Consider the following 72089-nt stretch of genomic DNA (forward strand, 5'->3'; position numbering starts at 1 on the left):
TAATTAGGACCGGAAGTAGTAAACATTAATTACTCTCTAAGTAATTTATATTGCGGATCAAGTCATTCGTCTAAAACTAAAAGTGAATTATATTGTGAACCAAAAAAAATTCAATTTGTTTTTAAAAAACCCTTATTTTTGAAAAAGGTGGTGAATCGGAGAGAAGATAGGTGGGGGGGGAAAAATGAGACTAGATTCTCCGGATATCTTCAAAATGGATTCTTATGGGGGGAAAAACGTACTCATTCAAAAATTTGTAGCTTACGAAAAAGAATGGAGGCAGTATTTGTTTTGTTTAAGAATATTTTTTCTTATGGCTGGCTAGAAAATAAGTTTTTTTTTTTCCTTACTTCATCTAAAATTCGTTTTTATGCACTATATGTTTTTTGATACAAATTTCATCTAAAATTCAATGTCAGCATAACAATTTATTATTTTGAATATTGATATTGATTTATAGGTAAATGCACTAAATGTTCTTTTTATTTTTACGAACTAATAAATGCTGCTTCCTCCTTCCCTGATTATAATAGTCTATTTAATTTTTTTTCTAATTAAAATATGCTACCTTTGATCTAGGATCGGAGGAAGTATTTTACATATTGTTTTAATAAATAATTAAAATCTGATGACCCACTTCAGTCAAAAAATTTAAAGGTATTCAAATTTATGGACTTGACATTTAATGGACAGAAAAAATTAGAAAGGAACAACCGAAATTATGGAAGGCGTCAACTTTTTTTTAAAAAGAATTCAAGCAGTTTAATCTTACGAATAAAAGAATATTATGTTAAAAGTATTATCGTCATGGCAACAAAAAAAAAAAAAAGACCCCAACATCAATTAAGTTTAATACTACTTTTGATCTTTAATATAAAATTTAGTTGATTAATTTGAAAAGATTAAAAAAGTTATTAAATTACCTAATTATAACATATATTAAATGATCTCTTTAAGTGTATATATATTATTAGATTATATATTAATTTATAAGTGGGGCAGATTAGTCAGGAGAAAAATAATAAATATAAATACTTTAATTTAATAACCTCCGTAATCTTCTTAAATTAGTTAATAAAATCACATATTAAGGACCGAAAATAATATTTAAATATGACATGATAGTATTATATATATATATCAAATAATTGTACAAAAAATTAATGGTGTAAGCAAATAAATTTTGTTTTAGAAAATTTTTATAATTCATCCCAAATTTTAAAATATATATACATTTTTTTTTATCAAATAGAATAAGGGTAGCAAAGGAGGATCCAATATACAATCTTACACCACTAGAGCGAATTAAGTGCCGCTAGTTCATATCGTCATTGCCGGATATTGATTGATGATTCTTGATTGCTTATTTGAACCCTATGCCCAATGGTAGAAAATTATGCTTCTTCATACGGTGACAGATGTGGAAGATGGCTGTTGCTTTGTGTTTGGAAAGAGACACATAGCAAGATTCCTGCATCAACCGCCTTTTTTTTTTTTTTGAGCTGATGCATCAACCGCCTTTACCAAAAGCATGAATAGAGTGAATAGAATTAGGATCATCACATGATCCTTGCAATTGCTTTCCTTAGATCATCCTAATTAAAACCCTACCACTTAATAAAGAATGCCTCAATGTCTAGACCTGTCGCTCCATTAATAAAATAAATGATAGATATGCAAATCTAAATACAAAATATTCATGAATACGTGCCTAACACTACAAAAATATCGATGCAGATTCCTAACGAGAGCAAAAATGTCGTATGGCCAGTTAATTTAAGTAAACATCCGTTAACTTCCAGAGCATTAAGTGATGCGGGGCCCATCATTATGGAGCGTGACAAGAAAGTAAGTGTTGAATTTAGAAATCGCTAAATGGTCAGTTGAATAAAAGAAATTTCCTTTTCGTCACACATGACCAAATAAAAATTTTGTAATTTAATACAATGACCATATTACCCTTATAAATTAAAGAAGGGGCATTTACTTCAATAATTTAGTTAACAAGTCATGCAACGATATTAACAATTCTCATAATACTATTGACTACATGATCTGAGACCCTTTTACACTTTGAGAAATTAGGTGGTGCATAATAAATAAGAAAATTTTCAGCTCACTATAACACGGTTAACAAGTTATTTAATGTTATTAATAATTTTGATATCACTGTTAATAATAGATTTTTAAAAAAAATTAAAGAAATATTATTTTTACAACTTTAATACATGGTTAACAAGCATTAATGGTAACAATAGATTTTTCAAAAAAAATTAAAGAAATGTTATCTCTATAACTTCTATAACGTGGTTAACAAGTCTTGTAACAATATTAACAACTCTCATAATACCATTAATCACATGATCTAAGAGTATTTTGCACTTTGGGAGATTAGTCGGTGCATAATAAATGAAAAAAATTTTAACTCCTATAATGCAATTAACAAGTTAATTAATATTATTAACAAGTTTGGTATTGTTGTTAACAAGTTTCTTCAGAAAATTAAAGAAGTGCCATTTTTACAATAGGTTTTCTAATTTATAAGGGCAATATGATCATTCTATCAAACTACAAAATTCCCATTTGGTCATGTTCGACTTAAATGGAATTTTCCTTATTCGTGTGACTATTTGGGAATTTCCGAATTTAACAATCATTTTTCTATCATTTTTTTCTAAAAGTATCTAAAGCTTATTTTTATTGTAAATTTCATTCAAAAGTTTTCTGAGAAATTATAATTCTTATTATTACAATTAGACAATGAGGCCTATGTTTTACATAAAATCTAATGCATACTGAAATATGAATAATACAAGGTTTTCTTTGATCATACTATGTATGATCCTTAATATCAAACTTAGTTAACCAATTTATAAATATTAAGGATATTATTAAATTACTTAATTATAATAAATATTACATGTCTTTTCAAAATACTTATATGTATTATTTGATTATATATCAATTTATAAATGAAATAAATTAGTTTAAAAAATGATAAATATAAATATTTTAAAATAATCCAACAATTTTATTAATTTTTTAAAATAAATTAATTAGATCTTATACTTAAAAATTTGATATGATTAACAATTTAGTCAAAACAATTTTCTAAGCTTGCATGCGAAAGAAAAAGAGTGCTTTCTGAGAGGGAGAGGTGACTGGAGTGAAAAGGACATAAAGAGGAATGACGCCAAACATGCGTGACTTTATCTGCTTTTGCAGTCTTTGATTGCAATTTTAAGTGATCTTACTTTTCACTTTCATGGTTTTACTCATGCCAATCTTGTCCACACAAATCCAGTTACTGAATATTATTATCATTAGGGTTTCATCCAAATTACAAAAGCTTGTTCACCTGACCTTTCAAAAAGCACCATGACTTGATTCTTTATTATTCCATTAACTTTATATTATATATATAGTAATTGTAATAATACTCCTTAAGTCATTAATATAGAACCTAATTAGAAAGTTGATATTGGTTTTATATGTAAAATCTATTCCACATTTTTATCATTTTTTTAGATTAATCTTATTAATATTTCCTCAATAATAATCAAATAGGAGAGAGAAGGAAAGAATCAAGAAAGATATTGAGGGTGTCTAAAAAAAACATATTATATTAACTAATTCAATTAACATTCTTAATCTATTCAAATTAGATAATTGAGTTATAGGTTAATGAGTATCTAGATAAGCAATATCTGCATTACATAAAGTTAAAATGAAAATTAAGCTATCTCTTTATTAAATAGTGATTATTGCTGTTGTTTTTATTATTATTAGTACGACTGCTACTTCAATAATAAATTTATGATTTGATAATCTATATATAAGGGTGAAAAAGGTATAATGCAATATGTTACGCTCAGGCCCAAAAAAAAATTAATTATTCAATATCTTACCCACAAGGCATTCAGTTTCAATAGGTCCATGCACGCAGATAATGACCATCATTGTCAATAAACTACAAAAGTCTGTTCGATTGTGCTTTCGAAAGCTCTACCACTTAGAATTCTTCATTGTTGCGTCAATTTGTGATATAATTAGATAACAACAGCCACAAGTTTATAATTAATTAATCTAGTTATATATAATAAAAAATAATTGATATCTTTTCCCTTGCATAATAACCTCAAAGATTTTGGAAGATTATGCTTCGATACCTCTTTTACAAATAAGCAAAAGTACATACCTTTTTTTTTTTTTAACCTGAAAGCAAAAGTGCATACTTAACTCTTTAACTTTGTATAAAATTTTAATTTGGTATCTTGGTTTTATAAAGCTTTTTTTTTTTTTATGGCTGTAGCCTTAATATCGTTGATCACAAAATGATAAATTTTTTATCCCTCTGGCAGATGGCAGCTCGGCAAAGGGCGATTTTCTTAAAAAGAAAATAAAGGTCATTATCCGTAAATTATAATTTATTTTTATTCTTTGATTTTTTTTTTTTACTAAAATTTTAGATTTTTTTGTGGATGACTCTTAAAATGAAATTTTCCCGATAAAAAATTGCATAGAGCGCAATGATCAATCTAGGCGAACAAATTTTATGGTCTGTTTGGATTGCTAAAATAATCGATTATGACAGCCAAAGTCATGATTTTTGTCGTGTGCTACTATTGTCAACTTGGAAAAATATAATAAAGTGATGCTTCAATTTTGAAAATTTTAAATAGTCACTTCAATAACGAAAATTTTATTTTAGTTACACATGACAAAGTAGGAATTTTAAAATTAGTCGAAATGGTCAAATTGCCTTTATGTCATTTGTGTTTATTCTATGAGAATATTATGTACACAAGTTGTTGATTATGTTATGATATTTATTAATATTGTTATATGACTTATCAACCATGTTACAAAAGTTAAAAAGTTTTTAATTTATTAGAGATTTAGAAATTTCTCAAAGTCAAAATACTGTTAAGATCACGTAGTGAATAATATTATTAGAGTTGTTAATTTCATTATGAGAGTTGCTTACCATGTTACTAAAAGTGGAAAAATCTCACTTTCAAAATTCCCTCGAAGACTGATTGCTAACTACATTACCAAACTTATTAATACCATTATATAACTAGTCAATCATATTATATAACTTGAAAAATTCTCAATTTATTATACACTCATTAATCTCTCAAAGACTTTATGATATGCAAGTAAAGGCCAAATATTCATCTATACATTTAATTATATTATTTATGTTTACTATTAAAGCAAATTCTATCATAACTTGCATAAAACAAATTATTTCCAACTTCAATAGCACAGTTAACAATTATTGTAATAATATTAGCAATTATAATAATGCTATTCATCATGTGATCTAAGAGGTATTTTGATTTTGAGAGATTTTTGAGTATCTGATAAGTTGAGAATTTTCCAACTTCTATATTGCGGTTGAAAAGTCATGTAACATTATTCACAAATTTGGTAATGTAATTAACAACTTGTTTTCAAGATATTTCCATAAAATAAGCACATATGACGTAAGGTCAATATGGTCATTTCAACAAATTTTAAAATTTATATTTAGTCATGTAAAACTAAAATGAAATTTCCTTATTGAGGTGACAATTGAAGTGTTACTTTATTGTCATTTTTTCTATGAGTTTTTCCATTTCATACTTAATTTTGGCATATATAGAGTGTTTGCTTATGACTTTAGCTTTTAGTTTATGTTCCTTCCCATTCAAAAGATAAGCATGAAGTCTTTGAAGGAACTTGATTTTTTTTTTATAAGTATTAATTGAGATTTATCTAATCATTTAATTTTTTTTTATTTTTACTCCTAATTAATTATATATTCGTCTCATTTATTTTTCTCTACTCATTTTGTCTCAATCATTTACCATCTCCATAAATACGGATGTTTTAGGAAAATAAGTTGCATTTTTTTACATAATTATTACCTTTAACCAAGTTTAACCAATTTTTTGAATTGTGTAATTTAGTTATATGATGCTTATATTTTGAGCTGAAGGTAATAATTAATTTTGACATGTAGTTATTTGAATTGTGTTATAAGAACAAGAGGTTATTACTAACAAACTGTTAGTTGAGGTGCTAAGTGGCCTCACCCCGTAAGGAAGAGAAAACAAGTTTAATCTTCGGGAAGCACACTTGTTAACAGGGTTTTAACTTTAAACATCCTCAACTCATCAGAAATTAGTCACAAGTCCAAAGTGACTTATGAATACCCTAAATTACACCCAAAAAAATAAGGTGTTATTTGGATTAGCTTTTAAAAATGGTTTTAGGAGAAAAGATGAAAACCAGTTGGAGAAAGTGATTTTAATAAAATAAAAATATTTGGATAGATGTTATGAAAATCACTTTTTATGTACAAATTACTAAATAAAACATAAATTATTAATATGACAATTAGATAAATGACCAATTTTAATACATTTTTGTTTAAAATAATAAATTACTAGAATGATATGTTTTTGTTCTTGCCAACATAATAAATGATACTCTCTCCATTGTTTCTCATAGTAGCGTTTTTAGGTACAAGAAATAAATCTTCATTGTTTGAAATTTTAAATTAGTTTTTTTACTTTTACCCACATTAGATATATACTATTGATAATCTCTTTACAATAAATTTTCACTCACTATCACTAAGAAGCTACTGATTGAGATGGTAAGTGGTCTCACTTCCATAAAAATACATTTGTTGGGAAGGCTTTTACCCTTAGTGCTCCCGACTTAACAGAACCTAGTTTCAAGCCCAAAGTGATTTAAGAATACTCTGAGTTGTACTAAAAAAAAGATTTCACTCATTATATCTTATATGCTTACTTTACAAAGGTATAATTGAAAAAATATGCATATATCTTACATATTTATTGCTTTTAACTAAATTTAATTAATATTTTAAATCATATGATTTTGGTAGTTGTTTCTTATAATAAGAAATGGAGAAAGTATATGAATATATATAATTAATTAGTAAATAATATATGTATATATTTTTATAAAATATAGGATCAAATATATTTATAGATAAATAACAAGAAAAATTCCACACAGCCCCTGAACAACACAATTTATTAATTTAAGGTCCCTTAAAATCTCAAAATAAATAAGAGGTCCCATGAGACCTGAGAGTAATATAATCTAAATAAACAATTATGTGATTGTCCCTATCCTAATTGATAAGCTCATGTGCATGAATTAACAAGTCAATGAGAAGTTATTGACAAGTCATGCGGTAACAGTTAACAACTAAATTAATAGGATAATATAATCTCCATATAAGATCAAATTATTACAAAAGAGTATTATGTAACAATCTTTAAGTTGAAATCATATGTGATCAAAGCATACACACTAATATTAGATGGAATAATGAGCTTATATCATAATTTTGTTGAGGACAACCATTAACAAACTTATGAGTATTGATTAACAAGTCAATAGGAAGCTATTGAGAAGTCAAAGAGTATTGGTTAATAACTAAATTTATGAGATAATATAAACTTAACATAAGATCAAATTATAACAAAAGAGTACAAGAATTTTCCTTAATTTTATCTTATGTGAAAGTTATAGTATCTTATAAATTTAGTTGTCAATTGACATTTTTTGACTTGTCAATAGGTTCCCATTGATTTGTTAATATGTACCCATGGGCTTGTAAATGGCTGTCTGCAACAAAATTATAATATAAATCCATTATTTTATCTAATATTATTGTCTATGCTTTGGTGACACATGATTTCAATTTAGAGATTATTATATAATACTCTTTTGTTATAATTTTATTATATGTAGAGTTTATATTATCTTATAAATTTAACTGTCAACTAACTTTTCCTGACTTATTGATAGCTTTCTATTGACTTGTTAATTTATGTCAATGAACTTGTTAATTGGAGACAAGGACAATGACATAATTTCTTACTTAAAATATATCACTCTCAAGTCTCACGGGATTTTCTATTCATTTTGAGATTTTAAAGAACCTTAGATTAATAAATCGTGTTGCTTGGAACCTATATGCAATTTTTCCTAAATGATAATTCCATCCCAAAGATTTTAAACATCAAATGCCATATGTGACAATCGTTCTTCCAAAAACCTATTTAGATTAAATCAAATAATTTATTCGGAAGATTAACTATGATAGAAAAGAAGAAATCTTAAAATTATAAAACCACCATCATAGTTAAAAAAAATAAACTTATATCACGAGCAATGTCAATCATTAATTGGGCCTTGGATTTCCAAAATCTAAAAATATCATTAAATCATTAGCCTAAACCAAACTCATATTTTCAAATATACGAATTAACAAATCATTTCAATATAAGTTATGAAGCCCATTAGTCAAAAGCCAACACTTTCAAAAGAGCATAACATGCAAAGTCTTAAAAACCTCTAGCCTTTTAACGGCTCCCCATATCAGGTAGTAATAATTAAAAGTATTAGTTTACAATATTAGAGTATATGAGCCCTATGTGGTAATATATAATAAATCAACACATAGAACAAAAGCAGGGAGGCTATACAAGCTATAACAGTACACTATGCCTCCGGAACCTTCCTTGATGGGCCACCACCTGAACTATGACCTGAAAATAGTAAAAACCACAGGGTGAGACAAAAGTTTCAGTAACCAGTTTTCCAACTCATCATACATACTAACACGTGCTTGTGAAGTGTCAAGTAGGACAGTTATTAATTCTTAAGAAATATAGATATATCCATAGGAATATAATTTCAATCATCCAAATCCTCACTATGGGGGCTAACACACAAATCATATAAGTCTATTCTTCACTATGGGGATCAATCAGACATATAGATCTATCCCTCACTCTGGGAGATGAATAAGAAGTCACAAAGGTCTATCCCTCACTATTGGGGACGAAAGAAGTCAACCAATGTGCACCAATGGCAGCTTTACCATGTGGTAGAACATGACCAATTCAAAATCCAAATAACAACCAATCATCCACAATAAAACGAGAAATGTCTCAATCTTTTCTTAGTATAATCCATAAAATATAAATCATATATTTTTTCAAACTTCTCAATCACAACTCCAAAAATCCCACAAGACAATTTTCATAGCTCAAAAGGTATAACATATCTACTTGAATTTCAAACAACACATCATTATTCTAAAATATCAAAACACTCACAAACAACATATTAGCATATATAACAAGTGGAAAGTGGTTATCTCTCACCAAAGAAATAGTAAGGATTACCACAAGGTCAATCCTTTGCTCAACCAATAATTAATCTACACAATTAATATAATCACATATTAATATAAACTAATTAATTAATTAATTAAGCTTATATATATTACTTAAATTTTTAATTTAATTTAATTCAATTCAATTTAATTTTTATTCTAAATTTCTCGCAACTCTCATAATCCAAAATTAAGTATTTTAGAACTAATTTATTATTTACTTTTGATAAAAAGAATTTTTCAAAATTTTCAAATATGAAATTATTATGTTCTAAATTCTAAAAATCTCATTTAAACTTTAAACTTCAAAACCAAACTATCAAAAATTTAATAGTACCTCAAATATTTATAAATAAACAATCTAATCAAAATTTTAATGCTATAACTATCTTATATATTTTTTCATAAATAATAAACTTTTTAGCTAAAATAATTATTTTAAAACCTTCAATTACCCAATAAATAAAACTAAACCAATTAAAATTTTAATAATATGTCAAAAAACCCAAATAAATTATTTAATTTAAATTTAATAGGTAAAAATATGATATATGTCATATATAACAGATTTCTCAACTAAACAAATTAATTTAAATATTAACAACTAACAAATGAGCAAATCTAAACTAATTAAAATTAACTACTCATTTATCTCTAAATTTCTATGGTCATCTATTACTACAATTCAATAATTACACCATACCTAAAACTCAAAATTTATCTAATCATTATAATAATACTGTCATTAGAAAGCTTAAAATATATAAAAAAATATTCATAAAGAAAGTTTGATAAAAAGAAGTAATTTTATATATCTAAATTATCTTTAACGCAAAGACTATAGCTCTGCTCTTGCCATCTCTCTCTCTCTTTCTCTCTTTCCCTCTTTCTCTCTCATACCCTCATGTTCAGCCTCCCACTCTCTCTCTTTTATTCTTCTTTTTCCAACTAATCTTTTATTTTTTTTCTTTCTTCATTAAATACTCCTTGCCCCAAGTTCTTCCTTCTTAATTCAATGCTTCAACTTTCCCCCGGATTCGTCAGAAAGCTGTTTCCTTTTTTTTAAAAAAATAAAATTTTATTATTTTATTATAATAATAAAATATTAATATTTTCTTTTTTTTTGAATTTTTTTTCCTGAATCAATGACAAAAGGCATCGTCAAGAATACTTCGAGATGAAATGCTGTTCTTTGGACAAAAGAGACTTGCAGAAACATTTTCAGAGAATGTCTGAAAAATATTACATGCTTCGAGGAGCTAATGATGTCAATCTCAGGCATACTTTTATTGCCTCTCTTCCAGATGAACTGCAACCAGAACTTCATAGAGCTATCAATGCACTCCACAGAAACATGGCTGACATTTCCATTGGAGAAATATATCAGTTGGCATTAGCAACTGTGGATAACCTCTGTGAACAACAGAAGTTCTTCAAAGGAATGCTGAAAGGACAGTCAAAGCTCAGGCATGCTTGCAAGAAACCGCATCTGAAAATAAAGTGCAAAGATGATAAAGATTGCTCTTGTTCTACCAAGAGAAAATCTCATTATCGTCGATTCAGATATCCAAAGGGTTCTTATTCTAGGAGAAGATCCAGAAAGCCTTTCTTGAGATATTTTAAGAGGCGCAAGCCTTATTCAAAGAAATCTGACCGATGTTACGTATGCAAGAAAAAAGGACATTTTGCAAAAAATTGTCCTAACAAGACAAAAAAGGATGTGAAGATGCTGGAACATTTGCAGACTGTTCTCATGATCAACGAAGATGAAGATATAGAATCTGTGATTGAAGAACAAGATGCTCAGAATGAAGAAACACAATATGTTCTTCCTTTCTCTGAAGATGAAGAATTTGATTCTGAATCCTTATCCCAAGAAGATGATGATCCTCAAGGGTATTTATATTCCCTTGAACAGCCTGTGCATCCGTCTTCTTTCCTTGGTTCCCTGGCTTCCCAGCCAGATCACAACAAAGTCACTCCCAAGCCAAATGTCAAAATTCATATCCTTCCAGGAAGATATGAAAAGCCAATTCCTGTTATTGCTTTTATTGATACTGGAGCATGCAGAACCATCATGAATCCTGATATTCTTCCTTCTGAAGCATGGATCCCTTGTGATCAATTTTTCCTTACTGCTAATTCAAAACCATTCAAGATTGAATGGATCACTCGCAGGAAGATTGGTATTCAATTCTTTCCAGGATGTGTTCTATGGATGAAAGTTCTTGGTAGTGATCTCCCGGGGAAAGATATTCTTATTGGATTCGATACTTATTACCATACTAGGAATCTTCAAGTCTTGCCTAAAGGAATTAGATATAAAAATTTCTTTAGTGCATATACTGAAATTCCTAATCTTTTTTAGATCCAACAAGCACCACCAGGATATGAAGATATTCGAGATCATCTTCTCAAGTTTTGCGCTGATAGTCATCAACAGTTCTCTCATCCATTTCCATTATGGAAAAATCAAGAGTTTTTCATAAAACTCCCCTTCAAGAAGAATGAAGATATTAGTCCCACAAAAGCCTCTCATCCAGGAATGAATCCAGAAGATCTCAAACTCGCTAAAGAAGAATGTGCTGCACTTCTCAAACAAGGCCTTATTGAACTAACAAAATCTAATTGGGCTTGTCAAGCATTCTATGTTGAAAAAAGATCAGAAATCAAAAGAGGGAAGAAAAGGTTAGTCATCGACTATAAGCCTCTTAATATTTTCCTTCAAGATGACAAATTCCCTTTACTAAAGCCCAGTTCACTTACAGTCCATCTTAAAGATGCAAAAATCTTTTCCAAGTTTGACCTCAAAGCAGGATTTTGGCAATTGGGTATTCACCCAGAAGATCGACCCAAAATTGCTTTATGTATTCCAAACGCCCAATACCAATGGACTGTCATGCCATTTGGGCTTAAGGCCGCCCCATCACTGTTCCAAAAGGCCATGACCAGAATCTTTGAACCTATGCTTGATAACCTCCTCATTTACATTGATGACCTTTTACTTTTCTCAAAAGATGAGGATTCCCATAAACTTTTATTAACCCAGTTCGGGGAAATAATTGAAAAATATGGGATTATGTTGTCGGCAAAGAAAGGAGAAATAGGTGTTAAGAGCATAGAGTTCCTTGGAATGCATTTTGAAAATGGTCAATATTATCCTGGACCACACATTATAGAAGAATTACTCAAATTCCCAGACGATAATCTCACAACAAAGCAAATCCAACAATTTCTGGGGATTATTAATTATCTTCGGGATTTTATCCCTCATGTGTCAAATCATACCAGCCAGCTGTCCAAACTTCTCAAAAAGAATCCTCCCGCGTGGGGGACAGAGCAGACCTCAGCTGTCAAGACCCTTAAAAGAATTGCACAGCAACCACCTCCTTTAAAGATTCCTGACAAGGGACTGCGAATCCTCCAGACTGATGCTAGTGATGACTTTTGGGGAGCTGTCTTGATTGAAGAGATAGATGGAAAGAGATTTTACTGTGGACATGCAAGCGGACAATTCAAAGAGTCAGAAAAGCATTATCATGCTACCTACAAGGAGATCCTTGCTATCAAAAGAGGAATCGAGAAGTTCAGCTTCCATCTCAGTCCTTATCAATTCAGAGTAGAAATGGACAATACGTCTTTTCCAAGAATGCTTGATCCCAAGGGAAAGACTTTGCCAGACAGCCAATTACTCCGGTGGAAAGACTGGTTCTCTCGCTATAAATTCACCGTCCATCATCTCAAAGGTCACCAGAACATCATAGCAGATTTCCTCACGAGACCTCAGAAAGTTTCCCAGCCTCCGAAACTCTTGTCACTCTCCAGACCTCAACCTCTTTTCATCCTAACCATCTCTGAACCAGAAATGCCTCACAGAATGAGAGCCACCATTTTCCCTCCTGGATCCCGTCTTGAATCTCTAGCAGATGTCCAAAAATTGGATTTTTAGTCTGTCCGTCAAAGTTGGATCTGAAAGCTTGATGTTGAAGTTTGGGGCCATAGTAAGGATGACACTACCATTGCTAAGAGTGGTTAAGACAGCACCAATCAAAGCATTACTGTAGGTAGTATAGGTAGTACCGACTAGAGCAACTTTAGTAGTGGTTGGGATTCCTTTTCTCCCATAGAGTGTAAGGATAAGACGTACAGCACCAATATGGAGATGGGTATAACCTTGAGCTATCCACTCGTTGATCAAAGGTTGAGGTATGTCAATATTGACATATTGTTCAGAGGAAGAGGCAGGAAGACCACAGTTTTCTAGTCTGGTAGACTGGACAATTTCTTTAACATGGGGTATTCGGGTGGAAATCAGGTTTCTAACATTTTTGGTGACATGGTTGGTACGGTGATAAAGGCTATAAGGACTGAGAAGAGGTAGATCTGTTTCCTGAACTCTAGCATCTTCAGGAAGATGATCTATCTCAACAAGATTCTCTATTTTTCTAGAGAGAGTTCTACGAACAGAGGAAGGAAGTCTTTGTGGGATGAAGGAAGAAGAAAGGCGAACGGGTTCAAGGCTGTTTGAGGTTTCACTCATGATAAGATTATATCTTCTTACTCACCTTCACAAATAATATCTCACTTCTGTCAAGATTGTGCTGGCTCTGATACCACACTCGGGGTGTTAGCTGAACCAGACCAAGCTAACATAGTCTGATATCCAAGGCTTTAGTCCAGGTAAGGTAACTCATTCTCAACTCATCGACAGGCTACGTTAGGACTCTCAGCTTTGAATGTCGGATCTAGGATAACTGGAAAGATTGTCACTAAACACTCCTTCATGGATCGTGGTCAGATTCTATTTTCTGATGCACAGGATCCTCTTAAAGAGGCAAGTGCAGAGCATACTTAGAATCTCTGGCGACAGAAGAAAGACACTATAAGTGAGGCTTTCAGAAGAAGAGAGAAATTTAGAGAGAGCTCATGAGAAAAGCACACTAGTATTATATAAGGAAGTCAATACAACTCCTTATGCCTGTAACTGATGGCAGAGTGGGGTTTATATAGACGCTCGGGGTCACTACATGACAAAGTCCTAATAGTACACCTCATTATGACGGGTAGATGTAATAGTAGATGTCATTATGACTTAACATTTAATAATCACAACTACTAACTACCAACTACTCTCATAATGACACCTAATAATGGTAACTACTCTACTTATTACAAGAGGAAGAAATAGACTACAGGACAAACTACTTTAATAAAGTAAAAGTGGATGGCGACATAAAGTAGGATTCTGACGGGTCCCACTTTATCTTCAGAGTATCCCAAAAGGAGATTTTCTGATAATGATGTTCCCTAGTTTTTATAAATAGGCTCGTGGCTAGGGGATAGGTTCATGATGCCTTCTGGGTCAGGGTCATCTGAGTCATAGTGTCTCCTTGAGTAGTAATAGTCTTCGAGCTCCGGATTAGGGTCATTTTGGTTAGGATCCTGGGATTCTCCTGCAAGGAATGGGAGTTGTGGCTGGAAACTTGGCTGAGGGAGATAGAGTCCTTCAGGCTGAGTGAGTTGGATCTGTGAGTCTTCTTGATAAGGGTCTTCAGAGGCTTCTGTCTGTGGAGGGACCTGTGACCTATTTAGTGGAGGTCTGACAGCACTCATGATGAAATCTCTCTGGAATTCTTCAAGTGTTGTATTGCTGGCTGACGGTGAGATTGGAGGGAAAGGTCCAAGAGAAAGGCACGAAGTGTCTTCTCCTGTGTCAGGCTGGTTTAGTGCAGTTAATGTCTTCCCAATTTTTTCCATTAATAATGCTTCCTTTCTTGGCCATGAGGGGGTGGTGACCTGAAGGATCAGATGGTTGTCTGTGTAAAGCCTCTGGTTAGCACTTATACCATAGTTCCTGAAAAAGGTATACAGACAGAAAAATCTTTTTTGTTTGGGAGTTGGTAAGTCCCAGATATTATGTTCCTTGAGAATTTTTCAAAGTTTTCCTCTCCAGTAGGGAAGAGGAGCAAGCATCTCAAAGAGTGAGGTAAGAGGAGAATTTTCATTTCTGAAGTCATTCAGGTGATCATGAACGACTACAGCTGAGAAGGCTATGGCACAGGTATAATTGGCTGAGACAGACCAGATGTACCATAAAAGTTCCTCTGGTATGGGTCCTTTGATGATGGGAACAGTGAGGTAAGGAGCATCGGCATCAAAGTGCTGGGGTTAAGGATGAATTCCGGTGTCTACAAAAACACGGTGGAGCCAGTAGAACATGGTGCTCGTGGCAAGGTTTTGGACATCTGCTGGAGATTCAGGACGGGATCCAGGAGGGAAAATGGTGGCTCTCATTCTGTGAGGCATTTCTGGTTCAGAGATGGTTAGGATGAAAAGAGGTTGAGGTCTGGAGAGTGACAAGAGTTTCGGAGGCTGGGAAACTTTCTGAGGTCTTGTGAGGAAATCTGCTATGATGTTCTGGTGACCTTTGAGATGATGGATGGTGAATTTATAGCGAGAGAACCAGTCTTTCCACCGGAGTAATTGGCTGTCTGGCAAAGTCTTTCCCTTGGGATCAAGCATTCTTGGAAAAGACGTATTGTCCATTTCTACTCTGAATTGATACGGACTGAGATGGAAGCTGAACTTCTCGATTCCTCTTTTGACAGCAAGGATCTCCTTGTAGGTAGCATGATAATGCTTTTCTGACTCTTTGAATTGTCCGCTTGCATGTCCACAGTAAAATCTCTTTCCATCTATCTCTTCAATCAAGACAGCTCCCCAAAAGTCATCACTAGCATCAGTTTGGAGGATTCGCAGTCCCTTGTCAGGAATCTTTAAAGGAGGTGGTTGCTGTGCAATTCTTTTAAGGGTCTTGACAGCTGAGGTCTGCTCTGTCCCCCACGCGGGAGGATTCTTTTTGAGAAGTTTGGACAGCTGGCTGGTATGATTTGACACATGAGGGATAAAATCCCGAAGATAATTAATAATCCCCAGAAATTGTTGGATTTGCTTTGTTGTGAGATTATCGTCTGGGAATTTGAGTAATTCTTCTATAATGTGTGGTCCAGGATAATATTGACCATTTTCAAAATGCATTCCAAGGAACTCTATGCTCTTAACACCTATTTCTCCTTTCTTTGCCGACAACATAATCCCATATTTTTCAATTATTTCCCCGAACTGGGTTAATAAAAGTTTATGGGAATCCTCATCTTTTGAGAAAAGTAAAAGGTCATCAATGTAAATGAGGAGGTTATCAAGCATAGGTTCAAAGATTCTGGTCATGGCCTTTTGGAACAGTGATGGGGCGGCCTTAAGCCCAAATGGCATGACAGTCCATTGGTATTGGGCGTTTGGAATACATAAAGCAGTTTTGGGTCGATCTTCTGGGTGAATACCCAATTGCCAAAATCCTGCTTTGAGGTCAAACTTGGAAAAGATTTTTGCATCTTTAAGATGGACTGTAAGTGAACTGGGCTTTGGTAAAGGGAATTTGTCATCTTGAAGGAAAATATTAAGAGGCTTATAGTCGATGACTAACCTTTTCTTCCCTCTTTTGATTTCTGATCTTTTTTCAACATAGAATGCTTGACAAGCCCAATTAGATTTTGTTAGTTCAATAAGGCCTTGTTTGAGAAGTGCAGCACATTCTTCTTTAGCGAGTTTGAGATCTTCTGGATTCATTCCTGGATGAGAGGCTTTTGTGGGACTAATATCTTCATTCTTCTTGAAGGGGAGTTTTATGAAAAACTCTTGATTTTTCCATAATGGAAATGGATGAGAGAACTGTTGATGACTATCAGCGCAAAACTTGAGAAGATGATCTCGAATATCTTCATATCCTGGTGGTGCTTGTTGGATCTAAAAAAGATTAGGAATTTCAGTATATGCACTAAAGAAATTTTTATATCTAATTCCTTTAGGCAAGACTTGAAGATTCCTAGTATGGTAATAAGTATCGAATCCAATAAGAATATCTTTCCCCGGGAGATCACTACCAAGAACTTTCATCCATAGAACACATCCTGGAAAGAATTGAATACCAATCTTCCTGCGAGTGATCCATTCAATCTTGAATGGTTTTGAATTAGCAGTAAGGAAAAATTGATCACAAGGGATCCATGCTTCAGAAGGAAGAATATCAGGATTCATGATGGTTCTGCATGCTCCAGTATCAATAAAAGCAATAACAGGAATTGGCTTTTCATATCTTCCTGGAAGGATATGAATTTTGACATTTGGCTTGGGAGTGACTTTGTTGTGATCTGGCTGGGAAGCCAGGGAACCAAGGAAAGAAGACGGATGCACAGGCTGTTCAAGGGAATATAAATACCCTTGAGGATCATCATCTTCTTGGGATAAGGATTCAGAATCAAATTCTTCATCTTCAGAGAAAGGAAGAACATATTGTGTTTCTTCATTCTGAGCATCTTGTTCTTCAATCACAGATTCTATATCTTCATCTTCGTTGATCATGAGAACAGTCTGCAAATGTTCCAGCATCTTCACATCCTTTTTTGTCTTGTTAGGACAATTTTTTGCAAAATGTCCTTTTTTCTTGCATACGTAACATCGGTCAGATTTCTTTGAATAAGGCTTGCGCCTCTTAAAATATCTCAAGAAAGGCTTTCTGGATCTTCTCCTAGAATAAGAACCCTTTGGATATCTGAATCGACGATAATGAGATTTTCTCTTGGTAGAACAAGAGCAATCTTTATCATCTTTGCACTTTATTTTCAGATGCGGTTTCTTGCAAGCATGCCTGAGCTTTGACTGTCCTTTCAGCATTCCTTTGAAGAACTTCTGTTGTTCACAGAGGTTATCCACAGTTGCTAATGCCAACTGATATATTTCTCCAATGGAAATGTCAGCCATGTTTCTGTGGAGTGCATTGATAGCTCTATGAAGTTCTGGTTGCAGTTCATCTGGAAGAGAGGCAATAAAAGTATGCCTGAGATTGACATCATTAGCTCCTCCAAGCATGTAATATTTTTCAGACATTCTCTGAAAATGTTTCTGCAAGTCTCTTTTGTCCAAAGAACAGCATTTCATCTCGAAGTATTCTTGACGATGCCTTTTGTCAATGATCTAGAAATCACCAATGAATTCCTTGTGAATGAGTCCCAAAAGAGTTCCTGCATTATCAACTCTGGCTGCTGCCATCTTCTGGTAATCACTGAGACTTTGATACCATTCTCTTAGTGTTCCTGTTTGTCTTGAGAGAAATTATGTAAGAACTTCTTCAAGAGTTGCATCATGCCTGGCAAGCTGCAGGTCAATCCATGCCCGAACTCATGGAGTCTGTCTCTCTATTTTTCTGGAGGGAGATCATCAAAAGTGAAACATGGACCTGTAGTAGGTTTATAGTCTGTTCTTCTTGGCTCAGACGTATGAGGAACAAATGGGTCTTCATCAATAGGGTCTTCAACTGTAGGATCTGGTTGGACCATTGCTACTTTAGAGATATCAGCATGATATGCCTCAGAATCAAAACTGTATTCAATAGAGGAATCAGACTCAGTTTCAGAGGTTCCATCTGTTGATGATTGATCTTTGTTCACGGATTGGAAAGTGGCTATGGTTTTGTTTGGGTCAGCAACTTCTTTTCCTTTTTCTTTATCTGGAAGAGAAGTTTGTTTTGGTGGAGATGATGGTGGAGTTCTTATTACAACTCCTTGAGAGGATGGTGTTGGTTCAATAGGTTTAGTGTATGAGGATGATGAGTAGAAAAGTCTTTCAGATGAAGGGAAGTGAGGTGGTCGTACTAGAGGTTTGGGAGGAGGGTTTGGCTGGATAGGTGAAAGAGTTGGTTGTCGGGGTTTTCTCAATTGTCTTAAAATAGGATAAGACATTTTGAAAACCTTGCTGTAATCAGATTCTCTGGGATAAGAAAGAGGTGATGTTGGATATGTGGGAAGTTGGAAACTAGAAGGGTAAGATGGATAAGGGTCATAGATGGTTTGTGAATGATCTTTAGCGATGTCTGACTCGATTCTTTGCAAATCCTTTCGGATTTGTGACAGTTCTTGCTCTTTCTTAGTAAACTCTGGTCCAATATACCCTTTCTCGATAAACCGCTTCAAATCTGCATCCAGTTGATAAGCTTGAGAAGTCAGAGTCATATAAAGCTGTTTGACTTGATCAGAGACTTGGTCAAGCCTGCTCGTCAGAGTATCAGTTCTAAGAGTCAGCAGGTCAAGCTTTGAATCAATCCTTGTCAGAGTTCTATTCTGGCCGATCGCATTCTGGGTCTGCCAGTTAAGAACTTCTTCTGCTGCTGAGACTGGTCTAGCTTCACCAGTAGGAGAGATTTCTATTGGAATAGAGAAAGGTCTTGCTGTAACCTTTGTTTCCTTGTTGGTTCTTCTTTCAAGAGGAGGGAAGTCCTGCTCATACGGATCCATCATTGCTATACACGGGATGGATTGTTGGATGACAGGAATCACTGGATCTGGCCTCTGTTTAGGGAGGAGATTTTCATGTCCTGTTTCTTTCAGCAAATCATACAGAGATAATCTACTAGAAGGAACAGTAGGGACAGGAGCCTTCCAGTTTCTAGCTTTCTGCTTCGGACCGTGATCATCATCATCATGGTGATGATGGTAATGTTTATGGGAACAAGGAGATGTGTTCTTCTCCTTTTTCTTCTTTTTTATGGCATATCTGATGGGGTAAGACCATCCAGCTTCATCTTCATCGTGAGACGCTTCCCACCAGTAAGGTGTATCACACTCACAATCAGGATCACATTCTTCTAGTGCATGATCCCAAATGAAATGGCCATTTATATGAGACACATAACATGGCTTGGCATTCTGGTCTACCCAAGCAATTGGAGGGTCTCGCTTAGATGGAACATAGGCTGGAGTGTCCCGTCCTGAATCTCCAGCAGATGTCCAAAACCTTGCCAGGAGCACCATGTTCTATTGGCTCCACCGTGTTTTTGTAGACACCGGAATTCATCCTTAACCCCAGCACTTTGATGCCGATGCTCCTTACCTCACTGTTCCCATCATCAAAGGACCCATACCAGAGGAACTTTTATGGTACATCTGGTTTGTCTCAACCAATTATACCTGTGCCATAGCCTTCTCAGCTGTAGTCGTTCATGATCACCTGAATGACTTCAGAAATGAAAATTCTCCTCTTACCTCACTCTTTGAGATGCTTGCTCCTCTTCCCTACTGGAGAGGAAAACTTTGGAAAATTCTCAAGGAACATAATATCTGGAACTTACCAACTCCCAAACAAAAAAGATTTTTCTGTCTGTATACCTTTTTCAGGAACTATGGTATAAGTGCTAACCAGAGGCTTTACACAGACAACCGTCTGATCCTTCAGGTCACCACCCCCTCATGGCCAAGAAAGGAAGCATTATTAATGGAAAAAATTGGGAAGACATTAACTGCACTAAACCAGCCTGACACAGGAGAAGACACTTCGTGCCTTTCTCTTGGACCTTTCTCCAATCTCACCGTCAGCCAGCAATACAACACTTGAAGAATTCCAGAGAGATTTCATCATGAGTGCTGTCAGACTTCCACCAAATAGGTCACAGGTCCCTCAACAGACAGAAGCCTCTGAAGACCCTTATCAAGAAGACTCACAGATCCAACTCACTCAGCCTGAAGGACTCTATCTCCCTCAGCCAAGTTTCCAGCCACAACTCCCATTCCTTGCAGGAGAATCCCAGGATCCTAACCAAAACGACCCTGATCCAGAGCTCGAATACTACTACTACTCAAGGAGACACTATGACTCAGATGACCCTGACCCAGAAGGTATCATGAACCTATCCCCTAGCCACGAGCCTATCTATAAAAACTAGGGAACATCATTATCAGAAAATCTCCTTTTGGGATACTCTGAAGATAAAGTGGGATCCATCAGAATCCTACTTTATGTCGCCATCCACTTTTACTTTATTAAAATAGTTTGTCCTGTAGTCTATTTCGTCCTCTTGTAATAAGTAGAGTAGTTACCATTATTAGGTGTCATTATGAGAGTAGTTGGTAGTTAATAGTTGTAATTATTAAATGTCAAGTCATAATTACGTCTACTATTACATCTACCCGTCATAATGAGGTGTACTATAGGACTTTTTACATCATATCATAATATTAAAAAAAAAAGAGTAAACATATATAAGACTAATTTATTAATTATATAATTAATTAATAATTAATATGTGTGTGTATATATGTTTATAAAATATAATATTAAATACATATGGGAAGGTTTTGATGGCCTTTTTGTTCAATAAATAATTTTTAATTTAAAATTCAAGTTTTATAAGTTATGAATACCCTAGTCGTTGTTCAAATACCATGTGCAATTTTTTTTCACATGGACTACAAGCAATTTTTTTATTCTTTAAGAAGAGGATTATGATATTAGGCATTTTTATCCAAATATTATAAACAGTAAAGGTAATTTCCCAAATATTACACCGTGGCTGCATTTTATAGAGCTCATTTAGGCTGTGATAAACTTCCACTCTAACAATTAAATTATAGAATTTTGGTCCCTTAAATTTTTTTTATTTAAAATATTGATCTTTATAATTTAATAAAAACTTGACCAATTTTGTCTCTTCAAGAATCAAAAGTCATTATTCCAAAATCGAGGGACTAAAACTAAAATTTGTCCCAACTTGAGAATTAGAGATTATATTAACCCATTATATAATGTAGTATAAAATATTTATAGATCTTTTCTGATCTCTAATATATCCAAATCTACACATAAATAAAAATATTAAAAACTTTAAGTACACGAAATCGCTCAAAATAATATGATAAATAATCATTGAAAAATTAATGTAATTAATTTATTTATTCCCCTAAATTAGAATAATTTGTCTCATAAAAAAAGAATAATTTGATAAACAATCACTGAAGAGGTAATTTAATTAATTTATTTATTTCCCCTAAATTAGAATAATTTGATAAATAATCACTGAAAAATTAATTTAATTAATTAATTTATTCCCCTAAATTAGAGCTTTGGATATATTAGAGATAAAAAAAAATATCTATAAATTTATGTTATAATTAATTAATTAATTTCTTCTAAATTTAAGTGTCAAGATAGAAATTAATTTTGCTACAAAATCTAATTATATTTTTCTTATTTAAAAGGAGATACAGAGCAAAAGAAAATGGAGCAATAGATATGAAGGGAATGGCGTAGCAACTATAATTTCCTCCAAAATGCAAAAGGCAGGATGTGTGGCAAATGCACATGAAACGAGGTATTTAATTATAATTTTCACCTAAAATGAAAAAGAAGAAGATTGAACTCATTCACAGCCTGAACTGAGTTCCAATTTTTTGCTTTTAAAAAAGTAAATGTCAGTTCACCCAAAAAGAAATTGTCAGAGCCGAAGTTCACAGCATATTAGTAAATAGTTCTCACAACGTAGTATTTGAAAAATTACTTTTACTGTTTATAGTATTTTAATTAAAAATGCAGATTATTCTATTTGCCTATATATTAGATGCAAAATTATTGATTGCAGATTCGCTTGAATTAATAAGATAGGCCATAAGAGAGGTTTAGTGGTGACCTTTCAAAATGGGAGACGCAAGGGAATCTTTCATAGGCCCCACTTTTATAAAAATCAATCTTGCTTTCGCCCAAAATCCTTCAAGATTCTCTTTAGTGGTGTGTAAAGGCTGGCCTACGTTACGTATTCAGGGCAGCCTCTCTTTATTGAAAGGGAAAATACATTTACGCAATTAATTAAGATCGCGGACCTTGTCATGGGGAACTAAATGGTCTCGAGTCACAACCCAGCATATTTTCAAAGAAGCGAATGCGCTTACCCACGGAGTTCGTTTCTCCCTAATACCCGCCGTCCGTTTTCTCCTGTCATGATTATTGGATCAAAATTTCAATAGTCTAAATTTAATATTTTATAAAAACAAATATTAATCGTCTGATTCTAAATATAAAACATATTTTATAGTGTAATTTATATTCTAAAATAGGTATTATTTTTAGGACTGGAAGGAGTATCATAATTTTAAATAAAAAATATATAAATAAATTTAGGGATTATTCAGAATAGCATATAAGCAGCTTTATGATAAATAATTTATGGAATACGAGATAAGTATTTGAGAGGATTTTTGTCTCGGCTTATATAAAGTGTGCTTATAATCACTTAAATAAGCTAAAGATGCCTTAAACTAGTGAAATTTGATTTGAACAGTTTACAACTCTATAATGAAGAAATTGGAAAAAATTTGCTTTATGATAACGATCTACATATGTGAATTGTTCATATCAAATTTTGACTGTTTAAATTTATTTATACATCTTTTATCTAAAATTGTAATAATATTTATTTTTATAAAATGTTAAATATAAACCATTGGAATTTTGATTCAATGATTGTGAAGGGAAAAGAAGAGTAGTGGAGGAAAAGAGGACGGAAAGAATAACGGAGAGATTCTAGATTTCTAGTCCTATACTGATTGGTTAGCTAATTAGTCATTAAGCTAATGAAGACAATTTCAACTATTTTCTCTTATTCAAAATATAAGAAGTCTTCTTAAAAGAAATTTTGGTTCAAATGTAAGAGGTTGACAGGATAGTTAAATATAGTTTTTCACTTTTCCCTGAGAAAGAGTTTTAAACGCATGAGAGAGAGGAGAGATGTGATAAATAATAAAAGCATATTTGAAAAGTAATTTATTATTTTTCAACCAAATTCATTAATAAGGATAAAATAGGTAAATTTTATCAATTTGATACTCCTTATTTAATAGCCTACCGGTTTGTGTAAATTAATTAATACTAATCTGATTCTATTTATAAGGCACTTTCAGCATATTTCACATAGACAAAAAAAAACCTCTTAAAATGCATTAACTTTCCATTAAAATATAACAATTTTTAAATTTACTCATATTTAATATATACACCTTTCAAAAGAGATAACTACCTACATTATAATAAATGAAGGATAAATTAGCATATTCATGTTGAAAATTTAATGAAGTGACCTCTAAATAGGATCAAAAAATTTTCTCTTTTTACCCTATAAATAGGACCAGAAGAGTAACATCTTATATTTTGGACCAAAGATAAAAGTTTGCCTAGGGATTCTTCATTTTTTTTAATGAATAAAATTTAGATGTGTTTTTATATTTTTTTTCTTTTTCAGAGTATGTTTTCCAAATTTGCAATTTAGCTTAAATGACATATATGGAAAAGTTTTTGGAGGGGAAACATAATAAAAAAAATTCCTGTTGAATTTGAAAAAGATATATAGGTTATATTGATTACTCTTGAAATAGTTTAGACAAGTCAGAATTTGTCAAGATTATCTATTTGTTATTTTAAAATTCAATATGTATCTTTTTTTACTATTTTTCCTTTTGAAAGTAAGTTTAGTTGCATTTCAAAAATTTTCTAAGACTACAATATGCTTAAAGAACACTTTCAAAAATACTTACATAATAATTATTAATAAAATTCTCATATCATGAGCTTAATTTGAATTCACGTTTTTGTACTATATATATGAAGCTAATTCCTTGCTAATTGGATCAACTTATGTTAATAAATATTCATATTTATAATTTATTTAAATGATGGTGAATTATTAGAAATTCATGTTTTGAAAATTGAAAGAAATCATAGTTCATGATTTAATGATTTGAGTTAATTAGATAATCAGATCTTAATTAGACAGTCATTTTCTATTGATTTGCAAAACTTACAACTAATTTATGTAATATACTTTTCTTCAAGTTTTTTTTTTTCCAAACAAAGGCCAGCTTTGGATACATTTCCACGCCCTCCTTAGGCTTCATTACTTAAATAAATAAAGAAAATGAATCTTATGTTTTCCTTCCAAAGAAAAACTATATTGGAGGTACCTATAATTTCTTTCAATTTTTAGTTTAGTATCTGTGTCTTTTCTTCTTAATTAAATTATTTAATTTTATTTTTTAGTAACAGCAGTTTTTGTAACTTTGTTCTATTAGCATTTTTAATTTCTATGCAAGTATTAACGATATTAATAGAGCAAAATTAAAGATTTAATTAAGAGAAAAAAACACATAGGTATCAAATTAAAAATTGAAAAATGTATAGGTACCTCTAACATGGTCTTCTCCTTTCCAAATGCTGAAAATAAGAGTTTTAATTGGCTTGGTGTTTTCTTATCCTTGGGATGTAAATGTAAGGATTCCACTCAATTACATCTAAAAACAACTTGTAAGCCTTATTATGACCGTCATTCATTGGTTGTCTGTGAATTCCATCATTAAGAAGTGTATCCACAGCTTTTTGTACCAGTTTCTCCTAACACATTACTAATTTTCCTGGCGTCAACCTACTTATTATTAATAGATCAATAAGAGTATTATTTCGATAGATAACTCTTTGATACGTCTAATTTTTAATATAAAAACTAGTTGGGGTTTGATTTAACTAACTTATTAATTGATATATAATATTATATTATATAGGGATATTTCAAGGTATGTTTGTAATAATTAATTCGTTTATTTGGCTTTCTTAATATACCCAAATTTATTAAACAGCTCTTATATTAAATAGCAGAATGGGGCATACGATTTGCAATATTAATGCTTTTATTTGACATTGATTTGTTTGTTTTGTGGTTAATAATGAATTAGATTGTTTTTGGACCCAAAAAAATGAATTATATTGTTAGTAGGGCAAAATTTTGTCCAGCGACAGCTCGGAAAGGTCTTAAAGGTCCCATGACTTTTTGTATCCAATAAGCATTTTAAAAGTCTTGTGGGCCAGCACCTCAAAAGACTTTGAAGTCATGTGTGGTACATGGGTCTCAATTTTGATGGACTAAGAATGAGCATGAGACTTGGTACGACAAACTAAAATTTAAATTCTCTATAAAAGAGGTGTTTACTAATAATATTTTAAATAGATTACTTTTAACAGGAAAATATCTATGCACAGTACAAAAAAAGGAATAGGAATGAGATTGGGTGTGACAAAGGGATTTTGGAGTGGGACAGAACTTTAAAATTATATTTAGTATAGATTAATATTTGAATGGAATGATTAAATCAATTTTATTTTTAAATTAATTATAAATTGTAAAATGATTACGATAGCCTTATATTTATAAAAGTCCTTGTTATTTGGAGGGAAGGGAGGGCATTTTACATGTTTATCAATTTATAAATGATTATACTGAAATGATTCTCAAAATAACAGATCTGCATTATACATGCAACTATGCTTCGAACTTAGACGGATTGTCTTGTTGCTTAATTCTCGTTGGTTATATGATCTTCCAAAGATTTTCCTCGTATATTACTCTTAAGGGTGTAGCTGGAATTCGCTCTCCTTAGAATAACATGGTCTCAGGTCAAGAAATTTAACCAGTAACGATTTATGTTTATGTGTGGGGATTTTCAGGAAAAAAATTAACCAGTAACAATATGAGCCTTTCCGTTTAGTCCGGATGCTTCAACCTTTGTTATCTAAAACTTACTACCATTTCTTGTTTTTTACCCCCATATTGATTAATCTCCTTACATTAATTATTTCATATTCTTATATAGTCATTCTCTCTTCTCTCTCTCTCTCTCTCTCTCTCTCTCTCTCTATAAATAGGAGTGCTTTTGAAAATTAAGTTGCATTTTTGTATATTCATATCATTTACCTCATTTTAACCCGTTTACCTACATAATTTGATTATTTATATCGTACAAAAAAGTTCGGGAATTTTCTTGATTTCTACTTCCCAAATTCTTAATGTAAAATCTAATCAAAGAGTTGATATTAATCCTATATATAAAACCTATTTTACATGTTTATCAATTTTTTTTTAGGTTAACCCTATTAATATTCTCCCAATAATAATCAAGTAGGAAAGAGAGGGTTAAAAAAGATACTCGAGAAAAAACACACCATATTAACTAATGTAATTGACAATCTTAATTTACTCAAATTAGTTAATTTAGTCTTACATTAAGAAGCAAATAAGTACTTTATAAGAGGGTCATACCTAATTTACCCAAAAATCAGGGGCCTCGTAACAAATACCAAAAATGTCAAGCCAATTCCTCCTTCTAAGCAAAGCTTCTTCCAACTCAAAAGATAGGTCCTTACCATGTCCGTTAAATTTCAGGAAAAAGGATATTATTACGGTTAGCTTTTACAAAGGGACTAATATTTGAGGGAAATGAGAGTAAGAGAGATGATATATGACAGAAATAGCTCAAAACTGGCAAAATAAGGATCAATTTTTATGTCATGACATAGTACAAGAGATTAATGATAGTAATGGACACTTCATTTTCATCGAGTTTCTCAACACATAAATGGTGCAACAACTAATAACAACATTCTCTTGTTGAATTAAGGGCATTTTCAAAGATCAAGTAGAAGCATGACTAGCAGATAAAGTACATCAAACCAACGGAAAATTATTGAAAAATCCTTCTCTTTATGCACACTAAAGACAACTAATGGGCTGTTTTATTTGCATGGAGTTTTGAGTTTCAGTCAGACGCCCCATAGTTGGAGCATAAAATTCCAAGTTAAATTCAATAGTTTAAACATTATCCTTATTTGTCTAGACCTCTAAGACCATCGCAAATTAAATTATTAGAGTCGTCAGAAACTTGGACCAGCTTCAAAGCACATTTGGCCCCCTCATGCCAAGAGAGTATTCATTCCTGTAACCAGCATCAGCCCTTCAGCAATATGATCCATATTTGAAAGACAGTTATTGAAACACTAATCTGATAAGAAATGAAGGAATATATATATATATATATATATATATTCATTCTGAATCAAACAGAGCCTATTGCCTACGTGGTTGGTTAGTCATTGTCAAAGCACTTACGCCGCGTACCGACTGATCCAGCAATACAGTCCACATTAGGAAGACTCTGATTGAAACACTAATCTGATTATAATTAAACGGAACATACCAATATTCATGCTGCACCCCTCTCGCTTCTGAGTCTCTTCCAATATTTCAATAGGAAAGCTACTCCATCACGCAACGTTGCCCTCCTATCCTCTTTATAGTTCCACAATTCTCTGATTATATACCTTCCACTTGGGTTATATTCATTTATCTCAGTCAAAGCTGCTACCACAGCCTCATATGCTCCATCACCCAGATCTTTCCTCAGAGATTTGAGCTTTTCATCCTCATCATTTATAACTTCCTGAAATGAAAAGCAAGCAAAGATAACAGTTAAGATAATATTAACCTCAAAGCAAAACACGTGTAAAGAAATTATACAAGATAATTGGCTAATAAGATGAAACTGATCATATTTGCATAAGTGACTCCCACGCAACGGAGGCCCACTTGAGGCCAAGTCCCATTGGCCATCCCATTTCCAAGGAAAGCTGCTTTGACACCATTGATATGATAAAGGGTTGAAGAAAGAGAGGAAGCAAGTTAGGAAGGAAGAGAGGAGAGATGATATATATATATATATATATAGAGTGAGAGAGAGCACTGCAATGACTTTCATTAGCAATTGAGATTCAAATCTACAATAGAATGCCAATGCTTATTTTAGACAGCCATCCGATGGCCATCAATGGTACATGTCCCCTAACTACTAAACTGCTTCCCTAATCCCAACAACGCATTCACAACTTTCGTATCACATTTCTTTTCCAGAGCCCTGTAACATTTTTTAACACGGTGCAGTTTCGGGCATCTGCTCTGCCAGATTTCCCTAAACCAGTCTAAGACCCACTTGTTTCTCCAACCTTTGCTACTGTTATCATTGGTTCTCTCGGTCTCTGACAGAATTCAGCTTTGATGATCACACTACCGTGTTTTGCCTGATTTCTTTCTTTCAGTTGAACTTCATTGTTGGATGATGAATTGCCAGCTTGGCAGTTATTCATGGGTGCCTAAAATTCAATGCCGTGATGTTATTCCTTCTTCTCATTTGTTACTCGTTGACCACTATGATAACAAATGTGGTAACACAGCCTTCTTCAAGATTCTCTTCCTTGTCTTCAAACCCCTATAGCTGCAACTCTTCCTCAACTACTTCATCTGACGAGCCTTCATCGGAAATAGGTCCTCTATTTGTGTTTCAGCTTCTTCTCTTCAATTTGCTCCCGCTCTTTCTGTAACTCTTCCTTTATATCCATCAGCAATTCTTGTATATCTTTAAACACTTCTATGATCCTATCCACAGTTCATTGATATTTTTCCAGCTTCCATGTAACAATGATTCTCCAAAATTTCACACTGAACATTCTTGATTTCATTCTCTTCCTAGATAGTTACCACTCTAATACCAACCCATGACCCAAAGCTCAATTCACACAGAAAATGGAAATCTGTCAGAGTAGCAGATTCTACAAATTCAAAATATGAACCAGAAACACAGCTCTGGCGCACATGCACTAATTGCATGACCTGTCTAACCCCTCACCTCGCATATAATCCTCACTACTAACCTATGCTCTCTCTCACTTAAAAAATCATCCCCACCCCCGGCCCAAAAAAAAAAAAACCCCAGTTCGCACCCTTCATGTGACTTAACCTCGGCCCATCAGCTAGGAGCCTATCACCAACATATACGATGATGGAGCCCACCATATCATTTTTGGAGCCTACAAATAAAAATCCTGGAGAGTTCAAACTAGATGGCTTCACTTACTGGAAATGGCTGGAGCAGACATCTTTGTTTGGTGTTTATTCTTTCTCTTTGGCGGAGGGGGGTTTCAGGTTTTGAACATTGCCAAGCCCACCAAGTATGAACAAAGTGCCACATATCATGTCCTAGTGCCTTCCAATAGAATGAAGAAAACACCAACAGTTCCAACATAAAAGTGAGAAACCAGCTGGTCAATCTCATGTCCCTCTGACACTGCCACTGTCACTCATCCCTTTACCAGCATTAATAACTCCAGAGCTTTTGGTTCCACCATCTTAGCCAACTAGTCCAAATTCTGGTTATTGTTTAGTGGCAAGACAAAAGATTCATGCAGGGGAGTTACTTTCTAATAACCAAGATGTTGACCATACTATTTTAGAGAAAGAGCAGAAAGCTACTATTGTTTAGGATGTTTCAGATCTGCCTATGGTCAAAAGGGGATTTTGGGGACTGTATTAGTTGTCTTTTTAGGCCGATGCTGTTGTTGGGAGGGTGTTGGACATATTTTGTATTGTAAGAGTAGTGAGGAAAGCTTTGGCCTTTTGAATGCCAGTGTGGGGTGGAGGAAGATAGCCTTTCTTCGTCATTTTATCTGTGTTTTTTCCTTACTATTTTAACTTTTTCCTCTTATTGGAGGGATATTATAGTGATTTAATCCAGTTTCGGTGTTGTTTCTCTACTATTTCTGTTCAGGCTCTATCAGCAGCCAACCTTGCTACCGCTTGCAACAATGAGCTTAGCGAGAAAGAAACTTCCCCTTGACTTCAAGTTTATATCAATACAAATGACATAGCAATTCACTAGAGGATTTTTTTTTTTTCCTAGATGAAACAAGGGTATCCCCAAGTCACAGGATTTGAGACTAATCCCTTTCAGGCCTGGAGCAGTTAAGGAATAGCCTTCCCAGCAAGTGCGCTTTTTGAGATTCGAACTTGTGTTCTCCTCCTTACGAGAGTGAGGCTGCTACCACCTCAACCAACAGCTTGTTGGTAATTCACTAAGGATTTAATATAGAAAAACCCTTCAATTTTTGTGGAGTATCAAGAATTACAGACTCCTGGAGGTTCTTAAATGGCTAAATGCAGTAACACACAGGAGATCAAGAAGTGGAATCTCCTTTAGTCAACAAAGTTCACCAAGGTGGACTCCTTAGTTGCAAACCACCATTCTTAGAGTTCCGACACAAAGAACAAGGCATGGCATGCCAATGAAGATTTTAATGCAAAAATCCCACTTGCCACATCAGTTCTTCTGTAGATGCTGCCGTTGATAACACTGATTATCTAAACTTCTCAACAGGTGTTAGGTGTTTCTTTTAAAAAAAAAGAAAAAGAAATGAATAGAAGAATAGATGCAAAATATTATTATTTACAGTCTAATAGCCCAACTTTGTATTGGCCCAAACATACAAGAGGAAGCAATGCAAGAGTAAGCCCATGGGCGGATTAGGAGAGTTAGTGAAGAGAAAGGGACCATAGAAGGGAGACAAGCCCAGATAGGGGTCAACAAGGGTCAAAGTAGTGGCGAGACGGTTATGTAAGGGAGTGTGCCCGAAGGGAAGGCATGTAGAAACTTGGAAGGCCATGGAGGGCTCCTAAGCTCTCGAACGTTTGGAGGATTGGTTTGCTAGTTCTAACTTTGTGTTCCTTCTTTCACTATAATTCTGGATTGGTTATAGTTAGCTATATTTTTATTGTTTTTCCTCTTCCACAACCCATAGAAGAGGTTGTAGCCAGTTGATCATCATATTGCCGGGCAATAAAACTTATAGTTCCATCAATATTGGGAGCAAGCCCTTCTTGTGGATGGTGAGCACAAGGATGGAGGTCAGATTGGAAAATGTTGAGAAGGGTGTTAATGACTGGCAGGGAATGGTACATATTGTTGGGGAGTTACAGAGAAGCAACACTAAGGCTAAGGAAGAAAGAGCCATGATGTAGAGGGCTATATCATAGTTGCAAGAGCAGACCACTAACATCTTCAGACTGCTCGAACAAAGGCTACCTAGGGGTGACCACACGGAAACCAAGAACCTTTAAACTTCGAGACATAAAGAATGACCTCGCAATACCGAAGGAGGAAGGAATAGAGGGACTGAAGGGGTGGGACAAAAAGATACCCAAAAATAGAGGCTATTAGAGATGCCCATATTTGATGGTAAGGATCCAATTAGGTGGACCTTTCGAATGGAGAGGCACTTTGCCGATATTTGGTGGTAAGGATCCAATTAGGTGGACCTTTCGAATGGAGAGGCACTTTGCCATTAACAGAGTATCGAAGATGGAGAAACTAGACGTTGTCGTGGTGGGCTTGGAAGGAAAAGCCCTGAATTAGTTCCAATGGACTGAGATAAGGTCGCTAATTGCAAGTTGGAAGGAGTTCAAGCAGAGTGTGGTTAAGTGGTTCCATGCGGTTCAAACAGGAAATAATCATGAAAGGCTTGCCAGACTGAAGCAAAGTAAGATGGTGGTAGAGTTCCAGGAAACTTTTGAGATGATTTAAGCTAGATGATGTGCCAAAGGCGTCCTTAATGGGTATGTTTATGAATAGGCTCAAGGAGGAAGTTAAGGCTGACGTTAGGGTTTTGAAGCCCAATAATTTAGAGGACCTCATGGATAAGGCTACCAAAATAGAGGGAAGAAACCAAACCTTAGAGGAGGCCAATCAGAAACGCAAATCCAAATTAAGGCACAAGGAAAACCTAGCTAAATGGATGAGCCCAATCTCACTACAGCCTAGATTTCCATCCTTCACCAAAGTATCTAAGAGCCCTAGCACGACATCTGGGAGTCGCGAAAACAACAAGAGCATCAAAACTTCTAAGGCGGCATGCAACCCAATGGCTTCTTCGACTTTTGATGATGAGCAATGGCAACAATAGTAATTGAGGTACCAAACGAGAAGTGGAACCCAAATCACAAGTGCAAGTCGAAACAGTTACAACTAATGGTGATTGACGAAGATAACAAAGGTAAGATTGGAGAGCATGATTTTGAGGAGTTGGAGCGAGATGAGGCTAAGAAAGAATATGCTACAATGGAGCTCTCCCATAACATGATACTGGGTATCTCGAGCTACAAAACCATGAAGATGAAGGGAACCACAATGACAAGTCGATAGTAGTCTTGATTGACAGTGGAGCTATCCGTAATTTATTTCACATCAGTTAAAGAGTTGGGGGTGAAGGTGTTACCCACCAAAACTTGAAGTTGAAGTTGCAGAGACTAAATGTGACTCAAACATTCTACCCTTTCCCGTTAGCTAATATTGATCTAGTCCTTGGAGTCGCTTGGTTAGAGTCCTTGGTATAAGTTAGAGTGAACTGGGGGCAACTCTACATGAAGGTGAGAGTTAGTGAATAGCGGGTCTGTTTGGAGGGGACCCAACATTAACGCATATGCAAGCATCTTATAAGGCTTGCCAAAAAATTCTCCAAGGAAATTTCAAAGGGTATCCGCTAGAAATCAATATTGTGAGCTTGCAGGCTGAGGAGGCTATTAATGATGCCCACATTCCTCTCAAAATATAGGGATTACTACAAAAGTATAGCAAGGTGTGCGAACCTATCGCTACTCTACCCCTTACCGACCTAAAGATCAAGCTATCGTGCTGCAAGAAGGTGCTCTAATACCTAATGTGAGGCCCAGGTACCCCTGCCTGCATAAAACTGAAATTGAGAGGATGGTGAAAGAGATGATTGAAGCAGGAATCATAAGGCCTAGTAGTAGCCCATTTTCAAGCCCGGTACTTGTTAAAAAGAAAGACAAAAGCTGGAGGTTTTACATCAATTACTGAGCTCTTAACAGGGTCACAGTGCCTGATAAATATTCAATACCGACAGTGGATGAGTTGCTGGATGAATTGGGAGGTGCTACAATTTTTCAAAGTTGGACCCGAAGTGAGAATATTATCATATCAGAATTAAAGCTGGAGATGAGCACAAAACCACCTTGAGGACTCATCATGGGCACTACAAATTCTTAGTTATGCCTTTTGGCCTAATTAATGCTCCATCTACTTTTTCAATCATTGATGAATGATATTTAGTGATTATTTGAGAAAATTCATATTACTGTTCTTTGATGGCATACCTGTGTATAGCAGGGACAAGGATTCTCATACGGAGTGCTTAGACATTGCCATAAAAATTCTCCAGCAAAATCAGCTTGTCATTGACCCCAAAAAGTATATCCTTGGGCAGCAAAACTAGAGTATTTGGGACACCTAATTTCTGCCGGATGTGTGAAGGCTGATCCTACTGAAATCGAAGCCATGATTTCCTAGCCGATGCCTAGAGATATTAAAAGGCTGAGAGGCTTCCTTGGGCTCATTGGATATGACCAAAGATTGATAAAGGATTATGGGAAGATTGTAGCCCGCCTGACAGGTTTACTAAAGAAAAATACTTTCCAATGGGGAAGTGTAGCACATGCAGCAAAACTCAAATCAGCTATGGTGAATGCTTCGGTTCTAGTGATACCTAATTTTTAGCTGCCCTTTGAGGTAGAGGCTGACACTTGTGTTGTGGGAATAAAGGCAGTGCTGATGCAATAGGCATGTCACATTGCTTATTTCAACTGGTAGTTATTTGAGAGCTCAGCATGGGTCTATGTCAGAGAAGGAGTTAATGGCAATGGTATTTGCCATTAAGAAGTGGCAACATTATTTGACAGCCAAGCTATTCATCATAAAAACATGTCAGAAAGCCTTGAAGTACCTGTTAGAACAGAGGGTAACGGATCTAGATCAAAAGAAATGGATTTCCAAATTAATAAGCTACAAGTTTGAAATCCAATACAAGCCTGGGAAGGAAAACAGGCGTGCTATCCTGAAAGGAAATACAGAATTTATCCCTTAATGCCTTCTCCTTATGGCAGTATGCTCGGATCGAAGACTTTGAATCTGAAGTGGCCAGAGATAAAAGGCTTAACGACATTTGGCAGCAAGTACTATTAGGGAGAGATACTCCAGCTGGATGCTCTTTGAAAAAACGGGTGTTTGATGTATAATGATAGGCTGGTATTGCCTCGGCATTCACCCAAGACTGCAGAACTGATTAGGGAGTCCCATAATTCTGCTCTTGGAGGACATTCTGGGTACCTAAATACTTATATGAGGCTCGCTGAAGTAGTTTATTGGGAAGGCATGAAAAGAGATATTCAGGATCAGATTGCAAGATGTGAGGCGTGTCAACGCAATAAATACGAAGCTGCTAGTCCTTCTGGTATGTTACAACCACTGCCCATTCCCCAACAAGTTTGGGAAGATATTAGCACGGACTTCATTGTGGGATTACCTAAAGCCCATCGGCAGGACATCATCATGGTTGTAGTGGACAGGTTCAATAAATATGCCCATTTCATTCCTTTATCACATCTTTTTTTCTGCAAAAGATGTAGCTGAAAGTTTTATAAAGGAGGTGGTTAAGCTGCATGGTTTTTTGAAATCCATAGTCTCAGACCGTGTGTTCATTAGTCTATCTTGGAAAGAATTATTTGCCCAACTGGGACAACACTCAAATACAGTTCTGGATACCATCCACAGAATAGAAACCCAGAGACCTATCTGCAGTGCTTTGCTGGTGAATTCCCAAAGAAATGGGTCAAGATGCTGCCATGGGCTGAGTTTTGGTTTACCAACACCTACAATCGTTTGTTGGGCTTGGCCACTACACCCTTCAGGGCCTTATATGGAAGGCATCCCCCAACCATTCTAAAGTAGAAGGATGACAATTCGATGGTAGAAGAAGTCAATAGCTAGATGAATGAGCAAAATGAGGTTCTGCAGAAGCTCAAGCGAAAATGATGGAGCAAGCAGATAAGAAAAGAAGAAATGTTGAATTTCAGGTTGGAGACAAGGTCTACCAGAGGACACAGTCTTACAAACACAAGAACCTAGCCGAGAAGCAACATGAAAAATTGGCACCCAGATTCTATGGGGCTTATGAAATTTTACAGCGAGTAGCAAAGGTTGCTTACAAACTCAAACTACCTGAAACAGCAAGGGTTCACCCAACCTTCCGTGCATCCCTTTCCTCTTCAGCAACGGCCCACCCATTACCTAGCCTTCCATCCGAAGATTATGAACTCCAAGTGCAACCCGAGAAGGTTCTCAAAATCCGAGATATGACAGATGGCAACAAACAAGTCCTAATTAAGTGGCAGCAACTACCTGATTGTGATAACACTTGGGAGGATATGGCCACTATTGCCACTCAGTTTCCAGCTTTCCACCTTGAGGACAAGGTAACACTTTTAGGATGAAGAAATGATAGACCCAACTCTGTATTGGCCCAAACATACAAGAGGAAGCAACGCAAGAGTAAGCCCAATGGCAAATCAGGAGAGGCAGTTAAGAGAGGGGGACCACAGAAGGGAGACAAGCCTGGACTAGGGCCCACAAGAGTCAGAGTAGTGGCGAGACAGTTATCTAGGGGAGTATGCCCAAAGGGGAGGCAGACAGAAACTTGGAAGGCCATGGAGAGCTCCTAACCTCTCAAACATTTGGAGGACTGGTTTGCTAGTTCTAATTCTGTGTTCTTTCTTTCATTGTAATGCTGGACTGGATATAGTTAGCTATATTTTGACTGCTTTTCCTCTTCCACTACCCATAGAAGAGGTTGTAGCTAGCTGATTATCATATTATTGGGCAATAAAACTTCCAGTTCCATCAGAGTCATGTAGCATCATCAGGTCATGATGAAGAAACTTTATCAGATGATATCCGATATTCTAATACTTTATTGAATTTAAGTATCATGATTTTGCCACATTAGCTCAAATGACACCAGATTCTACAATTCATGGTTGATTTGTAACTGCTTCCAGATGAGTCAATATTTATATAATGGGTTTAGTGGCGCGTGCCAATTGTGAGATTCAAATTACAGATAATACAATTCAGTTAACTAAGAGCTGCCAAGCGCATGAAACATGGCATAGCATGGCCATGAAAAGTTTAAAGTGGAATGCCTTGGATATCAAACCATTCTGTCAAGAACCCTACCATTGACAACACTAATATCAAGCAGGAAATATTATATCTATGGATCTCAGAAGTGGATACCTGAGTCTTCCCGTCAACATCAACAAATTTGAATGGATGCCATTCTGGGTCCCTCAGATACTCTTCCCATAATGAACAAAGTTCTGAAGCTCTTTCTTCAGCCATCTCCTCATTATATTTTTGTTTCATAGCTTCAAGAAAAGGTCTATTATCAAGTTCCCCCATTCTCTTAACACCAATGTGGGCACGAGTTATGTCTTTAAGGCCCTGTCAAGACGATGACCATTAATTACTAAATTCTGCCAACAGATAGTGCACTGTAGAATATCTTAGTAAGCTTCAAAATTAAAGTAATAATTTATCAGAAATCAAGGTAAAGATAAGTCACATAATAATAAGATAAGCACTGGATATGCCCTTATTCACAGTTAAAAAAACTCCATGGATATCATAACGCATCAACCTGTTATGTATAACCAGATAGATGCACACTGAAAAAGGAGAAGAGAAGAAGGTAACATATGCCACCTAGATGTTAAAGAAAGGAAAGGATGCTACCTGAGCTACTTTCCAAAACAGTTTCATCAGTAAGCTACTGTCTTAAACAATCAATCAATTCGTATAAACAATTTATATAACAAATGAAATCACATCTCTTACAAGGGGAGGCAAAAACTTAATTTCAGATAAGAAGGAAATATTTAAATGGATCTGATTAAACAAATGCTCTCAAACATAAACTAAATGAATCACAAAGTTGGAGACAAAAGATAAACCCAAAACTTACTTCAATCAATTCTTTGCGAGCTTCCTGCAGCTCATCATTGCTTTTACGCTCTCTGATAATGAGCATTTGGTTCAAAGTATCAAACTCTTCAAGTGACTGCTCCTTCTCTCTTAAATCCTTAAGTATTCCATCGACTTTGTCCAGAACTTCTGCATCTCCATCATCTTTCATGTGCTCCATTACACTTAATGATCCTTTTAGTTGTTCAATCTCTAGCTCTAACTTCTGCTTCTTATCCAATTGATTTTCAAGTTGAATGATTTTAGCATGCAGTTGTTCTTTTTGCCTCTGGATAAAATATATAGTCAAATGGCATCAATAACCCTTTATTCCAATGCTGACAGGGAAAGTTTCGGTTATAAACAATACTTAAGGACAGGTAAATCACCTTTTGATCTTCAGCCAATTTCAAAACATTTTCATCAGCTTTCTGTTGCTCCATAACAGCCAGCTGAAGGGAGCTGTTTTTTATTGCATTCTGAAAAGACAATAAGGACCAGAATAGTCAAATAGAGGCTCTACAAGCTTCATAAACAGATTTATTATTAAAGGATTTGAAAGAGACAATAAAAATATAAAATGCCAAACTTCATTGTTGATAGCTCCCCTAGACAACATGTTAAGGAAGTGCTGCACCAATAAAAATGGCATACCTTCTCAAGCTCTTCAGCCAACTTTTTTCGTTCACTTTCATTGTGGGCCTCACGCTTTTCCAATTCTTGACTCCGCAAGTCAAGCTCATGTTGCTGAGATTCTACAAGTAACTTCATCCTTTGATGATCATTAAAGATCTTTTGAAAATGATCCTTTCCACTTGCTTGAATTTTCTTTATCTCTGAACAATAGTAGTCATTGGATCAAACAGTGTCACTAGAAGAGCTCAACATCATAGATAAATAATGAATGATGAGAAACGTTTTATGGCTATTCAAGCAGAATTCACGTATTCTATGAGTGAACAAATAATCAAGAAACATGAACTCATGAGTCATGATAATCCAGAGACCACAGCCACCAGAAAACCTCCCATCTAACCCAAGTATACAAGTATTATTTCAGGTTCATTTTTGAAGACTACCTTCATTATAGGATTGAATGAGCTTATCTGTTTCTCCCATGGCAATGTCCATACGGAGTGCCGTCTCACTACATCTAACTTCCATCTCCTTTAAATGCTTGTTCTTCGTCTCAATAATGTTAGTTAAATTTGACACGAGTTTGTCCTGTTTTCGTGCTTCTTCTTCCATAAGTTCAGGTATGGTTTTGACATCCCCCATTTTTCGCAAATTTTCCCCGATAATGTTGTTCAAATTGTAGTCATCTACACGAGCAACCCATCCATAAAGACCAGACTTCTGCTCAGTTTCAGCATACCAATCCTTTTTGCCATGATGATCTGATTCATAATATCTCTCAAATGCCAATGCATTATCTAAGCCAGGCCAGCTTTTATTGAATTCCACAAGGGCAGCTCCAGAGTGACCCCGAAAATTCCAAAGGGGGCTAACTCTTACAGGGTTAAAACCCTTGGCTCTGTACTCATCCCGTAGCTTGGACCCACTTGCCCCAACACAACGTCCATCTTCGGTTCGTCGAGTGGGAATATTAACTACAATTCCAATCCAAGGCCAAACAAATTGCTCATCTTGATTGACATGAGGATTGCCTTCATCTCTTGATTCAACATCTACAGGTTTCGATGGACCATCCACAGTCATAAGATCATTTTCCAAATATTTTGCTAACGCCAAATGATTAGCCTTTTCCCTAGCAGTTCTCTTTTGTGAACTGCTCTGACCCACCCCAGAAGCATGTTGGAGAAGATCCTTGAACAAGTAGCTTCGTTTTCTCTTCTTACAGAAGGGACAATTGAAAGTCTCATCTGAGTTTTTCACAAGGAATCTTCCATTTTTAAGGCTTTCATAAGATTTTTCTTCATACTCGTTCATTTCAGATTCACTAATATCAGTATCTTCATCTGAACTGTGATCCATTCCAATTCCTCTTAAGGCTTTGAGGTTACGGCACCTGAAGACAAACATTAATGTCACACGGATTATTACTTCATATATAACTTCCATCAAGTATAACATGAACAAGAAAATTCCTCCACATTGAGCCCAAGAAAAGCAATCAATGCGCTAAGATACTTCATCATGAATTGTAATTGCTCCAGTATAATGATATCAGAGGTCATCCAATACTTTTGGTCCATTAGGAATTAGAAAACGCCTTCACATATGAAGCCCCATATGTCTGGCCAAGACAGTAAAAGTTCAATAAATCATAAACTAGCTAAAAGGAACACGTAAGCTCCCTATAATTTGCAAGGGGAGTTTTCACCAGAATGTAAACTAGGAACAGACAGCTTACTTCTTTTAACAAGTTGTTTTATTTGAACAATTTCTTTTACAATAATAAATAAACTACTGAATCATCAACCAACGTTGACTCTTTGAATTATTAAAGCCCATCCATGATAATCTATAAATCAATATCAGATGTACTTTCCATTAGCATCAATAACCTCTGGCTTCGCTTCTGGTTAGCCGCGAGCAAAGCATGATAACCTAAACCGACACAATTATACAAGGGCAGAAAACCCGGAGTCAAGCATATGCTTAAGAAGGAAAAGCGCATTACAGAGTTAGAGGCAAAAGAGTAACAAATAACCAAAAGAAAGCAGAAAAATGGACATGCATTAAAATATAAGCATAAAAGGGGAGGCGATCAAGAGAATCAGAGAACTCCAAATGAAAAGGAGACATTTCCATTGCAATTTGGGTAAAATGTGAATAAAATAGAGAGCTTCACCTTCAACAAATTGAAAACATGCAGAGTCTAGCGGGTTTGGGCGAGTATGAGACGCAAATTACATGAGAATCCTGCGCAGAGATCGGCAATGATGAAGATTCTTATCTGGGTCAGTTGGACCCACAAAAGTTCAAAAATTTGCCAGTCATAGGGTTTCCTGCTCTCCACAGTGGCGACTGGCGAGCCCGACTGTGAAATTGAAGGCAGACAAAAAATGGTGCTCAGGACAAAGAGACCACCATGGGAAATTTTAATTAATGTCATCGCAAGTGCGCTTCGTCAACAAGACTGGAATAAAATTGTTGGGGGGAAAAAAACAAGAAGAGGAAGAATGGAGTAAATTTAGAATTTAAAACAATCATAAATATAACAATTTATATTAACAAAGTTCTAAAAAAAATAAATAATACTCCTTTGTTCTTTAATCTAGGACCCAATTATGAAGTTGATTTTGGTCCTAAATATAAGACCTATTTCTCATATTTATCAATTTTTTCTAAATTATCCCTATGGATACTCCCTCAACTATAATCAAGTAGAAGAGGGTGGGAGGATATTAAGGAAGATGATTATGATGGTTTGGAAAAAACATGTCATATTTTTTATAATTAATTAATTTATCTAACTTTCTTAATCTAATTAAATTAGTTAAATAGGTCTTATATGTCAGAGGAGTATTATGAAATATAATATAGAAAAAATTTCAATCTAGGACTGTTGTAGCAAATTTATTTTAGTCAACCCCCAAAACAATTTGAAACTTCACTGCAGGACCCGGGGGAAAGTGAAATTAATTGGACAAAAAAAAGACGCAAATATCCCTGTTAACTTTGCTGCTGAAACTGAACAGAAAGTGACCGAAAATCAGAATAAATTTTTATCCTACTCTTCCCTTTCTCACATTGAAATATCTCTCGCATGCTCTTTCCTTTCGCATCTCAAAACTCACCATCCGTCTACTAGTTGTGGCACTCTGAAAAGTCGTAGAAATTGTCCAAAGGAGATTCATCGTCATTTGTTGTACTGGTTCTCTCACTCTCAAAACTCGTATATGGATCTGCTATTAGGCTTGAATGGATATATTATTTTTTGAACATGAAAAGTCTCTGTTTTATGAGATACTTGATTATTGCTTTGTATAGTAATAGTGGATATTTTGTTTGGCATATTTGTAAGTCTGAGAATCCCGTTGCTTGAATGGTGCTGTAAAAGCAAATCTGCATAAAAATAGTAATTTGATGCTGGTAAAATATGCATTTGCATTATAAATTTGCAAATTTGAGTTGTTGAGAAAAATGGCAATTTGTGTTGTGAAAACTTGTATATCTATTGCTAATTCGCAAATTTCTGTTGTAAACATATACAGTTAGGATGTTAACAACAACAATTAGTGACTTTACAGCATGATGTTCTAGAATTTTGCCTGTCATAAGAAAGGATAGTGTAGGAGCGTAGAGCATGACAAGTAGAGAAACACTTGAATCAAGTTCTGGAATATGAAGTCAGTTGCTGTTGCAAAACTACTTCAACAGATAAAGACACAACCGAAAGGAAAGTGATGACATCACAAATTGTGAAATTTTCTATTTGACATGTAATTTAAGCTATTTGAAACTATGTTAAAAGTTGTGAATAGAGAATTTGAACAACTTTCTTTTTAGGGAATATATATTATGAGTACGTTGCAAGTTAATTAATTGTAATTTTTAGTCTTTTCCTACCAATTTACAAGTATGTGATGTATTATTTACAACTGGAATTAGAAAATATGCAACAAGGATAAGTTGATTTGTTACAGAAACTCATCTATTTACAAATGAGCTAGTATAACTAAAAAGTTGAACATGATAATATAACAAGTCTGAAGAGATTATTCACAAGTGAAATTAGGAAATTTCCAACATGGATATGCATATTAACAATAAGAACTCATCTATTTGCAAATAAACTAATCTGATTCAAAAAGTCAAACATGTTGATTCACAAGTCTGGGAGGACTTATTTGAATTGAAATTATAAAATTTGTAACATGCATACATATATTAACAATAACAATATGTCCATTCACAAGTAGTAGTTGAATTGAAGAAGTTGAACATAATTCACAACTTTGGGAAGGCCTATTTGCAACTGGAATTAGGAAATTCACAACACGTATATGTATATTAACAACAATGTGTCTATTTGCAAGCGAGCTGGTTGAATTGAAGAAGTTAACTATTCACAAGTTTAGGAGGATTTATTTACAACTAAAATTAGGGAATTTGCAACAAGAATATATATATTAATGACAAGAACACGGCCATTTGCAAGTGAACTAATTAAATTGATCACGAGTGTAGGAGTGAGTGTTCATTCATAACTGGAAATAGAGAATTTGCAACAAAAATACGTATATTAACAATAATAATACATCCATTTACAAGTGAGCTAGTTGAATTGACAAGTTGAATATAAGTCCAGGAGCGAGCGTTCATTGACAACCAGAATAAGGAAATTTGTAACAAGAATGTGTGTTACCCTCAATTACTTCTCTTCCATTCACAAGTGGAGTATTTAAAATAAAAAGTTTATGCACAAGTCTGGATGTTTCATTCATAACTGGAATTAGGCAATTTGTAATAAAGATGCATGTATTAACAACAGAAATACATCTATTCATAAGTGGACAAAGTTTTTCATACATTTACATTGTTATCAACCAATTTCAGTGCAATGGTAGGGATAGCTTATTGTCTAGTACCATCATGATGTTTTTCAACTATCACATCACTATACAATATAGATTCCAATTCACCACCAAAAATATTAAATGGGTTGTTATAGCTACATTCTCAACCAATCCAAAAATACACATCGAGATTCATTATGTTCATGTGCAAAAGCGGCTCTATATTAAACCAAAAAACACCATTTTCGACAGTAAAATCACACAGGGTTCAGGGACAAGTCTTTTTAATATGACCAGCTTCACCACATCTTAAGCAATGATGTACTTTCTTCTGCTAGAATTTTGATTTAATCCTCCTAGTTCTAAGCCTTCCAAGATGACGAGTAGTCAATGGTGATTGCAAATTCTTCACAAAATTCACCTCCCACATAGGAGATGCAAATTAATTGTTTTCCACCAACGCTAGCCTTTTTGTTATCTGTAGCTGCATATCATTCAAGTATCAATTTTAATAAACTTTCAATAATTAAACATAGTATATATTTACAATAGAAATTTGCAAATTTGCAACAGATATACAATTTTTCACAACACGAATTGCCATTTTCCTAAACAACTCAAATTTGCAAATTTATAATACAAATACATATTTTAGCAACATCAAATTACTATTTTTCTGCAGATTTGCTTTCACAGCACCCATTCAAGCAACGGGATTCTTGACTTACAAATATGCCAGACAAAATACCTACTATTACTATAACAAGCAACAATCAAATATCTCATAGAATAGAGACTTTTCATGTTCGAAAAATAACATATCCATTCAAGCCTAATAATAGATCCATATACGGGTTTTGAGAGCGAGAGAACCAGTACAACAAACGATAATGAATCTCCTTTGGACGATTTCTGCGACTTTTTAGAGTGCCACAACCAGTAGACGGATTGTGAGTTTTGAGATGTGAAAGGAAAGAGCATGTGAGAGAGATTACAAGGTGAGAGAGGGAAGAGTAGGATGAAAGTTTATTATGATTTTTGGTCCTTTTCTGTTCAGTTTCAGCAGCAAAGTTAACAGGGATATTTGTGTCTTTTTCTTTGTCCAATTAATTTCACTTTCCTCCTTAGGTCCTGCAGTGAAGTTTCATATTGTTTTGAGGGTTGACTGAAATAAATTTGCTACAACGGTCCTAGATTGAAATTTTCCCTATAATATATATGTGAACGATTTCTTAATTTATTTTGCGCAACATATTAAGAGGTATATTTTGTATGAAGATGGAAAATATAAGAAATGAATGAAAAAAGATGGCCAAAAGGAAAGAATGGAAAAATATGAGAAAGAAAGGCAAGAAGTGGACGAAAAATATTTTCTATTTATTTATATTATAACTCATAGGATATTATTTTTGGAATTACTTTTTCATAGAGTATGTCTTTACATGAATTAAAAATTAAAAAATAATCGTAAATATGACATTTATATTAAGAAATTTATATCATAAAAAATATAAAATGTAAAATACTACAAATATGAAAGACTTTGTGTTTATTTTGTGCGATAGAAAAGGTAATTTTTTCTATTGACATAATCGGTGACAAAGAACGTAACGAATGAAGCAAAAAATTATGAGAAAGAAAAGCTAGAATTGGAGGATAAATATGCTATATTTATTTATATTAATTGATATGATGATATTAGTTTGGAAAAATTGTATATAAATACCATTTGAATTTTGAAATTCCAGATTAGTCATTCTAATTTCACAAAAGACAAATATGTCTACAGGTATTGAATTGTGATTTACAAATTTTAACAAATTATCTCAATGCCCTTTTTCTCATCCTTATTTGTCTTCTCTTTCACTTCATGTTCAGAGAGCTATTTTCTCTCTCTTCAGGTTCTCTTCTTCTTCAAAGGGTGGCAAAACTGGAGGCTAGGCATAAACTGTCAAAGGGTTCAATGAAGAAGAAGAAGAAGCGGTCTCTCCTACGGCGTTCTGGTATGTTTCCAATGAATATTTCATTATGCTTAGGGTTTGAGACTTGGTACCTCTTGTCTTTCATCTTCCCTTCTCAATCTCATCACCAACACTATAAGGGGGGAGAGAGAAAGAGAGAAATAAAGTTTAGAAAAGAAGCAGAGGAAAAACGGGAAAGAGACAGAGAGAAGAAGAGAGAGAGTGAACCTGTGGGATTACGTAAATGAGTAGAAGTTGATGGTGGGGTTTGGGTTGTTCATTTTTGTGGCTGCTTCATGGTGAAATAGGGACAGGATTATTGGGTTTGAGAGTTTATATTCATTATTTGGTGAATGATGTAGCAAAAATCAGAAAATAGTGGCAAGTAATTACGTAATGTAACTACTGTCATATGCTTACTGGTTTTTGGTAAATACCATTATGTGAATGGTATATTTCATTACACATGTAGTTAATTATGAAAGTTAATGGTTTAATGTTTACTGTGATGTACTTCAGGTATACATCCACTAAATGGTTTATTTATCCTTACAAGTTGCCCATCGGGTGAAAACAGGTTTACAAAATCCATTGAAGAAGTGGTCATTTTCACTATGAAAGTTGTAAATCCCATTATATATTTTGTAAAATTCAACGTGAAATTTTATTGGTGGTAAAAAACGTTACCTATCTCCCAAAAATAGGTTGCAAAACCCATTAACAAAGCGGTCACTTTTATTACAAAAGTCGTAAATCCCAATATATGTTTTGCAAAATTTAGCGTGAAATTTTGTTGGTTTTTAGAAACAAATTGCCCATCTCCTGAAAATAGGTTGCAAAACTCATTGAAGAAGTGGTCATTTTCACTACTAAAGTCATAAATCTCACTATGTATTTTGTAAAATTCAGCATGGAATTTTATTGGTTTTTAGAAAAAAGTTGCTTATCTCATGAAAATAGGTTGCAAAACTCATTGAAAAAGTGGTCATTTTCACTACGAAAGTTGTATATCCCACTATGTGTTTTGTCAAATTTAGCATAGAATTTTATTGGTTTTTAGAAACAAGTTGCCCATCTCCTGAAAACATGTTGCAAAACTTATTAACAAAGTGGTCACTTTCACTATGAAAGTTGTAAATCCCAGTATTTGTTTTGTAAAATTCAGGGCAAATGGTTTAATAATACTAGAAAATCAGGCAGCTCATATTCTCTGAAAACAGTTTTATGCAAAGAGTAGAGACAGAACAAGAAAGAGAAATGCTAGACAATAACATTTTAAGCTTTAGGGACCCATAGAAAATACTTTATGAAGAACAATATTCAAGCTTCCTATTTGTTTATCATAGTTGACGTTGCTTCAACGACCTCCTGGACGGCGGTAATCTCAGGGAGTACGAGTTATTTCAGATAGGACAATGTACTTCAACAACAGTAACCAACTTTAGCGACGACAATCTACGTACTCCTGCGATGGGGCAATGTGATTTCGAAGAACCCTTTTCGGCGACTTGAGGAACTTGGATTTAGTTTTCCTTTAGGTTTCATTATGATGAAGGTAGTTTTAACAGCATTTGTGTAGTGATTAACAACTTTCAAAATGAATATACCAATTTCCATAATGTGTTTCACAATCTCTTTATTTGTAACCATTTCTAATATATTTGTATATAATTTTACTAAATATATAATGAAAATAACAACTTATGAAATAAAAGTGACCATTTGCATAAGGAGTTTTACAATTTGTTATAAGCTATTTGCAAACATTTTTACAAAACAAGTAAAAAGAATCACAACTTGCGTTATAAAAGTTGCCATTTACATTAGGGGATTTGCAACTTGTTTATTTGCAACTATTTTTAATGCTTTTACCCACAATTTTACTAAATATATAATGAAAATAACAACTTACAAAATGAAAGTGACCATTTATGTAATGAGTTTTGCAACCTATTTTAATTAACGTGTTAGTGCGTAAAAATATTCAATCACTTTTTCTTTGTCTTACTCTAGGGTGTATTAGTCATTTTACCAAAATCTGCAAATCCCAAATTCATACCTCATGTCTATTTGGTCATTTCATTTATTTGGATCACCTTTTTGTCTTTTTCAATTTCAATGAGTATTTTTTTGTCAATTTTCCTATTAGTTTTGATGGTGTAAAGTATTTAAAATATATTTATTACAGTGCTTTTTTTTAGTGACAAACGGGCTGTTATAGCAATTTTTGTCTATTTTTAGAGTTTATAACATGTATGTTACACGTGTTTCAAAATATGATGAATCAAAATTCGAATCTCTGCTATAAAAGATACCTATATTTAGTGCTCAATAATATTTCGAATAAAATTACCTTCAATATAAAGATACCTATACTTTACCAAAAAAGAAAAAAATGTATGTTACACATGATTTTTTTTTATAAAAAAAGTGTCAAAAAAATTAAACATTTAAAAGAATTCCAAAAAAAAAAAATACTTTTGAATTTTAAAATTTCAAATCAGTTTTATTTACTACACTTTAATAATAATTAAAAATATTTAAAAAGCAAATGACAATACATTTTTTTAATCATTCTTGATTTAAGATTTTGAAATTTTTGAGATATTTTTTTTGGAATTCTCCCTAAACATTATATACGCTTTTTAATTAAAAGTCAATTTATTTAAAAAGATAAGAGGCGTACATAAAAGTTTTATTTAAACATAATATAATTGAGTTTACCATCTAAAAGTTTTATCAAGATGTCATAATTTTTTATTGGAAAACTTGATTACAAAACTTTGAACAACGAGGTCTAAATCCTTGAAATGAAGTAATGAACTATTGATTGAAGTACAACTATTATTAGTTGAGCGCCAAAACAGGGTTCCTCCCTGAAAAATGATCAGCCATTGGTCAAAGCCAAGCAATGAAGAAAGAAGTGGAAGTTATATTTAAATAAAATCTCTCGACGAAGATCGATACCTCTTCAAACAGGGCAAAACCAAAACGGTTTCCAACGCCTAATCAACCTAAAATAGTTTTTTCTGGGTTGTAGGAGCCAGTTTTTGCAGACTAAGCCATTATACATCAAAGGCAGTATTGCCTTGAAACATGCGTTTGATGATCATTTAGACTTCTTTCCCTGCTTCTTCTTGATAACTTCATCAATGTACAATATACCTTTTCCTTTGTAGACTTCAGGTGGCTTACAACTGCGCACAGTAGCAGCAAATTGGTGCACCCTTTGCTTGTCTATTCCGGTGCAGCAAACCACATTGTTCTTGAAACAGAAAACCCGAACTGCAGGCGGTACCGTCAACTCAACCTCGTGACTGTATCCCAGTTTGAGATACAAGAGACGCCCTTGAGATTCGGCTCTGGCTTTGTATCCAACACCCACAATCTTGAGAAAACGGAAAAACTTGGCTTCCATTTCACTTTCACAAATTTATCACCTAATCATCCGTAGAACAAAGAATTATATGGTGTCAAGAATCAACAATGTAAATCAAAGACAAACATAAAGGAGCCGCTAGTCATTTCATATTTCCTACCCAAAAATCATTTTCAACTATGACTCGGATGAAAAATTGACAAATTACTTTATCTCCCCTAGGTGTTAGTGGAACTTTACGAGTGCAGTCCCCCTGGTTTCAAATCATACAATGACCTCGTTCAAGGTGTGTGTATTCTATGCCAACGCCGCCAATGATAACAATTTGAAACTAAAAGGTACTAGAAGAATGACTAAAAGTATTCTGAAGATCAGAGTAAGTCAATGCAGAAAATTGATGACGATACTAAAGTAGCACTTGGCATCATCAATTAATCTTAATCATTATCAAACAAGGTCAAGAGGTGAGGTCATTAAACAAATCGAGAGAAAATGGTTTTATTCCGACATTTTGAGGACAGCAGTTAAGGAAGAACAAGATGAGGTGAATAAGAACCAAACAAATTAAAGGAGGCAACCTAAGAAAATAATATAATTAATAGTCATTATTCCAAATTTAAAAATATAAAGTTACCATTCAACAACATTTGAATACAGCATAAGTGCCCCTACTTAAAAGCAAACAATTCAAAAACTGATCAAGAGCCAATAAGATGGTCAAACAACATTTCTCAATCAAATACAGCATGATTAACAATAACGCCCTCAACAAAATAATTACAGGTTTGAAAAATAACAAAGTCTGAACAGCTGCTTGATCCCTCTGTAAGGTCCATCAGTCAGCGAGTTCATTTCAGTATGTGCTACATCTGTTTGATGTGAATATTGGACCCATTTGGTATATTTGAGAGGAATATAATTAGATTTCAGTGCACAAAAAACAAGATACCGTGAAGTTCATTATTTTCTTTTTATAATCACTAAACAACACCATGCTTTTCTCATTACTTTTCTTAACATTAAGGTCATTTTTAATTCACAAAATTATATTCTCATTCCATTCCATTATGTGTACTAAACAGCCCCTTCACTCCTGAGCATCATATAGCAGGGCAGCATTAAGTAATGGGAAACTCACTGCTGATCAACATTATTATTGTCTGGTTAATTTTATTTCCTTGTTTGCCTATTCAGACACCTCTGTCTTTTAAGGCTTGGTTACTTATTTTCCCCCCTAAGATAGAATTAGTAGGACTTGTAAGATTTAAAATTGCCCGATTGCAAGGTGCTAAATGGGTTGATGTTCAATAACCACCATCAACCTCTTATAGGGACTAAACTACTGGCAGTGCGGAAAACTACTGCAGGATGTGGCATCCTCAATCAATATAAGTCATTATCAAACAAGATCAATAGGTGAGATATTTGAACGTAACTGAAGTAAATATAAATATATTCACCATCTGAACTTTTCATACAATAAACAAGACAGCAGTTGACAATGATGGGGATAGTGAATTTCAAATGTTGCTTTTAAGAACAAAAAGTACAGGGATGGTATCACAGAAAAGAATAAGTAGATAACCCCGTGATCTTGCAAGTACTACAGATTTCACTGACTGCTTGTTAATCTGCTGAAATTAAAAACTGCACTGCTTAAGTTCATCAAAAAGCAGCCCCGAAATTACTATATACTGATATCAAAGGCGGACCAATATTAAACTGCCCCACTGAAATCTTTGAAATATGCATAGTTGATATCGTACCCTTTTAATTTTTGTACCAGATACTTCAACGAAGATGCCTTAGTAAGCAAATTGATTCAGGCAAGTCCACCAAGCCACTGAAGAAAGACATAATAACACTCTTGTAATTCATGATCTTCCAATTATTTAAAATAAAAAAATTCAAAAAAGAAGAAGAAGAAGCAGTAAACGGTGCGACGGCGTCCGACGCAGGGTTGATGATGAACAGGAGACGCAGGGAACAAAATTCGAAGCCCTAGGATTCTTACCTTCTTCAATATTTGCCAGTAACAGCCGCGCAGGGCCGGCAACGACAACGGTGAACGGCGAGCTCGACCAAGAGTGGGATGCCGCTCCCCCCGACGAGTTGCTGGCTTTTGCGCGCTGCACTAGACAGCAAAATGCAAGTTCGCCAAAAAAAAAAAACAAAAAAAACGTAAGAGTGTGCTTTGTTGGGCTATGAGATCAGCTCATTTTCTAGGGACCCAGTCATTGGCTTATTATTAGGGAAAATCTCTTATAATGGGCATTGGATATATACAATATTCTAGTTTGGCCGCCCAACACTTAGGATTGCACAAAGAGCGGGTTGGATCGGGTTACATGCCAGTCTAAAGTCTGGTCTGGAAAATGATTGCGTTGAAAATTTTGATTCAAAGACCGGTCCAGTCTGGTTAGACCCGAGACCAAGACCGGGTTGGATTTAGTCTACTGGGTTACCAAACTAGTCTAGGTTGTTTTTCTATTTATATTTTTTTAAAAAAATTGACTACATATTTTTAGCTACAAAAATAATACATACTAGAACTGAAAAAAATTACCCACATTGAAAAGAAACTAAAAAATATAAGAAAGGCCTAACAGCAAACATGAAATAAGAGATGCTAATGCGAACTGGTAGATAGCAACAATGGAAGATGCGAACTGAAGATGGTTTTTGTTGGCGAGCTGAGGTAGAAACTAATGCTAGAAGAATTTGATGGTGTTCATCGGAGACGATAGATGGGTTCGTTCACTAATGTTATTAAGTCCATTTTCGATGGAGAAGGAAAAGTTATTCTGTAGGAGAGAAAGGGACGAGCGACAACTGTGTAGAAGGAGAGAAAGGAACAAGCGAGAAATGAATTAAGGCAGACACTAAATTAATTAACTATATATTTTTGAAAAAAAAATCTACCTGGACTGGGTTAGACCACATGGTCTGAACTATCAGTCCTGAAACCCGTCTTATCCAATAGTTTAGTTTGGTCCAATTAGTCTTGTCTTGTTATTCTGCAGATCGGATTGGACCGGGTTGTGTCAAGTTCGATAGGGTAAATCGGGTTTTGAGCATTTTTGCACAGCCCTACCAACACTTCAACACTAGGAAATGAAACAATCCTAAAATGTCATTTTGAAATTTTTTTAGAAAAGTAGATGATTTGTGCCAAAAATAAGAATAACCATTAGGCCACCAATAATTTACTACTATTCACACCAAAAATGATTTATTACTATTATAACGCAAAAAAATATGAGTTATCTTCTTAGTTTTGATTACTAGTTATTGGCAACTTTCGATTAAAAACTAACAACACCACAACACATTTTAACAATTTTTCAATTGAGATTAACAAGTGGCTTTTTTTAACATGAAGACTTAGTAAATTGCTAATATTTTGAATAAAAATATATTAAATATATATTATTTAGTTTTATTAAAAATACATGTATTTATTATTGATATACATATTTTGAATACATATTATTTATTTTTATTAAAAAATAAATTTTTTGATATATTTATTATTAATAATTAAAATATTTAGTTATATATTTATGCCATGGTCTACGCTGTCGAAGTAATAAACTTGAGAAATCCACGGTCTCCGTAAATGTTATTTTATGGGGGTGTTTGGAAGCACCTAAAAGTCCATTTCAGAAGCACTTTTTTTATAAAACAAGACAAACTCTTTCACATATTTACTTAGTAGACCGTAAAAGCACTTTTAAAACTATGGATTAATTTCTACCCACACACTACCTATGACCAACTTTCCATGGTAGTTGAAGTTGGTAATTAACTGCTCGGAAAAGTAGTTTTCCACTGTAGTTGACAGACACCAAGTTATAACAATAGCCATAGGTATTATACACATCAGTTAAAACAATGTTGTTTAAAATTTGAACAATTGCAATGTGTGTGATTACCACCCTTTCACTGTTGGGCATTTTAATTAATTTTAGAAGCTTGTATATTTTTCTACAATATCAAACATACTTATGCTATTCATCACATAATTGGCACCGAAATCTAAAATCTAGTGGGTCTCACAATAAGATTTAGGAACAGTATTGGCAGCAACTTTGAAATCGTCTCCTCCACATAATCAATCATGCTAATTAAAGATGCCTATGTGGTTAAAACACTCAATTAAACTAACACCCAAATAATTTGTTATAGGAGCAGCAGTAAAAATAGCACTTGGAGTAGTAACAGTAGCAATTATAATGTGGTAGGGGGAAAAAAAACCAATTCCATGTAATGCTACCTAATAATTTATGGAGGAGTAATCGGTCACAATGAGATCTCTTCGTGACTGGTGTCAAAATGAGGCTGAATGTAACATCCCAAAATTTAGAACCCTAGTAATGGGAATGTGTGAAATGAGATATGATTGATAAGAATAAGTTATGAGTAAAGCATGAAAACCCAAAATGGGACGAAACCAACTTTATCGGGTCCCTAGGGGCAAAACGGTAATTTTGAAATTTTTTTTCAAAAATTCCCTAAAAATAGAAAAATGTGGAATTAGGGGTTTTTGAGTCACCTATGATGTTTTGGGAGTGAGAAGGGCCCAAAATACATTTTCGTGAAAATTCCCAGAAAAATAAGGAAAAATAAAGGAGAATTAAAGTGATATAATTATTTTAATTACCTAAGGACTCCAAAAATTAAATTAAAAATATGGATACACTCCCTAGGAATATATATGAATTTATAAAATTGTTTCCAAGTATTGGAAATGCAGCAAATAATTTATGGGGAATTTATTTCCGAATTCTTATTGGTATAGACCCGATTTAGGAGAAAATGTGAAATAAATATCTAGAGGTCTTGAAAAATTTCCAAAACTTCCAGATCACACTTTTGGAATAAATATGGATTTATCATGAAAAGAAATGGAATTTTGGAAGCCCTTAGCTATTTTTCCCTAATAGGGGGCAAGAAATTGGGTATTATGAGACCAAATAATTTTTAAAATTACCCTAACCAATTCCATTACTTCCTAATCAGTTTTTACCATTTAGTTAGCATCCAACAAGGCCCAAATTTGTGCTCATCTTGACCAGGACAGGTGGCTTGTGTGCTGGACAAATTTTCAACCATTGGATCAACTCTCTTGGAAAGTGAGTCAAAGCATGTGTGGCTAGGATTTGTTTTTCATTTTGGCCGACCTTTGCACTTATTTTGGGGGGGAAATAGCTGCCCAAGGGCAGGTTTTTGGGCAGCAAATGAGGTCTATAAATACCCCCACAAGGCACTCAAAATTCGGACAGAATTGGGACAATAGAGGGGAGGTTCTGCACAATTTTCTTCTTGGCTTCCAAACACTCTTCAAATCACTTCCAATCCAAGGTTAATCATCAAGCTTTAATCCAAGACTCCTTGAGGTATGTTTAGGCTTTAATTTGATGCTTTTTCCATGGTCAAACCGTGAATTAATTTGAGGGGGAAGTGCTATTTCATTTCTGTTGTGCTGGAAGTGCTGGGAAAGGATAGCAAATTGAGTATGAGTTGTGTTGTTGATGTTTGGTGAGGTTTTGAATGGGTTATGGAAGAAATTACCCTATGAACTATGACTTTTCAGTTCAGCCAAATCAAGAACTCAAGGGTAGGAATTGTTTCAATAAGTTTTAATGGTTCCAATGGATTTAAAATGTGATGGTATGTAGGATTATGCTAAGGAAGTATGTTCAAATTCATTGGAATCAAATATGAAAATTTATGAACCTAAGAGGAAGTGTTCAACCATCTTGAATATATGGACTTATGATTGGATTTTGATGGTTTTGATGCTTCCATTGAACTCTTTGGGCGTTTTTGTGTAGGGTTATATGGAGGAATTGAATTTGGAAGCATTAGAAATCAAAGTTGGAAATTTTGACATTTTCCTTGGAAAAATTCGTTTCTGTTTTGACCAGAACTTAAAGAAGGGATTTGATTTTGTATAATTTGATTTGATATTTGAATTCTACATGAAAAACCATGTAGAAATGGCCAAGAAGGTTTCTTGAATCAAAAGGAAAACAATTAAGCCAAAAAAATCCTAAGAAAAAGGGTTAAATGTTTAAGTAATATGGCATGTGTTTGAATAATTGTTGAGTGATTGGCATTGGTGTTGGTTTGATAGGTTCCTTGACAAATCCTCAAGAAAACATCTTGAACTTAAAGGAAATCAAGGACCAAGTACCAAAAGGTAGAATTGAATTACATTTGATTGCTTTCTTGCTTACATTGATGTGTTAATATGTATGTGTGCAATGTGTGCCATGATGTGACTAAGTTTTATTGCAAATGTTGATTGCAATATTTGAAGTATGTTGCCTTGGCATTATGTCCATTGAATATGTGTATGATAGCTTACTTTCCATGGCATAAAAGCATGAACATATAAACAAGATAAATGCACAAAAGCATTGCACGTAGTGTTTGCAGGAATGCATGATAATTGTGATTCTGTGCTACTGGGATTTCTTTGAAATCTCACTCTTATGTTGAACACCACCTAGGAGGGAGTTCAAGTAAGGGAAAAGGCAAGGAAATTGTCTCGGAGGCCTAATGAACAATTAATGTACCCTAGTGTAAATTTTGAAACTTGTTATGTAATATTATGATTTTGGAAATGTTTGTTGGATAATAGCTCCTAAGGGGAGCCAAGCATGTATATCTATGTTTAAATATGTGAAAGCATAGTAGAATTTATGTTCAAGCTTGTATTAAGCCCCAAACGATTAAGGATGGGTAAACGGTTATGAAAGAGCCAAAACAAAGGTAATTAGAGGATAACCTTTGACTAAAAAGGACCAAGCTTGGTGCATACGAAATAAATAGCAAATGTTCGAATATGGATTTGAAATTTGGCAGACTAATAGATCACATTTTTAGCTTTAAATCAAGTGGTAGATCATTAAATTTGGAATTTTGTAGAAAGAGTTATGCCCTTTTGAAGTTGGATAAAAATACTGGAAATTTCAGAATTTACCAAATGAACAGTACATAATTGCATGGAAACTAGCATTGATCTGTGAGAAATTGATACTTGTGAACATTTTTTCTATGTAGAACATTTCATAAGCTTCACGTGAGACTTGGAACCACTCTGTTCTGAGTTTTCTACATTTAGTTATGATTTTTCAATGTTGACCTGATTTTTAAGGGTTACATGAATAGTAACCGAAATCAAAATTTTAAATCTTGGTTTTTACCTACTTTGAGCATCGTGTAACGATTCCAAATGGTTCTAAAGGATGTATAATGGGGTTTAAAATGAAGGTGACACTGAAAATTGCTCTCTATGTTTTAAGAGATTATGGTTATGTGAGAAAACTTTGGCTTGCAATACTAAGACCTACTATTCATCAATTTGCATGTTTTGATCACACGCTTTCAGTGTAAATAACATGTTTTCCTTATGTTTTGATATGTTTTGGACCTAATTTTATCCCAGCAATTAAATTGTCAACTAAAACTTTTTGAATAGTCAATAATTGCATATTGAGCTGTTAATCTAGACCCTCACACTTGTCAATGGCATTTTGCCAAAAACAATTATAATATAAACCTACCATGTAATCTAATATCAGTGTGCATCCTCTAATCGTGCATGTTTTCATTTTAAATAAGACTATATCATTTTTTTTGGGTTATAATTTGATGTTATTTGGATGTAATATTATTCCACAAATTAAGTTTTCAACTTAGACCCCTTGACTTGTTAATAAGTGCACATTGTCTTGTCAAAGTAAGCTCTTGTATTTGTCAATGACATTCTTATAAAAAAAAAAGGGTATCATTTATCTCTTTTACTAAGGCTAATCTTGTTTTTTTCACATTTGCAATGTTTCACATACAAGTCCCTTGGACATTGGAATACTTTGAGCATTTAAAGGAATCTTAGATTAATACATTCTGTTATTGGGACCTATGAGTAATTTTCCTATTAAACAATCAAACAATTTACCAACTTAATTGAACAATTAAGAGGTAGAAACCCAAATTTGCAATTCGAACTGTATTGATAATTAAATTCATAAGGAAAACTCAATTATAAATTCCAGCAAATATTTTGGTATAAAAATGATGTACATATCAATCCAATCTAAGAATAAAAATGATAATCTAGAACTAATTTGTCTTATAGAAATACAACTAGAAATTATTTAAAACTAGTGATACCCTTGTGCGATGCACGGTGAGGAATTATCATCAGGATAATTTTTTGTTTAAATGTGAAGATATAATGTATGCAAGGTTTATCGTTAGGAGGAAATTTTGTATGGAAAACAACATTGTATTTATGAATAGGGAAAAAAGTGCAAAACTTGTAAATAACAAATGTCATTACCTAGAAGAAGATTTGGGGACTCTACAATCTTATACCCGTGGCTGAACTGGAGGTGGCTTCCTCATCCCCTTATCCTTCTGTCTAAAGTACACAAGGTTGGTCTTCTAATTGTTTTTGCTATATAAATGGGACTTATAGCCTTTTCATTCTCTTCTTGGTTTGCATTTCTCATGTAAACCTCGAATGAATAATAAAAGGAAATTTTATTTTTTGTGTGCATTTCAATCGCACGAAGATTAATAAAATTATCTTGAATAGCAAAAATGTGAGACTTTCACTACTTCTAGTGTCACAGAGCATTCTAATCATCTTCTTCATATAAAGAAGAAGGAAATTGGAAGATGTTCTTTGATTTTTTTTTTTAATTTTCTAGTTTTCCTTTATTATTATACATATCAACCAAATTTTATCTTTAAAAAAAATTGATGGGAATTTTGCATTGGTTACAGGTTGAAGAAGTAATAACAGAGATTAGTTGTAGCTAGTTAAGGAGATCAACGTACGCTGACAAATGTACTGTTTGAGTAATGCAGATGACCTCATCCTAGTACTCAGGTTCCTTCTCATTGTTTTTTCTAGAGTTTGCATGAATATTGAAATAAAAAAAGTTAACTTAAAAATAAGCAAATGCTGTGAAAGTGTCAAATACAAATGTGATGCATTTTATGCTATTTGAAGAGACAACGTAATTATAATTTACTCAAATAGAAGGGACATTTTGAAAAATTTCTCTAAAAACAACATTAGTCATTGTGTTGGTGGGTTTGCAGTCATGGCCTATAATAAGTATCTTTAGTCCATTAATACTTTTAACTCTAGAAAAAGCAACATATAATTGCTCATGAGAGAATACTAACCTCAGCAAGAATAAACCAACGTTTGTCATGGATTGGCCTTGACTCTTGTTTATCATCATTGCAAATGAAGGAATTATTGGAAATTGCCTCCTTATCATTGTGAAAGGCAGGCTAGTCTCAGATGGGTTCATATCCCTATGATGAATGAGCACTTCTTCCCCTATATTTGATCCATTTAGTGCTACAGCTTTAATGAAATGTTTGCCTAGGAATGTGGCGCGCAGCCTTGTTCCATTGCATAGACTGAAGCCTGTTCAATGTTTCTCATCAACATTATGGGACACCTAATCTTCAGAGAAAGTTTATGAGGAGGCATTCTGAAACATCCTTCCTTTAACCTCTTAGAATACTGTTTGGAAGCGTTATGGTTCAAGCGATTTACAAAACAAGCTCGCAGATTGAACTTTGTGATTGGTTCTCGAGTTACTGTTCACTAGTTAAATTTCAGATTTTTCATCCAACTTTGAGCAGTCATAACTCTTAGCGCACACATCTGTTTTAAGTGATCTACTACTTGTTCTAAAGCTCAGGATGTATACTTTAATCGTGCCAAATTTCATGCCTTAACTCATTCATTTGATAGGTCAAACTAAAGTTGAAAACTGACTGCTTTAGGACCTACGTTTTATCCATTAAACAAATTCTTACTTTAATTCTCCCTTCATTCGAAGATGTAATAACTAGCCTTATGGATTCCCATTCATTCATATACTTTGAATTGCATACCATTACATTATACATCAAACATTACATTACATTTCATGCTTGACATATCTACAATTAATTACATAATTAGCAATGTCAATCATTACATTGAAACGCATATAATTCTCCGTTTTCTTTGCTTATATCTTCTTGCCCTTCTTCATGCATGCCTTCTCTTTATCATTTGACCTACTATGGTTGGTTAAGGGAGTGTGATATTTGGGAGAATCTCAGTAGCAAACAATAACTACCCAAACATACATGGCAAGCTTGGCATTCATAACATGCTTGCAATTTAACATTTCTATAACATAGTCACATGTTTGGAAATCATCATACATTACCCATAAAACACGTAGGCCTATGAAACATTTCAAACATATTGACAATCACAATGTATGAGCTCATAAAACCATATAAATACAAAACATGTCATACATGCAAGTAAATACCAAGCACATAGGAGTAGGATAAAGTTTGCTACCTTGTGTCCTTAAGCTTTCTTCTTACTCCCTTTTTGTTTCCAGCCATTAAAATTGCTTACTCAACCACATCCAAAATTTCTCTTGAATGCCTCAAGATCCTAATCATAGCCACAATGGTCACATTACTTATTAGAACCGAAAATTACACAATATGGAAGACTTATGTCCTTAAACGTAATCCCTTTTTTCTTAATTTATAATTTAGTGTTCTAGTTTTGTAAAAATTGTTCCTTAGGCCAATCCTACATAGTTTTGCCTAAGAAATCCAAGTATGGGCTTAGATTCATCAAAATCCAACTCTTTCCTCTGGTTCTAGGCCAAAACCGAAATTTGCCACTTAATTTCCAGTTTTGATTCTAATGCTTCCAACTTCATTCTTTCATCTTGTCCCTACACAATTTTTCATTTTAAATATATTGGAAGCATCAAAATTATCAAAATCACATCCTAGGCACAAGAACCAAGTCTGGCCAAAGCATTTTTTCAAGTTACATAATCATGAAATTCAACCAATTTCAGCATAAAATCACTTGATTCGTGTTCTTTTCAAGGCTTTAAACATTATTCTAATATTAATTTCATCTTCCCCTAATCTTAAGAATTTTGTGTAGCACCTCCCCTGGGGGTTCCAAGCTCCCAAAAATCATTAAAATCTATAACCAAGCTCAACAACAATAAGGGTAGTGAAAACTACATCAAAAACCATGAACATATCTTGTTTTAGAGCTTGATCTTACATGGGACCACTTGGCCTTTCTTTCTCCCTCTTCTTTCTCTCTCTAGAAACCATTTTTCCAGAGCTTTCCCAAGGTTTCCATGAGGTTGGACGAAAATGAGGGGTGGGGAGGGGGTATTTATAGAAAACAAGACTGAATCTGGGTTGTTGATCTTAAAAATATGTGGCTTGATCTGGGCCGTCCATTTTCTCTTTTAATCTTGTGGTGACAAGTGTTCCATGACATCATGCTTATCTCATCATAATGACATCATGCTTACATCATCAATCCACATGCTTTTAATCCAACCTTACGCGTGTCTTGCACTGACCGTACACGTAATACCTTCTTTTCCCATCTAATTTTACACTTGTCTCTTTCATTTTCCTTTATCATTAAGACATTAAGATAGGGAGGAAATTAATATAAAATTCGTGCAAAATACCACCCTTAGGCATTCCTCTACTTATCTTGCCATTCTGCACCATATAGGGTACTTTTTGGGGTCCTGACTTTCTTGGGACCACTGGGACATGTTATGACACGATTTGCTCACCTCAAATAAACTCACATGGCATTATATAACATGTCCAAAGAGAGAGTAATACTCTTCCCTTGTTCTTCCATTAAAATAATTAATAATATTTATTTCAGAGTGATTTTGACCGAATTCTTTCTACCAGTCCACAACTCCGAGATTCTATCTCTGGGTACCAATACTATTTATTCATCACAAAGAATTCCTCTAATTTTTTTAAGTCCAAAGTCAACCTTTAGACTTTTGACTTTGACTTTTCCTGGATAGTATATAAATAGGCTTCAAATTCCATTAAAGCCAACCTCTTCGCTGTCTAGGGATGAAACTATTTTTAAAACCTGTGATAATTCCTCAAGTATCTTCCCCCATTTCCTTCCAATTATCTGAGGCCTCCTTATACTTTAAATAATTCATATTCAATAATATTCAAAATTAGTTAAAACCCTGGGAATTCCACAAATTTCTTCCAAGGGCATTTTCGTCATTTTTAGCCTCATACAGGTCTCTGGACCTTATTCCTATTTTTCTGAAATTTTTCTGAAATGTTTAGGCCTTAACATATCATTTCCCATTTTCTGGGATTTTCAGGCATAATTTTCATTTTTACCCCTACCAGCCCGAAACTTTACAAAATTACAATTTTGCCTTTGGTTTGGCTTAACCTCAAAATTCACCTCATTGAGGCCTCCAACATAACATTTAGCCTACATTTACCTCCATTTTTCATTTCACCTCATTGAGGCCTCCAACATAACATTTAGCCTACATTTACCTCCATTTTTCATTCCTAGGCCTTGAGATTTGTTCTGAGTCTAACTTTCTCTTTTCTCAGTCCCAGAAAACTTTCCTTTTGTGATTTAGTCCCTGGGAATCCTGCTGCCCTTCCTAGGAATCTCTGGCACCTCTGCCAAAAAGGTTTGGTAGGCTACTCATTTTAAGCTAATTTTGGTACTTCTAGGCGTAAAATTCAAGATGTGACACATTCCAGAGCAGTTGATGGTGTTCAAAAATTCATTCGTGTATAATTTTGTGAAAGAATTGTCCTGCTCAATAGTAGATACAAAATCTGAGCTGTAATATATTCAACACAATCCCCATTTAACATAGAGCACATGTAGTCATTGATCTGTTCAACAACCTCAATTGTTGGTGGTAAAATTGCTCAGGTTTCTCTTTAAGGCTAATGGAAATTGCATTATGTTGTAATATTAAAACACACAAAATGAAATGCAGAAATGAAATGCAGATGACATAGATGAGTGATTAGCAACCTTTCATGTAAACTTCTAGTCTCAGCAATATTTGGGTTAAAGATAGCTTTTGTGCCCTTGCATTGATTTGCAATATGGCCATAAGCTGAAAAATCAGGAAATCATTTTGTTTCTAAAATTAGTTTATCATATTTAATCAACAGGGATAAAAAGATAGAGAAAATTACATTTCCCTTTTAATATCCTTACAAAGTGAACCATCACAACAATAGGAGGCTCAAGATCATCTAGTTTAGAGTTAATTATTCTTGTTGCAGAATCTCCATATAAGATAACATCGATAGAATTTTCTTTATGACAAAAAAAATTTAAGCTGGTAAAAGCATAGACATGACATATATAGAGAGGGGTACAAAAAAACTAAAATGTCATGACATAAAATATTCTTAAAAGAAACACTAACTTTATGTCAGCAATAGTGAACTTGAGCCTCTTTGTTGTCGTATTGTCCTTTTTAACATCTTCCAAATCTCCTTATGCTTGAAGAAAACCAAGCATATCTACGCAATGACATTTAGCAATTAAGTGCAGCAAGAAAATGTTTCATGATATATGTACCATGCAACAAAGATTTCTTGGGCAATGCAACATAGCAATAAGACCATTGGCACAAAAAAAAAACATGCCAATAAGATCTTCCATATGCACTTTGTCCTTAGCCAAATCCTTAATAGCGATGAAATTAAATGCTTCTTGACAAATTGGGGTATTTGAGTCATCGACGTATGTTGAAGTATGGAAACTTAATTTCCACCTATTGTTTGTCACCTTGTACTTGTCTATGATCCTGATAACTTCAAAATTCTCAAAGCGAAAAACGTGTCCATCAACCAACTCACTTAGATATCATCCAAATAATGATCTTGGAGTTGTGAAAGCTTCAATGACATTACCCTGTATAAGAACAAATGACCAAACATTAAGCACACAGAGGCTAAAGAAATTTCATGTGAATAAGACTGGTTGAGTGATTTAAATCTCTGCGCCTACTAATAGAAGTCCAAGTTTCCATATTGGAAAAGGAGGAATCCTCTTCAGAACAGTCCATTTAGTGAGGATATTAGCATGCAGACGCCATGTGTTCTTGACATCATCAATGTCTTTGATCAAGTCACCCTTAACAGTTGATGTTGCCATTGTGTAGAAGACAAGAAGAATAGAAGGGAAAATATGGATGATCCAATAAAACAGTGTAAATAACATGACTATGATGTGACAAACCATATATATACAAAGCTAAAGCGGGAATTGGCATTTAAAAATGAAATGAGAATTAAATACAATTTTGTAAAGGAATGACAATTCAAAGATGTTGGAAATGACAATCAATCATTTATTCATGTTAATTTCAAATTTGAAAAAAATGGAAGGTTCATATTTAATGACTTAAGAACAATTATTATTATCACACATAATGGAGATGAGATTTAGAGGGGAAAATAGAAAAGGAGGATTTCAAACTGCGTCATCATGCTCTTGTTTACTATATGTTCTTTTAAAGCGGATAATACATGTTCCATTACAGCCTTCATTTTTTTTTAACCATCTGAGTATCTGATCACCCCAAATTAAGTCAAAAAATTAAAAGGTCATTAGCAAAAGAAGTTGATGACACCGAAAAAAAAAACTAACTCATCAAATAAGTAGGAGGTCTAAATCATCCATTGAAAATAACATCAAATATTAATAATAATCACATAGTCAAACTTCAACCCTCTAGAACTCAACAAAAAGGGAAGGGATTACACATATAGAAAATGACTTCATAAGTATAATAGATCAAAGTTATACATATGAAAAGCTCCACTACAAAAAGAATAATGCAACCTATCCTGATGAAACTACTCATCCATGAAGATAACACCTGCAAGATGATGTTGATGTTGCTTGGGCACTCAGGCGCTTCCGATCAAGGTTAATTTTGAAATTTAGTATCTCAGGATCAGAAAAATCATAAGCAGCCATGGTGTGCTGCATAAAAATTGGCTTCACCATCAAATCAAGCATTATCAAGAAAGAAAACTACTTACTTCAATTCAAAGAAAATTATGAATATCAATTCCTCAAGTATCTTAAACTTGACCCTCTCCATCTTAACCCTTTTGAGCAAGACAACACGATCATCTTCATATGGCAATTGAGCATAATGAGTATCTGCCTAATAAGTAGATGAATCACAGAGGATGCAATAGAAGCAATTACTACTGCATGGAAAAGGAACAAATCCACAATTTGACTTGAGTAAAATGTAATCATAAACATGTACAGCTTGAAATGAACAAATGAGAACATAATAGTCACCCAAGAGATCAAAATTGAACTCATAAGTCCACTCCCCATTAACCAATACATCCTCCAGGTGACTCACATCAGCCATAATGCCATGCACATCTAGACATAGTACACATCTTACTGAAGCAACAAAATGAACTTAAATAAAATTAATTGATATGAAAATAACTGTGCGAATCAATGTTGGTTCTTTATAAGAAGTCACTGCAAGAATGAAAAGAGGCTGGAAATAGATCATCAAAACATCTATTATGTCAGGCATGATCTCTAGAAATGAATAATCCTCTAGCACAATCTTCAGGTCAAGGTTAATCAAATTTATACCTTGCTCAACACTAAACCTACAGAGCAAAAAGGTACACTCTTCATCAAGAATGCCAGACAGTGTACACATGATCGATCATTTTCTCGCAACAGCCGAAGCAATGTTACCCTACTAAAAAAATCAAACATGCCAATGATAAGAAGAATAGAAGGGAAAATATGGATGATCTAATAAAACAGTGTAAATAACATGATTATGATATGACAAACCATACATATACAAAGCTAAAGTGGGGAATTGGCATTTAAAAATGACATGAGAATTAAATACAATTTTTGTAAAGGAACGACAATTCAAAGATGTTGCAAATGACAATCAGGCATTTATTCATGTTAATTTCAAAATTGAAAAAAATTGATTCTAATGCATATGCTTAATAAAATTCGAGATCTAAAAATCTTATTTCAAAATAGACAAAAAAGATATTTAATAATATTTTGTCAACTTTTAAGAATTTGATATTGATACTATTCTTATTAATGAAATTAACCATATTAGAAGTAGATGGCATTTGAAAATGAAATGAGAATTAAATACAATTTTCTAAAGCAACAACAATTAAAAGACGTTGGACATGATAAGAAGAATTAACGCAGGTAAAAGGGCAGACGTCATTCACAATCACACGTTCTGCAATGAAAAAATCCCATAATTTCTACAGAAAATAGTAAAGGGAATAATAAAAGTCAAGCGAAGTTAATGTTATGCCCTATAAATGTGGGGGCACTCAATTCACACCGAGAGAATAAAAAACAAAAACAAAACTATCGTGTAATTGACCAATGAGGAGCATTATAAAGGACCAATCAAAAGGAGAGAAACGATTTAGTATATTAAGTTGACTAAATAATTTCAAGGTCTTGAATTAAAAAGATAAATGAAACATCACTTTCTTGTGATCTTTAAGTGTCAGCCCAAGGCTCTAGCTTCTTCCATGCTCCTACCAAATTGTCTCCTCAACAAGCTCAAGCTCCCATGGATGGTGTGAAACCAATGGAATAGTGAAGGATCAGTGATATGTGAATAAATGGAATGAAGATTAATAAGTAGGGAGGGAGATAGCCGCTCTATCTCATAAAGGATTGCTTCTTTTCATAGAAGCAAGAATAGACTTTTAGATATAAGAATTAAGTGTATATTGACTTGTCAAAGTAGACTCTTGCATTTGTCAATGACATTCTTTAAAAAAAAAGGGTATCGTTTATCTCTTTTACTAAGGTTAATCAAATATTCATATTTTCAATTCAAAATCTCAATTTTTATGAAAAATACTAAATTCAATCAACTAATCCAATAATGCATAAAATATCCATTTAAGATTAAAATATCATTTAAATCCTAGATCAATATGTGAGAAAATATATAAAAATTGAGCTTTATCACTCATAGCTATATCATCTTGCTTCTTTCTAAGAAGCCTGGGGATTTAGTTGTACTTACCCTGAGTGATGGATACTTGGTCTGGTCGAGCAGGAGAAGCAAAGGAATGATGAGAAGGTTGATTAGTTGTAGTGAGAGCTTGCTCTTCTCTTGGATGAATTTTTTTGTTGGGGGGGGGGTTCCTGCAATTTGATAATAGGTTTCCCATGTATGATCCTTTTGATGGCAATGAGTACATTCTTCGTGGGATCTTCTTCTTCCTCTACCCCTTTCTTGCTGCCCTCCCCTGTTAGCCATTACAGCAGTATCAATTGGTGGATTAGGAATATGTGAGGAGATTTGTTGTTAAGATTCCTCTTGACAGATAATAGCATATACTTGATTTACTGTGTGCAAAGGGAATTGCAATAATATTTGTGTCTGTAGCTTGAGTGTAGTTATCATTAAGGTTTGTGAGAAGCTAGAGGAGCCTTTACTCCTCTGTAGGTAGGGAGAGGTGCTAGGGCATTGTACTCATCCCATAGGTCTCGTGCTTGGTGTAATATTCTAAAACAATTAAAGGGCATTGAGTCAAGGAAATTATAGTCATGTAAAGTGAAAATCCTTACCCCATCTACTTGGCATTGAGTCAAGGAAATTATAGCCTTGTGTAGAGTGAAAATCTTTACCCCATCTGCTTTATGAAAACACTATTCTAGATCCAACTGTACAAATTAAGTAGTAGTTGAGAAGACAATTGTGTTTATCTACTAAGTTAACTAACCAAGAGGGCTTTATGGCATTGTAGTGATCCTATAGGTCATGAGGACTCAAATCTTACTGTTTGCAAAGGCATGTCCCATCGATTATTCCTAGTTTGTTATTAGCAAAGAGGGCAAGTCAAATAGATCGGCTCTATACCTCATAGTTTTCTGTTCCCCACAGGATTTGAGAAACAAGAGTCACTACATATATGAAGGATGTAAATACAATGGGCGTGTAAAATCAATGGAAGAAGCAGTAATCAATGGTATTTCCTTTTCTTTACCCATCACTAATGTGAATCTTGGAATCAAGAAGGAGAAAACACAGATGAAGAGATGGATAAAAACAAAGAAGAAAAAGGTTGAATTCGGATGGCTGTGAGAGGGCTTTTCCAAATGATGATGGAAGCTCTTTTGAATGATGATCAGAGAAGCTTTGAGAGTATAATTGCACACCAACTTCTTTGATTGAAATATAGTAATAGGATGACCTAAGGCTTCCACAATGAGGTCCCAAAATGCATTACTCAACAAGGACCTAATGATTAATCATGACAACGTTGTCATGTTTGAGGAGCTTGAATAGGACGAAACACTTTTGATCCTCATCTACTCAAGGGCATATAGCCCATAATGGTACATTACGCAATAGTCTAGAGCAAGGCCCTATTTATACATCCTTGGGCCAAAACATTAAAAAACAAAACTAATATCCTCTTGGTGGGGAATATCACCAACCAGAAAAAAAAAGGAGCCTTCCTAATCTTTCAATATTATCACCATAGATCAATGACGTGCACCTTCCTAGCCCCAGTAATGTTTGCTGCTCACTCTTCCTTGGAATACTAGGGCTTTGAGGGCGTAGAAGCATTAAAGTGGAACATGGAGATAATGGGAGTGTTGATAAAATGTCCTTGTAAGCAAAATTGACACCTTTATGCCATATGTAAATTGTTCAAATCCGATTTTGGGCTTTAAAACTTTAATGGCTAATGCCATTAACGGAATAAAATGTAAAGACCATTTTTTGGGGATTTAAAGTATAACGATTTGATTAAAAAAAGTGTGAAAACTATAAGGACCTCTAGATCTATTTTCCCTCTTTTTAGAAAAGCCATAATAAGAATGAATTCACAAATAAATATTAGCTTTCACATTACATGAAATATATTAGCTATTATAATGAATTTCTCCTTTTGGTCCTCATGAGAAAGAGAAAGGCAAATTAGAAATAAACCATTTGTAAATACTATGGCTCTATATACTTTTATACATTTTATATTACTTGATTGATGTAACTCCTAGAAACAAATTAAAATATTTTTTCATATGTTTTATATTGATTAATAAGATAACAAGAAACAAATTATGAATATTAAAATCGAAATGAATCTCAATCTATTCTCCAATAATTATGCAAATCGCATAAGTAAAATATCATTCTATACATAAAATTAACAAAATTAACATCACTAATGTGAGTTTATGTGACCCGCATACATAAAATGAACATCACTAATATGGGTTCAAGTGACCCATGTCTTCCAAATTAAGTACAAGAGAGTGGCGAGAAGTAAAGATAAATTGTATCAACTTAATATAAATAAAGTGGTATTAGATTCACCTTTGTTATTTTGTTGATGTCATGCTAATACGCACTTCTAATTTGTTTTTACAATTGATTTGCGCATATGTAGAATGCGTATTGCAATTTTGTGGTTGCATGAACTCTTTATATGTAGTTGAAGGAAAGACGATCGGGAATTGCTTTTTTTAGATGGAATTAGAGTATTTCCAAATCACTTTGAATTTGAGATTAATCTGATGTCTTTCGAGTTGAGAGTGATTAAGAAATAACCTTCACAATAAGTACACTTTTTGAAATTCGAATTTATTTTCTTTCCATTACTGGGTGAGGCTGCTACCATGATGATGGAGTATAGCCATTAATAAAGAGATGATGGTTTTGAAAAGTGTAAAATTACAGGCTGATTTTTGTCAATTATGTGTGATGTACTATTAATTAAGTTTGCCAAATATATGGGCTGAATTTTTTCTATTCTGTATGATTATGCAGCTAAGTTTGTAACATCAGTAGGTAAAATTTTGTTAGTTTTGTATGCTATGCTATATGTTGAGTTTATCAAAGTTGTAGGCAAAGTTTTGTTAATTCTGTCTTGTTGTCTTTATAGTATCTATATGTAAAATCTCTTAATTATATGTGCTATGAAAATATGATATAACCAAACTACTTTTCTTTAAGTGGTTTTGTTACCCAAGTGAAAGTGAGACTTAATTTTTTGCATGAATATATGAAAAATTAATCACCATAATAATAATTATAATAAATTTAATTACTATTATTATTGCATAAATAAATTGAAAGAAACAAATGTTGTGTCAATGATTTCCAAATTAAAAAAATGTTATCTAAAATTTTGAATAAGATTGTAATTAAAATAATCTTATTTAATAGCAAAAGTAGTAAAATATAATCACAAAGATAAGATAAATTAAATATAACTATATTTAAAACATATTTTTAATACATAAAATAAATTTATAAAACAAGAATTTGTTGTCTTTCACTTTGTGCTATGAATGAGTCGATGTACTTGAGCAGTTTAGGAAGTAATTAAGATAAGTACTTTTTAATAAATATATACGAATTTAATTAGTGTAACAATGAATTTGAATTGAATGTGTTTACATCGATAATATTTCTTTTGGTTGAGCTTAAGTTATCTACCACTGGTAGCAGGTATTAATCCACTTGCACCGTAGATTTGAAGGATTTTATTATAGGCCACAAGACCTTATCTGTTATGTCTATAATATTTCTGTTATTTAAATTTGAATGTTGTGATTGTTACATTTGAAAAATACGTTGCATGTAGATTTCTTGATATGATTAGATTTGATGCGTAATTTTAATTGGGAAGTGTTGAAACAAGACAATTCAAAACAATACAACGGTACATCCATAAATGCTATATATAGTTTGTTTTACTTGGTAAAGTTATTACCATACAACCATCATCATTAGCTGAACATTTCTCAAAACTCACATGCATGTTATTTATTTATGACATTAACTCCATATTTATATTTATTTATCTATATCTAAATATAATATAAAATTTATAAGAAGTCAAATGCATAAATAATGCTACTCCGATTTTAAATGTAAGACTCATTTAATAAGTTTTATATTTAAGACTGAAGAGAATATAAATTATTATTTAAACTCCAAAAATGCATGAATCACGCATCTACTTCAATTCAAGGATATAAATGAGGAGAATAAGTCAATAGATTTGGTAACTTATTTAAGGCTTGTCAATTGCATGATAATTCCATTTTGGATTTGAATAGAAAGGTTAATGTCAAAGTTAGCTATAATGTTTTATTCAAAATTTTAATTCAAACTTGTCATTAATTAATTTCTCATATATTAATCATGCTTATCAATTTATTTTGTCATATCAATATTTGTCATTATTGTCTAATACTAACTGAAATATTAGTAAGGATGAGTTGAAGTATTAATGATAGCCCAGGGTAACATATAAAAATACTAAACATGCCATTATAATTCATAAATAATCTATATATTTTAGAAAACCCATAATGGGAAGGAATTCACAAATAAATATTAGCTGTCACTTTATATAAAATATTAGTTATTATACAAAATTTCTCCTTTTCATCCTTGTGAGAAATGAAAAGGCATATTAGAAAGAAGCCATTTGTAAATATTATATGGTTTTGTATAATTTTTTGCATTTTGTATTACTTGATATGACACAAAGAAATGAACTAAAAAAATTGTTAAGAATTTTTTCAACAAACTATTGATGTTATCATCATCATTTGGCATTAGTGGTTTTTAACTAGACTACTCGAGAAACTAAAAAAATATACAATTACAAGTAATTTGTTTATTATATAAGCAGCTATGATTGGAAGTGATACACACGATAAAAATTTAGGGTTACTTAAATATAAATTAGTTATAATACTGAATTCTTTTTTTCAAATAAAAGTGCAAAACAAATGAAGCCAGGTGACTAGAAAATTAATACAAAATTTTGTGTTTTTCTTACGTTTTATACTGACTAATAAAATAACAAGAAACAAATTATGAATGTTAAAATTGAAACGAATCTTAATATGTACTCTAGCAATTTTACAAAGCCAGCTACTAATATGAAAATGATGGAAATAAGCAAGTTTGGTCGTGTGATTTGATGTAAATATCAATATACTTTTCCCTCTTTTGGCTAGATATATGGCTACCATTCTTTGGATTACATTCCATCTTTAACAAAAGAAATCTCACGGAAACAAAATTTTATTGTGGATGAATTCCATTTTTCTTCATCTAGATAACTTCAAAAAATTTAGAGGGCAACACAATTAAAAAGAAATCAGAAAATTAGGAAAAAAAAACTAGAGAGATATGGAGAAAACGAAGAGAGAGAAAGTGACCCACTAAAACAAAATCACAAAGATTGAGTTAAAATTCACATATAAATGTGATTTGATTTAGGCATTAAAGTCATATTTTATAGCGATATATGGCGTATGTGTTGGGTATCCTATAAGGGATTTAGTCTTTTGTATGTATTGTACAGATCCCTCACCCCTCATTGATCCTTCTCCTCATGCTGTATCGATTCATAGCATGGTTGAAGCCTTCACTGGTTATTGAGTTTTTAAAATATGGGTGAATGACGAATTCTTATTAATTTAAGATTTCTTTTCTAAACATGGCCTTGAGGATAATAAAAAAACCTTTTCACCCTCTTCAAGAACATTCACCAAAGTCCCATTCAAAAAGGTAGAGTCATCCTTGTTGGAACTCGTCTTTTGATAACATTTGCATCACATAAGTAAAATACCACTCTATGCATAAAATTAACATCACTAATTGGAGTTTTGTGACCCACATTTTCCAAATTATGTACTAGAGAGTGGCAAGAAGTAAAGATGAATTGTATTAACTTAATATAAATAAAGTGATATTAGACTCATCTTTTATACTTGATTGATTTGATAATAAAGTTGTGATATAATTCTCAATAATAAAGTTTCCCTTGATGTCATACTAATTTGTTTTTGTAATTGAGTTGCTCATGTGTAGAATGCATATTGCAATTTTGTGATTGCATGAATCCTTATATAAATAGTTGAAAGTAAGATGATGGGCTATAGTTATGAATAAAGAGATCATGGTTTTGAAAAATGTGAAACTACAGGTTGATTTTTGTCAATTCTGTGTGTTGTGCTGTTAAACTTGTCAAATATGTGGGCTGATTTTTTTTTTTTATTCTATGTGTTATACTGCTAAGCTTGTAATATTTGTGGGCAAAATTTTGTCAATTCTGTGTGTTGTGTTGTGTTGTGTTGTTGAGTTTATGCAAAGTTTTGTTAATTTTATATGATGTTGTCTTTATGGTATCTTTAGGCAAAATCTCTTAATCATTACAATATGATATAATAAAACTACTTTTATTTAAGAGGTTTGTTATCCAAGAAAAAGTGAGATGTTTAAGTGCCCCTACTCTAAAGCCATCTGATTTGGATGTTTTTCAATTAGATCCCCTGATCTGCCAAGCCTATAACTTCTTTAATGGCTGAAAGATTTTTTGTCTCATCTGTACTCCTGTGATCAATTAGATATAGCTAAAAGTATTATTGTCATGCTCAATACATTGTGACGAGGAACTTGGTACTTCAAGAAGGAAAGGCCACATCACCATAACTAGTTATGCATGAAATTTTCAGAGCACTTTCACTATTTTCCTAGCCTTTGCTAACTCAAATCCCCCTTGTCCTTGCAACGTTCCTCTTCAAGCCTTGAACATTCTAACAATGGACATGACTTGTCACTTGTGCTTTGCAAGAAAAGTCAGACTAGAAATATCTTTTGTCATGCTCTTATTTGTTGTAATAAATGTCTAATGCAATATTTCATTTGGAAGAAAGTC

General features: G+C 33.7%; 3 protein-coding genes across 3 annotated transcripts; 1 reads left to right on the top strand and 2 right to left on the bottom strand.

The window, feature by feature from the left end:
* Nucleotides 1–10442: 10442 nt before the first annotated feature.
* LOC114754141 (uncharacterized) lies at nt 10443–13163 on the top strand. Its single transcript, XM_028942901.1, has 2 exons — nt 10443–11513; nt 11583–13163. The coding sequence occupies exons 1-2, from the start codon at nt 10443–10445 to the stop codon at nt 13161–13163; spliced, it is 2652 nt and encodes an 883-aa protein (XP_028798734.1).
* A 2219-nt stretch (nt 13164–15382) lies between these two features.
* On the bottom strand, nt 15383–18157 carry LOC114754142 (uncharacterized). The gene is made up of 2 exons (XM_028942902.1): nt 17087–18157; nt 15383–17017 (listed from the first exon to the last, which is right to left on the bottom strand). Exons 1-2 carry the CDS (start codon nt 18155–18157, stop codon nt 15383–15385), a joined length of 2706 nt encoding a protein of 901 aa, XP_028798735.1.
* A 9236-nt stretch (nt 18158–27393) lies between these two features.
* LOC114754135 (protein INVOLVED IN DE NOVO 2) lies at nt 27394–40628 on the bottom strand. Its single transcript, XM_028942894.1, has 8 exons — nt 40421–40628; nt 38685–39634; nt 38260–38441; nt 37995–38084; nt 37607–37894; nt 36880–37086; nt 28108–28350; nt 27394–27846 (listed from the first exon to the last, which is right to left on the bottom strand). Exons 2-7 carry the CDS (start codon nt 39598–39600, stop codon nt 28114–28116), a joined length of 1920 nt encoding a protein of 639 aa, XP_028798727.1. The 5' UTR covers nt 39601–39634; nt 40421–40628; the 3' UTR covers nt 27394–27846; nt 28108–28113.
* Between the last annotated feature and the right edge of the window lie 31461 nt (nt 40629–72089).

Source organism: Neltuma alba, unplaced genomic scaffold, assembly GCF_004799145.2.
Source record: "Neltuma alba isolate B1F8T4 unplaced genomic scaffold, ASM479914v2 tig00010087_pilon, whole genome shotgun sequence".
In the NCBI taxonomy this organism is placed as follows: domain Eukaryota; kingdom Viridiplantae; phylum Streptophyta; class Magnoliopsida; order Fabales; family Fabaceae; genus Neltuma; species Neltuma alba.

Coding starts and splice junctions, on each gene's coding strand:
- LOC114754141 (XM_028942901.1), top strand. CDS start 10,443: ATGTCTGAAAAATATTACATGCTTCGAGGAGCTAATGATGTCAATCTC. Junction 11,514..11,582: donor ACCATACTAGGAATCTTCAA/GTCTTGCCTAAA, acceptor AATCTTTTTTAG/ATCCAACAAGCACCACCAGG.
- LOC114754142 (XM_028942902.1), bottom strand. CDS start 18,157: ATGTCTGAAAAATATTACATGCTTGGAGGAGCTAATGATGTCAATCTC. Junction 17,018..17,086: donor ACCATACTAGGAATCTTCAA/GTCTTGCCTAAA, acceptor AATCTTTTTTAG/ATCCAACAAGCACCACCAGG.
- LOC114754135 (XM_028942894.1), bottom strand. CDS start 39,600: ATGGATCACAGTTCAGATGAAGATACTGATATTAGTGAATCTGAAATG. Junction 38,085..38,259: donor TGGCTGAAGAGCTTGAGAAG/GTATGCCATTTT, acceptor TTGTCTTTTCAG/AATGCAATAAAAAACAGCTC. Junction 37,895..37,994: donor AATTGGCTGAAGATCAAAAG/GTGATTTACCTG, acceptor TATTTTATCCAG/AGGCAAAAAGAACAACTGCA.